This window comes from Hetaerina americana, unplaced genomic scaffold, assembly GCF_022747635.1.
Source record: "Hetaerina americana unplaced genomic scaffold, ioHetAmer1.1.p SCAF_3, whole genome shotgun sequence".
NCBI lineage: Eukaryota > Metazoa > Arthropoda > Insecta > Odonata > Calopterygidae > Hetaerina > Hetaerina americana.
In genome coordinates, this window is record NW_027286874.1 from 686126 (window position 1) to 758214 (window position 72089).

The 72089-nt window shown below is 47.1% G+C and overlaps 1 protein-coding gene across 1 annotated transcript; it reads left to right on the forward strand.

The window, feature by feature from the left end:
* The first annotated feature begins 3219 nt into the window (after positions 1-3219).
* Positions 3220-37689, forward strand: LOC139691024 (globin C, coelomic-like). Its single transcript, XM_071588741.1, has 4 exons — positions 3220-3302; positions 4883-5152; positions 36510-36735; positions 37365-37689. The coding sequence occupies exons 1-4, from the start codon at positions 3220-3222 to the stop codon at positions 37518-37520; spliced, it is 735 nt and encodes a 244-aa protein (XP_071444842.1). The 3' UTR covers positions 37521-37689.
* Positions 37690-72089: the final 34400 nt, after the last annotated feature.

Sequence of the window (72089 nt, forward strand, 5' to 3'; positions counted from 1 at the left end):
CGGAATGCCTTCTTTTACGAGTAGAAGAGGAAAATGGTCACTCCCGCAGAGATCGTTGTGGGTGGACATGTTCAGCTTTGGGGATAGACTTCTCGAGCATAAAGAGAGATCTTTTGCTGAGAATTACCCATTGAAGCTGTTAAAGCGAGTTTACTCACCGCTATTTAACAAAAACAGGTTAAAATCCTCCTAAAAAAATTAGATAAAATTCGTCCTCTCTTATTACTTGTGGTTGTTGGCACTCCCCAGAGAGGACCATGGGCATTTAAGTCTCCCATCAGTATGAATCGCCGAGGTAGCTGGCGGACAAGGGCTTTTAGATTAAAGCGAATCACCGGTGCACCCTCCGGCAGATGGACGTTACATAATGGTATCGTCTCAGGGGTGTGCACTTGACACCAACTGAACTCTCCATTCCAAGCCGTCGCTATGTGTTCAGTTCAGTCGGTAGGTGTAAAGGGCCTCACGAGTCGCAACCGCTACTCCACCTTGGGCTTGTTGGCAACTCGTGTTATCCGTGCTACCCAGTGTACCCCTTTAGAATACAGTGCACCCCTTTAGAGTACAGTGCACCCCTTTAGAATACCCTTGTATTCGGCCTTAAAATGTATCTCTTGCAGGCAAGAGGGATTAAAATGATGGATTAAAACAGCCAGTTCCTCCTATTGGCGATAAAAACCATTGCAGTTCCACTGCAATATGAAACACATTAAAAGTGCAAACTTGAAATAAATGAATATATATAAATAAATTGGTTAATTAAAAAGGGAGATGACCAACTTTATTGAGGTTATCGCTTGAAGCGATGTTTCCTCTTCCACTCGCTTGCGAAGACCTCAGTATCCGGGATACTGTGGCCCTCTGCAATGGCTTGGCTGGAGGTGGTGGGGAAGGTGTATTCTCACACCCTTTCGGCGTGTTACCCTTGGTGATTTTTGGTGGGCTCTTCTTTGAAGGGCCCACCGGAGTAGGTGGCTCGTTGTCCACCTTACTCTTCAGATCTTTCAGCCTTTTTGGTTCAAGGGCTTGCGCGATGACAGGGGAGTCTTTTGGGTACTCAGTTTGCATGGCAATGGTACACTTTAGAGGTGGCGTGGTCGTGGTGTGCTTTCATTTTCGGGCAATCACGAGAGTACACTGGGTGTGTACCCTCGCAATTGACACAAACAGGTTCCGAAGAGCACTCTTTGTCCTCGTGCGCGTCTTTGCCGCAGCGCGGGCAGGTGGCCTTGCCCTCGCAGCGTGACGCGACATGGCCGAACCGTTGACGACACTTGAAACAACGCACGGGATTTGGAATGAATGGCCTCACTGGGACCGATTCATATCCAACAAACACCTTGTCGGGTAATCTATCACGCGCAAACGTCAAGATCGCGGATGTGCAGTTTACCGTTTCTCCGTTGCGCCTCGTGGTGAGTCGACGACAATCAGTCACTCCCTGAGAGAACATTTCTCTCTTGATTTCGACGACATCAACATGAAGGATATCGTAGTGACTGATGACTCCCCGACAGGTGTTAAGAGTGCGGTGCACCTCCACCTTTATCGGAATGTCATGGAGCATTCCCACTGAAAATAGTGTTTCGCTCTGTTTTTCGTTTAAGGTATCAATAAGAAGTGTACCATCTCTGAGCTTCTTCACGCTCTTTGTGTCCCCTGGTACGATCTGCGACAAAACTCTGCGAATTAAGAAAGGAAAAACCTTTTTCAAGGTCTCACTTTCCTCTACACATGACATAATCAAGTAACGCTTACAGCCGCCAACACACTTTTCTCCCCCGCCCGTGTCCGGACGGGATCTTTTGGGTGGTGGAAAAGATTTTTCCTCCATAATAATAATTGATTCGTCACTCGGCCTCCCCACCCACCACGGAGCCACACGTTTGAGACGCCGCTCCGCCAAGCCGGAGCGGTCGCCTGGGCTAACTCGAGGGATATAGCGCTTCAGGAGTGGTTGTCTGTTTCGGGGTGGATCTTCGGTGCAAGGGCCCACCAAAACCCTTACATCTCCGACCTCCCTACGCAGACCCCGACAACCTTGGCACTCGCCACCGAAGCGAAAACGCAACGGAAGCCGATTGACCGGGAGTGGCTAGCTCTCGGCCTCCCGTTTACGCGGAATCCGGAGCCGAAGAGGGATATCGCTCTCCGGTCCCTACAGGGCATCCGAAACCCTGCTGGGAAGGAGAAAGATTACCCTCCAGGATCCCCTTCTCTCCTTTACGGGTCTCCAGGCACGGCAAACACCTGGGCGGATCGCAGACCAGATGGTATGGCCGCTCACAGACAGTGGATCCGCAGCACTGTCCGGACGCATCCCTTGCTGGCTTGGGGTTTGTTTTCGGGGTTTTCTCCCCGCCCTTTTAGTCACCTCTTACGACAAGCAGGGATACTGCGGGAGTATTCTCTATCCCCCTACCCGCGGGGGGGCACGCTGAAAGTGACCTGAATATTTTGGAATAGGTGCTTACTGGTGACGAGACATGGGTCCTTGAGGACAACCCAAATATAACCCCTTTGAGTACCATTTTGGACCACTGCATTATGTCAAAGAGGCCTTGACGAAGTAGCTGCACGAGATTACCGTCAACACCTTCCAGGAAGCGTGGCAGAGGCGCCGATAGCGGTGTGTAGGTGCACAAGGGCGCTTTTTGAATAATTTTAGTAATTTGTACTTTGATCTGCAGTAAAGTTTTCCCAGATTTATTCTTCTTATTTTTAGAGACAGTCCCTGTATCTGAGATTATCGATATGAAGTTATGGACGACCTAGGCGATAAACGGTACGATGATTTTATATAAAGTAAGTGATATTTGGTATGCACCGATAAAAGCGTGTGATAAGATATTTTACAAAGCAGAAATTGATAAAGACTCTCCGAAGACCATCTGAAATATATATAGAGCGGACTTGCGATATGGTCGAAAGTGTTTATATTTCCGGAAATTATTGCCACGTCGATATGTCATCTCCTCATCGATATTAATTTTATATCGAAGGCCGATATTGGGAAAGGATCGTCGAGGAACTACGCAGCAGCCTCGCTATCCACAACTCCAAACCGCAGTCCGGTCCGCGGATGACACAAGGCTGCCAAACTCTCAATCGTATGGCTCCCCTCCAAACATTTTTTACCGAATACGTCAGAGAGGAGAAAGACGCGTGGCTTACCGCGAAGGCACGAGGCATTCGAATCGAGGTTTTTGTCTCGCTACGATGCCCGCATCGGGTCGTGGTAACTCCCTCAAGGATCGCAGGTCTGGGGGCCTTGAAGAAAACATCGCCACAGTTGATTGGAAGTTATGACACTAGGGAGCGAAGGAAGGCGAATCCCATTTGCTTAGTGGAGGACGGAGATCAAGTGAAAGCCGTCACTTCATAACATCTGCGCGTAGTGTTGGCATTTTCACACCAGCAACCACTGCTTTCTTGTATTTTCTTTGATACTAGGAAGAAGCCTGGTCATTCTTGGAGTGGCCTAGTCACTTGATAAGCAGAACTACAGATACGAAAAAGGTATAAATATAACGGTTAATTCACAGCACACTCACAAGAACCCACAGAGACGAGAAGGTGTAGACAGTAATCCCCTATAAACCGAAGAGAAACAGTGATTGGCATCACATCAGTGTGACGGGTAGTTCGTCGTAATGGAAGAACACTATACATGCTATTGGAGATCTTTCGCTGTTACGAACCTGCGCCCTCCACTCAGTAGTCCAACACTCTCCCCCTGGACTACCGCGACTCACGATCCGTCTCAGAAATCATAAATTTTTAAAAAAATAAATAGCGGCATTTTCTTGCCAAGTTACTGCACAATGATGCTCGGTGTTTAATGCATAGGCAATAAAAACCTTTTTCAAAAGCGCGCCCATACCCATCTTTGATACGAGTAGTAGATTTTGGGGAGACGATCAACAGCTCAGGTCATTTGCGACATTGGGGATGGAAGGGAAAGGAGGAAGGGTGGAGAGAAACCCGGGACAGCATTAGCCTATTCTTAACGAATGGAGCCAAGGAGTCCGCAGCTTAACCACCCATCCGACGGATGGACGGTGTACTCACTCTAAGTGCTCTCCACAAAGCACTTAAAGTAGGGATCGGGATACCACTGGAAAAGATAATGTCAAATTAGCTTGGGAAATGACATAAAATATGAAACTATTTAACCACATTTATTAAAAATCCAAACTTCCATTCTATTAGATGATACTACGAGCAATAACGATAATTTTAGTGAGCGCTTAAACGTTTACGTGTTCATATTCCTGCATCCAACCCTCGACAGAATTCCCCTACTCTCCGAAAACTCCTCTTGGCTCTCCTACCGTCCGTTCCATCAACCTCCTCCCTCCGCCCCTTTTGCCCTTCCCCTCCGGCCACAAAGACCCTCTCTCTCCATCTGCTTCTCGACACGGACCCACTCAGTCCTTGGGACATCGAGAAATCGGCCACGTAGGCGTCTCTCTCTCGTTTGTTTACTTCTCCTCTTCCCGCCCAGCACTTCCGGCGTACGGAAAACACCATCCTCATGAGCAGTGACCACTCAAGACGCAGTGATCTGGATGACCGCAAAATCTAAACCACCGGCTCGACTCCTCATCCGCATTTCCTTTTTTATTAAGATAAAACAACCACCACGACAGGAAAGGAAATAGTTTCAGAATTTTCACTAGCAAGCGATCACCAATATCGTATCGAAAAAAGAAAAGGGACCCGTCGAAGGACCTGAACGCCTTAGCACACCTTATAATCCCGCAGGTATTTATACCGAGACGGACACGAACAAGGAGGCCCTTGATAACATCGCAAACCTCCACGGACACACATAAGGAGTGTGGGTACCGTACTAATGTTTTCTTTCTCGCCCCAATAGCCAGCGACGACTGCTGAGGAAGGCAAACGTGAGACAGCGGAAGTATAAGGCGGCAAAGATGGGTGCGGCGGCGAGCGCGATCGCCGGTTGGCTGGTGCCCTCCTGGCGCCGAGCGCCGGCGTCCGGGGACGAGGGCCCAACGCCGCCAGAGGACCAAGGGCCACCGGACGACGTCACTGGCCTCACGACCGCGCAAGTGGACGCGGTACGGAGGACCTTCGAGTTCGCGAGGTCGAACATCAAAGCATTTGGAGTGGACTTGTTTGTCGAGTGAGTGGTATTGAATGCACATGCACGCATTCCAAATAATCGAGTCCCTTGGCCATTTACGCTACTGGGCGAAGGCAAAGGTATATTTTTTCCAGGGTGTTTTACAACTTTGCATGGACGAAACCTATCTTTATTTATAGCTTTTTCTCTTTGCATTTTTGATGAGTAATACGAGCCACAGTAATGTCAAGTAACAGGGAGTGTAGCGCCACCAGCAAATAGTAATAAATGGAGTAATTGGTGATTATTGGGGTGGGATATAAATTCATTTTCGGTTAGTTAAAATGGTCCTCCGTTTCGTACTTTTGTAATGACGAACTGTGTGAGGGATGACATACGCACGAGTATCAGCCCGAAATTCAGTCGATTTCCCTCAATTTCCTCACCAAAAGAAACAGTTCCACGGAATGGAATTTATTTATTAGGTAATAGAACCACATACAGCAGTAACTTGCCAGTTGAAAGTGGAGCATGTAGCAACATACAAATACAAGTAACATACATACAAAGAGAACAAATACATCTACATCAATACCCAGCGAGCCACCAAAAAGGTGTGTTACAGGGGGTGCAGCACCAGGAGGAAAGGGTAAGGAATGAGGTGGTTAGGGTTTTTCAAATGGAAGGGGAAAGGTGGGGGAACCTGCAAGCAAAAATTATAAATATACTAGTATAACCATGCGCAGTTGCTACCTTGTAGGTTAATATTTATTATGTCGAGGTGACTAGTGGGTGATTTCGATTACAAGCATTCTACTCTCTTATTGTTCTTTGAAAAAATGACCATTTAAACCTATCAGTCTTGCAGTCTATCCCCCTAATCTTATATTCGTGATCCCTCCGCCCGTAATACGTTGGGGTTCGTCTTATGTTCTTGATGTCATCGGAAAAGGACCATCTTTAAATTTTTTAAATAAGTTTAATCTATATTGTAAACGCCGCTGTTTAAGGGAATCCCAGCCTAAATTTTCCAGCAAATTAGTTACGCTACTGCGTTGGTCATTACAATTTTTGACAAATCTAGTCCCCCTGCGCTGACCTCGATTTAATTCCGAAATCAAATTTATCTCTTGAGGATCCCATATACTGGCAGCGTACTCTAGGTGGGGCTTGACTAGGACAAGAAAAAATCTTTCCTTCAGTTTTTCGTCACACATACGCAGCATTCTTATTACAAATCCCAATTTTTTATTAGCACGACCGCATATTTCTCGTTTGTAGTAGTAGTAGTTTTAGGGGTTTGTAGGGTGCGTCGACAGCTATGGTCATTTTGCACCACTGTCATAACGTAAAACTTATGTTCCTTTTAAACTAGGAATAAGTAAACAAAAAAATACGAATAAATATATAAATAAATAAAATAAACAAAAAAAAAGGAAAATGCTAAAATCAAAAGCATTAAAATTATGAGCTCCAAAGCTAAAGCTGCCCCATTAAACCGGTTGACCTTAAAAAACTTAAGACTCGGTTAATAGACCCAGAGTCATCCCCTAAAATATTTTTTAAGTCTCCCCTTATCTTCAACATATCTCTGGCCCTTTGGTATGTTGTGCATTCCGTCAGGATATGTTTTATCGTCAGGGGTTGGAAACACTCATTGCAACGGGGCTGTTCTTTTACCTCCGCAAAGAGGTACGAATGAGTGAGGGCAGAGTGTCCTATTCTCAGGCGCGTAATCATGACCTCTTCCCTCCGAATGCTCCGGATGGAAGAGGACCATGGTGAAACGACCGGTTTTATTGCCCTGAGTTTATTATTTTGCAGAGACTGCCAAGTCTCCTTCCACTGATGCAGGACCGAGTTCCGCAAGGCAGCCTTTACGTCCTCCATTGGAACCAAGGTGGAGTCGGTCTCGGGTTTTCGAAGGGCATCCTTCGCTGCCTGGTCAGCTTTTTCGTTACCTCTTATGCCGACGTGACCAGGAGTCCATATAAAGGAGACCCTGTTCCCCTTTCTCTGAAGGGACAACAGGGTATAATGGATCTCCTGGACTATCGGGTGCACAGGTGCAAAGACCGATATAGATTTTAGGGCGCTCAACGAGTCTGTGCAGATGAGGAAAGAGCCATCGCTTTCTTTTATTTCTCCTAGGGCCGTCCTTATGGCTGACAGCTCGGCTGTGAAAATGCTGCAAGAAGTGTGCAGTTTTTTCCTCACGACTCCATGGTAGTGGGACACGACCGCATAGGCACATGCAGATTCTGACTTTGACCCGTCGGTGTAGACTGGGACAAAGTCAGAAAGTGAGCCGAGGACGGCACTGAAGAGCTGCTGGTATTCGGAATCGGTCGTCTTGGCTTTGCGGCGTGCACTGGCAATGAGTTTAATATCCGGCATAGGCGTTAACCAAGGCGGGTACTTAGCATAGGAGACAGGGCATACTTGAGGAAATGTAAAATTTACCGCGTTAATAAAATCATTAAAACGAACGGCAAAGGGCCTAGTTGCCCTTCTCCGCCTGTTAAATAAGTCTAAAAACCGTTGGTTAAAAACTATGTTAAAACAAGGGTGGATTGTCTCTGATAAAATTTTACAGGCATAGTTGCCCATTAAAATCATCCTGCGGGTTTCCAACGGAGGCTCCCCTGCGTCTGCAAGTAAGCTTGGGACTGGGCTTGTTCTAAATGCCCCGGTGGCCAACCGTATCCCAGCATTGTGGACACATGTAAGTGGTCTCAAGTAAGACTCTCGTCCTGAGGAATACACTATGGAACCATAGTCCAGTTTGGATCGCACCAAGCCTCTGTACAATAAAAGCATGCTGGTGCGGTCTGCTCCCCAAGTGGAGTGAGTTAAAAACTTTAAAACGTTGAGGGTTTGGCGACACCTCTCACGTAACACGCGGATATGCTCCCGCCAGTTCAGCTTTTGGTCCAGGATCATGCCGAGAAAGCGGACGGACTCCACAAATGGAAGAATCCTACCCAACAGGGTTAGGGTCGGGGTAACGTGGTAACCGCGAAGACGGTGAAAGTGCACGCATTTCGTTTTCTCCATGGAGAAACGAAATCCGTTCTTTCGCGACCACTCTCCCAGTTTGTTTAGAGTCACCTGGGCTTGCCTGGAAGCGTTTGGCAGTAGTGTCGACCGGCAAAATATGGCTAGGTCGTCCACATAGAGCGATGCCATCACCGGGGCATTGATGCATTCCACCACGTCGTTGATGGCGATGGCAAATAACGTCACGCTCAGTACTGAACCCTGGGGTACCCCGTTCTCCTGTGTAAAAGATCGGGAAAAGTGCTTCCCAGTCCTTACTTTAAAAAGGCGGTTGGTTAAAAAATTTCTGATAAATAGGGCCATGTTGCCTCTAAATCCCCACTTGTGGAGCGTGTTGAGGATTCTCCATCGCCACACACTATCATAGGCCTTCTCCAGGTCGAAGAAGACTGCTATGACGTGTTGACGTTGGAGAAAGGCTTCCTGGATGAAGTTCTCAGTGCGAACCAGATGGTCTGTCGTGGACCTGCCACGCCGAAAGCCGCACTGAGCGTCGGAGAGCAGGTGTCGACTCTCCAAGCACCACATGAGACGTCGGTTTATCATCCGTTCCATCACCTTGCACAGGCAGCTGGTGAGAGATATGGGACGGTAGTTGTTCGGGTCATTTTTGTCCTTGCCCTGTTTTGGGATTGGTATCACGATGGACTCTCGCCAGGCATTTGGAAAACTGCCCTCGTTCCAGAGTTGGTTGAGGGTATTTAGGACCTCCCCAATCGCGGTTTCCGGAATGTTCCGGAGAAATGCGTTGTGGATTTCGTCCGCCCCTGGCGAGGTGTAATGGGAGTCTTCGATGGCGGATTTAAGCTCCCAGGGCGTGAAAGGCTCATTGTAATATTCGCTTGTAGGGCCTGCACCAAAATTGAGAGGGACTCTCTCGCATCGCCTCTTCCGGTTCGCAAAGTCCGCGGCATAGCCCTCGTCACTGCTATTGGCCGCGAACTGACTGGCAAATATGTTGCTTATTTCGGCAGGTGAATTAACCACCCGGCCAGCAACAAGCAATGGCGAGATGACAAATGAGCCCTTGGACCCGGAGATTTTCTTGACTTTGTCCCATACCTGACCAAGTGGCGTGCGATGGTTGATGGTAGAGACGTATTCTATCCAGGAAGCCCTCTTGGCCTCCTTCACGGCCCTTCGAGCTCGCGCTCTTAGGCGGCGGTACGATGCCAGATTAGTTGCCGTGGGATATTTTCTAAAAATATTCAATGCTTTTTTCCTCGCCCGAATCGCCCGGTCGCATTCCCCGTTCCACCAAGGGACAGGAGCTCGATTTATATTCCCGGACGTACGAGGGATACTTTTGGTAGCTGCCGTCAACAGCGTTGAACATAGTTTATCGACGTTGTGCAACGCGTCGAAACTTGCGTCGTGTTTATATGTAAACGTACGCTTGAAAAGTGGCCAGTCCGCACGGTTAATACGCCACTTTTCCGTAGGTTTTGAAATGGTGGGCGAAGAGTCTTCTTTAACGAGTAGAAGAGGAAAATGGTCACTCCCACAGAGATCGTTGTGGGTGGACATTTTCAGCTTTGGGGCTAGACTTCTCGAGCATAGACAAAGATCTATTGCTGAGAATTCCCCGTTGAAGCTGTTAAAACGGGTTTTTTCGCCGCTATTTAATAAAAACAGGTTAAAATCCTCAATAAAGTTGGATAAAATTCGACCTCTCCTATTACTTTGGGTTTCTGGCCCTCCCCAGAGAGGATCATGGGCATTAAAATCTCCCATCAAAATGAACGGCTGAGGAAGCTGGTGGACAAGGGCTTCAAGGTTCAGGCGGGTCACCGGTGCACCCTCTGGCAGATACACGTTGCATAACGTCATCCTCTCAGGGGTGTGCACCGTGACAGCGACGGCCTGGAATGGAGAGTTCAGTTGGACTCGCGAGGTGTAAAGGGCCTCACGGGCCGCAACTGCTACTCCCCCTTGGGCTCGTTGGCCACTTAGGTCATCCATTCTAAAAACAGTGAACCCCTTCAGAATACCCTTATCTTCAGCCTTAAAATGGGTCTCTTGGAGACAAATACAAGAGGGTTTAAAATCTTGGATTAAAATGGCCAGCTCCTCCTTGTGCCGATAAAAACCATTGCAGTTCCACTGCAGAATGGAACACATTTAAAATGTTAAATTAAAATAAATAAATAAATAAATATATAAATAAGTTGACTAAAAAGGGAGATGACCAACTCTATTGAGGTTATCGCTTGAAGCGATGTTTCCTCTTCCACTCGTTTGCGAAGACCTCTGTATCAGAGATACTCTGGTCCTCTTCAATTACCTCCGGCTTCTTTGGCTTCACTGGAGGCGGCGGGGAAGGTGTATTCTCACGCCCTTTTGGCGTGTTCCCCTTGGTGGTTTTTAGTGGGCTCTTCTTTGAAGGGCCCACAGGAGTAGGTGGCTCCTTGTCCACCTTACTCTTTCCATCCTTCACCCTTTTTGGTTTAGGCACTTGCGTGGTTTCTATTGGGGATTCCTTCGGGATCTCTGTCTGCGTGGCGATGGTACACTTTACACATTGCGTGGTTGCAACGGAAGCAAAGGACCGGGAGAAAGTTGGAGCGATTAGCGCCCTGTATTTTCTCCTCGCTTCCGCATATGGGATTTTTTCCAGTGTTTTTATCTCCATGACTTTCCTCTCTTCTTTCATCTTCGGGCAATCACGAGAGTACACTGGGTGTGTACCCTCGCAATTGACACAAAGAGGTTCCGAAGAGCACTCTTTATCCTCGTGCGCGTCTTTGCCACAGCGCGGGCAGGTGGCCTTGCCCTCGCAGCGCGACGCGACATGGCCGAACCGTTGGCATTGGAAACAACGCACGGGATTTGGGATGAATGGCCTCACTGGTACCGATTCATAGCCCACAAACACCTTGTCGGGTAGTCTATCACGCGCAAACGTCAAGATCACGGAGGTGCTGTTTACGTTTTCTCCGTTGCGCCTTGTGGTGAGTCGACGACAATCAGTCACTCCCTGAGAGAACATTTCTCTCTTGATTTCTTCGATGCCCACGTATAGGAGGTCGTAGTGACTGATGACTCCCCGACAGGTGTTAAGAGTGCGGTGCACCTCCACCTTAATCGGAATGTCATGGAGCATTCCCATAGCAAGCAGTTTTTCACTTTGTGTATCGTTCAGGGTCTCTATAAGAAGTGTACCATCCCGGAGCTTCTTCACGCTCTTTGGGTCCCCAGGCACAATCTGTGACAACACTCTGCGAATTAAGAAAGGAGAAACCTTTTTCAAGGTTTCACCTTCCTTTATGCACGACATAAATAAATAGCGCTTACATGCGCCAATACACTTTTCTCCCCCGCCGGTGTCCGGACGGGATCTTTTTAGTGGTGGAAAGGGTTTTTCCTCCATAATAGTAAATGATTCGTCCCTCGGCCTCCCCACCCACCACGGAGCCACACATTTGGGACGCCACTCCGCCAAACCGGAGCGGTCGCCAGGGCTAACTCGAGGGATATAGCGCTTCTGGAGTGGTTGTCTGTTTCGGGGTGGATCTTCGGTGCAAGGGCCCACCAAAACCCTTACATCTCCGACCTCCCTACGCAGACCCCCACAACCTTGGCACTCGCCACCGGAGCGAAAACGCGACGGAAGCCGATTGACCGGGAGTGGCTAGCTCCCGGCCTCCCGTTTACACGAAATCCGGGGCCGAAGAGGGGTATCACTCCCCGGTCCATACAGGGCATCCGACACCCTGCTGGGAACCAGAAAGCTCACCCTCCAGGATCCCCTTTTCTCCCTTACGGGTCTCCAGGCACGGCAAACACCTGGGCGGATCGCAGGCCAGATGGTATGGCCGCTCACAGACAGTGGATCCACAGCACTGTCCGGACGCATCCCTTGCTGGCTTGGGGTTTGTTTTCGGGGTTTTCTCCCCGCCCTTTTAGTCGCCTCTTACGACAAGCAGGGATACTGCGGGAGTATTCTCTACCCCCCTACCCGCAGGGGGGTTCTCGTTTGTGCTTCCCCCAGGAGAGGTCGTGAGTAATTGTTACACCCAAGTATTTGAAGGAATCTACCCTCGCGATTTCTGTTTGCTTCACTTTGTAACTAAATGGTGGGGTGTTACTCTTTTCCCAAAAATGTATTACTACGCATTTCTTCAAATTTAATTCCAATTGCCATGTATCGCACCAAGTCTGGATTGCATTTAGGTCGTTAGCTAACGTGACTCGTTCATCGCGACTTCGAATGTCCCCATAAATCACCGCATCGTCAGCAAAAAGACGGAGCCTGCTATTAACCACGGTATTGAGGTCATTTATGTAAATAAGAAACAAGAGGGGGCCAATGACACGTCCCTGCGATACACCCGACGTGACCTTGACAGTATCGGATGATACACCGTCCAGGACGACTGTTTGAACACGATTTTTTTTAAATTGTCTAATCCAGCATATAACACTCCCGTGTATTCCATAAGTTTCCAACTTCGCGAGTAACTTGCAATGAGGGACTTTATCAATAGCTTTTTTAAATTCTAAAACCTGTAGAAACATCGCATCAACTGGAATATTACTTTCACCGGAATGCATTCTTTCATGAACAAAGTGCGAGTTGAGTTTCGTAGGATCTACCTTTACGGAACCCGTTTTGTTATTAATCAATAAATCTTTGCTATCGAGGTACCTCATTATGCAAACAAACAACAACAAAAATACAAACAATTAACAGCATAAATAACGAAGGTCTTATCCAATTATGGATAATTGGGAAAGAGAACAAGGTCAGTAAACATACTGTAGGAAAGTAAGGACGGATCAACGTATTCCGTCCCTGGCACAGGAGGAAACCTCATAAAACCTGAACGAGTGAGTACTTGTGAATCGCAAAGGTCCCTATTTTCGAACACACCCGAGTGATTGAGCGAAAGCGTTCGTATATCCGTTTTATTATTTTGCATTCATCTGTGTGATTGACGGGTCCCTGGTATAGGAGGAATCCTTGGAAACTTGGAACGAGTGAGTCAGTGCGATTCACAAAGATCTAGCCACCCGAGAAATTGAGTGATTGCGAACGTGAATCTGGGCCTTTCCCTTTTGATTTTTATTTCTGTGCGAGTACAACAGGTCCATGGCATAGGAGATATCCTTGCAAACCCCGAGTGTGTGTGAATGCGATTCACGAGAGTGATTGTTATTCCTTAAACTTACAACCATTCGATCACTAGGGTGTGTTGTTTTATTTTTTATTATATTTCACTTTTTTTGGGTGATTGAGGTATACGTGGGTCACTGTTTCCCCAACACACCCCAGTGACTTAGTGTGTGTTCCCTATCTTTCCCCTTACTTGTACCTTTGTTTTACCACCACCCCCTTTACAAACCTAGTACCTATCAAGTTTGCAGTCTCGGCTATCTCGTATTCATTGCTTCACGACCGAAGGTACGTTCATTTTATATTTACAATCTAAAATTGATGAGGGAGAGCAGTTCGGGGCAGTTCGTGAGAGAGTTATTGTGCGCGGCCAAGGTCTTCAAGTGAGAGTGCATGCCCTAGGGTCCTAGCATTTAAACAGTTGACAGGATAGGAGCAGTGGGGAAGAAACCAGGGTGAATGGTGAGAGGGAGTGGGGGCGGGTTAGGAAAGGTATGTGGGAGGGGTCCGCGGTAGGGGATTCCCATGCTTTCCGTCTACCTGCCTGTAGGGACCCCGGTTGGAAGTTTCAAATGAGATGGAGATATTTTTATAAAATGTACTGATAGTCATGTCATGAACGAAATTTCGTGCTACTGGGTGATCTCTACCATCACCTACTAGACCGACCTTCGGGTTGATTACTGTGTTTATGGTATATATATATATATAATATCTTCGAAATGGAACGCTCTTCGGCGACGCACAAATATTTAAAAAACAGATTTAGATTATTAGAATATAGAAACACAAAGAAAGGACACTCACAATTTGTTATTTGACGTCAAATAACAAATTGTGAGTGTCCTTTCTTTGTGTTTCTATATTCTAATAATCTAAATCTAATCTAATATATATAATATATTATATATATTTGCATGTGGTTTTATTCTCTTTAATGGGTGATGACCTAACACTCCCCACCACACGCCTCTGTGGCAGCTTGCGGGGTATTACGTAGATGAAAACAAATAACGACAAAGGCACACCAAAAAAATAAGTTGCCTCTCATTTTTACGACTCCCAGGCGTTAGGGACGGTCTCACATGTCACCGACGGACGGCAGAAGTGATCCGTCCAATGGACGACGAACGGAACCAAAGTCCCCCAGTCAGAAGTGAAGCGAGGAGACCATTGTTCGGAAACATTGGGGCAAGTGGTGGGCTGTTGGGGTCAGCATTGAGGTGGGGGGAGGGGGGACAGGGCGAGGATGGAATTCCAAACGGGAGGCGAGGCTCCTCTCTCGGAGCGAGGATGATGCAATATGTGAGTATCTGGCGAGAGGCACGTGGGTGGAGGGGAGTGGGAGGCCGAGTGCTCTTGGCCTCCGGATTAGAGTCTAGCCCGAAAACCAACACTAGGGAATTTCATTTTCACATATCCACGGATCATTCATTTGAACAATTCATCGAAAGAACATCTAAGCCCATTCATATGTACTCAAGCATAACTTCCATGCAACACCCTGTGGAGAGGAATACACTTAGGACGCGATTTATGCCGCCTTAATTTCTGTATTCATCGAGCATAGCACCAACAACGCATTCCCACGACTTTTGATCTCGTCAACTATTCCACAATCATTCTCAGGTTGTAGTAGTAAATTTATTTTTTTGGGACTGTCGATGGTTATGGCCATTTTGCACCCCTGTCAAAAGGTTTATAACCTCAATACCCTATCAATAAATATTTATAAAAATCAATAAATATATATGTAAAAAAATACAAAGATTTAAAACCAAAAGCCTAAAAAAGGATGCCGCAACTACAGCTTTCCTGTTAGGTCAGTTTCCCTCGAAAAGGTCAAAATGCTAATTAAGGAGTAGGGATCATACCCTAAAATTATACTTAGATGACCCCTAATTTTAAAATGTCTTTAGCCCTTTGATATTTGTCCCATTGTGTCAGGATATGGTTCACCGTTAGGAGAATGTCACACTCTTCTACATCTACATCTACTTAATACCCCGGAGGACCGCCGCAAGGGCGTGTGGCGGGGGGTGTTAGGACACCACCCGTAATTTAGAAAAGAAAAAAAACCGCATGCTAAAACCACAAAATCATACATCCACAAAATCATACATCCACAAAAAAACATGGCATAAATTCATGCATGAACACTTACACCCCACACACATGCAAACACTCAAACTACATCTTACATACACAAGCACCTGAAAATATACCTAACAGCTTTCCAGTGTTTAACTTTGCTCCGACTTGTAAATTCAATGTTTTTAATATTTCTAAAGTGACTTCGGTTTCTTACTATTATGATTCCTGATTGTTCGGGGAAAGAATGAGTATTTGTAGCTATCTGTTCTGGAATCTATCTCCCTTAGTTTATCTTTGTGGTCTGATCTACCTAAGTAGTGTGGGTCCATTATAATTCCTACAGTGTCATAGTTAAACTCGTTTGTTCTGAACCTTTCCAAAAGTCTTAGCCTCGATGGTTCTCTACGTATTTTAAGTGGCTCCCAGCCTTAATCCCGTAAGAGAACTATGCCACACTTGTGTTCTTATCATAACAATTTTTAACGAATCTAGCGGATTTTCTCTGGACTTTATCTAATTCTTTTTGCCAAATTTTCTCCCAAGGATCCCAAATACTTGCGGCATATTCCAAATGAGGTCTAACTAGAGCAAAATAACACCTCTCTTTAACTTTTTCATTACATTTCCCCACCACTCGTTTTAAGAAGCCAATTCTCTTTAAAGCTCATCCGCATATTGTCCTGATATATGCTCCCCATGAAAGGCGTGATGTTAGAACAACCCTCAAATATTTAACTTGATTGGCCGTAGTCAATACTGAACCCTCTATTTTGTAGTTTATATCCTGTTCCTCGCTTCCTTTGTTCCAAAATTTCAAAACTGCGCATTTATCTATATTAAGTGTTAATTCCCATTTATTGCACCATTCTGAATTATTGTCTAAGTCTCTAAAGAGTAGCTTGCGATCTAGTTGGCACCTATTTCCCTGTTTACTACCGTATCGTCAGCAAACAACCTCAGATTGCTACCAACGTGTGTGCTTAAGTCATTAATGTATATTAAGAACAGAAGAGGCCCTATTACACTTCCCTGAGGGACGACCGAAGTTACATCTCTATCCGTTGAGCACAACCCATCTATGACTACTATTTATTTGCGATTTGACAAGGAGTCTCTAATCCCATTCATTATTTCCTCATTGATTCCATAGTATTTAAGTTTATGTAACAGTTTATTGTGGTGGACATTGTCGAAGGCTTTTTTGAAATCCAGGAATACTGCATCGACTTGTGTGTTGTTTCCTCCCGATATAAGTATATCTTGAATGAAGAGACCAAGTTGTGTTTCGCAAGATCTGCTTTTCCTAAATCCGTGCTGGTTGTGGATTAGTATTTTCCTACTATCAAGAAATCTCATAATGTTAGTGACAATATTGTGTTCCAATATTGTACAAGAGATCGATGCTAAGGGAATGGGAGGGTAACTGGTTGGTTTATCCCCACCGCCGCCTTTATAGATGGGAGTTATATGGGCTAGCTTCCAGTCGCGAGGCAATGAGCCTTCTTCTATCGATTTTAGAAAAACAATATGGAAAAATGGGGCAATGTCTTCAGCTAATTCCTTTAATATTCTAGCAGGTATTTCTTCCGGACCAGGTGCCTTGTGTACTTTGATACTACGGAGCAGATGTACTATTCCCTGCTTGGTCAGTGTAAGATCGCTCATGAGTTCCCCGGGTGGGTGTGGAGGATCGTTTGTGTTTTTATTGTAGACGCTCTGGAAAAAATGGTTTAAAATATTTGCCTTTTTCACGCAATCTGTAATGGTTTCTCCATTTTCCGTCTTCAAAGAATGAACGGACGTTTACCCTATATTTCGCTAACATATGACCAGAATGCCTTTGGATTTTCCTCAAGATATTCGCTTATTATTTCGATTTTGATGAGTGTAGTGCTGTGCGCATAATACTTTTCGTCTTACTACGACATTCTTTTAGTTGCTCTTTGGATGTATTCACATTAACTTTTTCGTCACTTTTTAAACTCTTTTTAAAATTTGACTGTAGCTTTCTTTGCCTTCTTAATGCCGATCTTACTTCCCGGTTGTGCCATCTAGGTTCCTTACTGTCGCATTTGAGTTTGGACGGGATGTACGTCTTCATTCCTTCGCGTAAAATATTTAAATAATTTAGTTTAAGAAAAGTGTACTCTGTGTTGGTTGTCAGTGTTTTGTCTTGTATTCTGGTAATTTTATTTTTAAATACCCTCGTAGTCCGTTAAAATTTGCCTTGTTGTATAGGTATATTTTACGCTTTTCTTTGTTTATTTTGACGAATTTAGTTTTTAACTCTACAAGAATACCCTTATGGTCACCGATTCCGTCAATTATTTCAATGTTAGCAATGATTTCGCGCGCAGAAGTTGCAAAGATATCTAGTATGCTTTGGCCTCATGCTGGTGATTTAACAATTTATTCTAAAGAGTGTTTCGTGAATATATGAAGGAGCTCTTGGCATGAATCTTGGTTTTTGGCAGATTTTCCTACGCAGTAGTTGTCCCAGTCAATTGAAGGTAGATATGTGTCACCAGCGATTATAATACTATTGCTATGTCTGCTGCTGAGCGTGGATATTTGTTCGTCGAGCTTGTGTAGGACATCTGTGTTAAAATCTGGGGGTCTATAAAATGAACACACGAATAGGCTTCCGCCGTTGTGGTCCTTAATGTTGCACCAAACGCTTTCTATGTCATTTACGTCGCATTTATATCTTTGGCTACTAAGATGTGACTTTACTGCAATGAATACTCCCCCACCCAACCTATTTGGTCTGTCCCTTCTGTAAATTGTGAAACCGTTTGGAAAAACCTCATTGTTTGCCCGTGAGCCACTTTCCGTTCCAACTACTATGTCTACGTTTGTATTGACAAAAATATGTTCAATATCCGATATTTTGTTTGTAATGCTACGGCAGATTAATGTTACAATTTTCATTTGGCCAATTACTTTTTGTTTTTCGGTTTTATGTACGCTTACAAAACTTTCTTGAGACGATTCGTGGTTAACAGAGGCAAAAGAATTACATTCACTCGCATTGGTATCTGCTATGAATTTAGAGGCACCAATTGTATTAAATTTAAATTGGTTATATGTTGTTTTAACGTGAGTGTTTGTTTGTTCAATTTTTATTGGGATTTGAGAGGCATAACCTGATCTGAATTGACAAAAAGCGCTGGATTCTACTTTATTTATCCCAATATTTGACCTACGCTCTTGCCTACCAGCTATGCTAAAACCCTCGAAACGTGTTCGTGTAACCTACGCGCTACCAACTGCGATGCCTCGGCAGTATAATGGACCCCGGAGCGATTAACGGGTACCCGACACGATGAGAGGACAGGCCTCAGATCAACGAAGTCCGCTCCGATTTCCCGGCAAAGTCCCAGCAATCTCTGGTTTAAACAATCAATTCGGCTCCAAACGAGCCTTCCTCGGTCTGTACGCAGCACAATACTACATATACTTAATTTAATTGGGACCTTCAACTCTGCCTCGACTCGTTTCACCTCCGAGTGGATCTCCTTAAAGGAGCGCAGGATCTCTTCAGATCCACGTTCTGAGGCGTCGTTCGTCCCGAAATGAGCCACAATGCGTAGCATGGAGCAGCCCGTATTACTGACGGCCGCCTTCACCCACAGCGTCGCCTGGGGTATCCCGCCGCCCGGTATACACCAGGAGGACAAGAATCCAACACCTCCCTCTGTTGGACTCTGCGGCGCAGCGGATTCATTATACGCCGGACATTTGAACTACCTAATATAACGGTTCGTCCCTTCCCGACCGCTGATGCCTTTCCCTAGGCAGTGCCCTCGGAGTAGGGGTAGGGGCTGCAGGTACTGTGGTTTCGTCCGACAGCACCTGGTACCTATTGGAGACGGGGATAGTATCTGCCTCCGCTGAGTCCAATCCTCGCCGCAGCGTTACCTTCCCCTTGCCCCGAGAGACGACCCTCCAATCGTCCGACCTACGGACGTGAGACACTCCCTCGTTGAGAGATGGGACCCGGGGTAGGTCTCTAATCGCCCAGCCACGTGTAGCATTCGGACGAATCCGTGCATCCCAATGGGGGTGGCGGGTTTTCGTATTCCCACCCCGAGCACCATCTCTCCTGAGGGGAGCCCTCGGGCCGGCGACCTCCGATCGAAGCTCCCGCACCATTCTCTCCAGCATGACGATACGGGCCCTTGAAGCCGCGCATTCGCCAGTGCCTTCGAGCATGGCAACAGGGGACCTAGATGAAGCCATCCTAATTTAACTACCGAGTTCCCAACAAAAGTTAACCTGTATACACCATGCTAAAATTTCTAAAAGGGGTTAGCTAAAATTAGCTCAATCAATAAGTTACGCTTTGGAAGATAGTAAAGAAAGGAAAGAAAATAGATAGTAGAGAAAAGAAAGCGCTCACCGATAACCAATTACATTCTAAGGACAAAAACCACCGCAATCCACTAAATAAATTACTACTACCACACACTACGTTTAACAAACCACACACAAAACGAAAACTATATAAACGAAGCAACGTATACGTTGACACTACACTACACTAAAACCAAGAATCTAGCTGGCAGGCAGGTAGTCTCTGGTGGGTCAAACCGGTTACCAGGAGCGCTCAGTAGGCAGGTCCGCTCAGGTTGAGGGCCAGAGAGAGAATGAATGAACTCTTCCCAGAGAGGTTACGCTATTTCCTCCGGTTCTTCCTGACGGAGGAGGACACTGCCGATGCCACTGACTATCCTCCGGAGCTTATTATTCATGATATTCAGTCAAAAATACCGACATTGCCTTAGGACTGAGTCGCGCAGTGCTGGCTTGAGATCTTCTACTAGCATACACAGAATAAGACGAGTATTTTTAGCGCTCCATCCTCCCCTGCGGTCGGTTTTTTTCATTTACAGCGATTCCCAAGTGTCCAGGGATCATTCTCTAACTTAAAAAAAATGGCCATTCGGTCAGCATAAATGAAATAATTTCCATATTACACTGAAATGATTATAGATATTCTTCATTCACAAATGTGAAAGTTGAAAAATTAGGTAACGTTAATTAATGTCAAAAATTAAAAAAAGTAATCGGCCCGATTGCTGGTTAGATGGGCGAGTAGGGTAGAGCTCGCCTAATTTAAGCCCAATACGGCGAGGGAGATTCACAAGTCGACAGGGTAACAAAACGGCCCAGTCTCTTAATCCCGGCTTGTGTGAAGCTGAGAGTGCCCAAAGGCGTTTCCGGGAATGGAACCCACGCCCTACAGTCAGCAAACTAATCTAAACAGACCACGGCCCGAATCTAATTCATATAGTGTACCAATGGCAGTTGGTTTTGATGTGGTCCCTTGCCGGCCTCGGTGACGGTAAAACATCCAATTGAGAACCCTACAATTAGCTGGCATTTATTTTTTTTAATCCTGCCACCCCGAACCCCCTACTAAATTGTTCTCGTGGGCTGAGGCCTTCTCTCAACAACCAATCACCAAATACGTATTACTCTCTGGTTAGCTCCCCCTCCCCAGCATTCTCTCGCCTCCTTATCTTCCCATCAGTGACTCCTTGAACCCTGATTAAATTGGATGGGAGCACCGAAATATCGAAATGAGTTATTTTAATTACAACAAATTTTCTGCCACTTTTTGATTTCTCCCAACAATCCCCTCCTTCCCCACAAAAAGACCATTTCACCTTCCTCAAATCCACATTCCGAAAGTCTCCAATCTACGTGTATATCTATCCTCCTACTTCAATCTCCATGTTGCCGCGCCCTAAATAGTTTATACTCTTCATGTATAAGTTTTAACTAGCCTTTTCTTAACATTCTTACCCAACGCGTTCTCATCAACTCTCTCCTCTTTGTGAAAGCTTCTTTGCCTGACTAAAAATATAAAATGAAAATATCTAAAACATATATCTAACATTCGTCTCCTTACGCCCTTTGGTCATTTGTTTCAGAACACTTCCTCGATAGTCTCTTCCACATGGTCTAGTTTATGAATTCTTCTATTAATATTTCACATAGCCTTCCTCTTTCTCGAAAAGCGCATAATCTTAGTTGTTTCTACTTAATACAATACTGGATTAATTTACCATAGGCAGAATATTACTGTTTAAGCATAAATTAAGAAAGCAGATTACTACTTGTTACAATCTTTACTGATTTTGAAATATTTCAATACAGTCCAGCCAATTTTAAGAACCTTATAGTTAGGTTTTTGCTGCAGTATAATTTTCTATCGGGGCAACAAGGGGGTTCCTGTCGATAAAAATCCATAAAAAATTTTAGAGCTCCGTATTTGGAGCATTTGGCTGTCATGTGCTACGCACTGGGTGGAGTGTCATATTCATTGTATCGAGGTTGGATTTTCTCCTCGCCATATATTGGCCAGGGAAGTAAGTCCTCGCCTTTAAGCATGTTATGTTTGTGGAGGCCTGGCATATTCGATGAGGTAAAGAGACAAACATACATTGAAGAAAGAATAGTATGAAAAGGGCAAATATTTTCAACCATTTTTCCTGAGCGTCTACAAAAATACACAAACGCACCAAACAATCCTCCACACCCACCCGGGGAACACATGAGCGATATCACACTGACCAAGAAGGGAATAGAACATCTGCTCCGTAGTATCAACCTAAACAAAGCACCTGGGCCGGAACAAACACCTGCTAGAATATTTAAGGAATTAGCTGAAGATATTGCCCCGTTTATACAGATTGTTTTTCTTATTTCGATAGAAGAAGGCTCAGTACATCGCGACTGGAAGCTAGCCCATATATCTCCAATCTATAAAGGTGGCGATTGGGATAAACCAACCAATTATTGACCCGTTTCTTTAACAAAGATCTCTTATAAAATGCTAGAACACATCATTGTCAATGTTGTATGAGATTTCTTGATAGTAGGAAAATGCTAAGCCACAACCATGAAGCACGGTTTAGGATGAGCAGATCTTGCGAAACACAGCCAGGTCTTTTCATTCACGATGTACTTATATCGGGGGAAACAACATACAAGTAGATGCAGCGTTCCTAGATTTCAAAAAAGCTTTTGATAAAGTCCCACACAACAAATTGTTACACAAACTCAAATACTATGATATTAATGAGAAAATTAAGTGGATTGGAGACTTCTTGTCAAATCGCAAACAAATATTAGTCATCACAGGGTTGTACTCAACGGATAGAGATGCCACTTCGGGCGTCCCCCAGGGAAGTGTAATTGGTCTGCTTCTACTCTTGATATACATTAATGACTTGAGCGCACCACTCACCATGAAAGAATTCCACAAAGTTAAGCCTGAAATTGTTAGTTAAATATTAGATAACAGCATGCTGTTTGATTCGCGTTGGCATAGCACTAGAACACGGTTCTATACTTTGGCTTCTCGAAATACACTAGATGAACGCAACGACCTTGAAGGGGAATGTTACTTCCTCGTGCCACCTGGCGCGCTTTTGAAGGTAATTTCTTTCGCGCTCTACAAGCATTTGTGCATTACTTTTCAGCCTACCCTCGTACAACACGCCTCCACCTTAAAAAGACAGATCTTGCAGAATTGAAAAGTAAGAAGGGGAAATTATAACATTAGAGGCGGAGACTATAAATTGCATGTCCATGTAGAGTCACAGGTAGGGAATGTGACACCGCTGTAGGTAGCGGACGAAGTTCCCTTCCCCCTCTTCCCCCAAAAGAGAGAGATACGAGGGATGGATGGAGACGCTTCCAGCTTCTCTCGTCTCGTGGATAAGACGCGGGCGTGAAAGAGGAGCGGCTACTTCGACAACGGAGGCACCGATGGAGGGATAGGGGCTCAGCGCCGTGTGACGTCACGGCTCGCTCGTGTTGACTAGTTAATGCCAACCGATTTATGGGCGCGCTCCTTCCGCCGCCAACGACGGATCTTTTCTCGACGGGTCCATTCCGATGCGGAGATCATCGGCGTTGCGTCATTCAATTAAAACCGTTGTCAGAACATCTGCGACAAGTGCCTCGCATACGGGAGATGGAAAGTATGGATCAAGAGGCAACCACCAACCAATCCACATATTTACTATTCTGCAAGCCGGCTTGCGGCAGGAAACGCACCAGCGCGAGCTCACATCTCGTATTTTCCTAAGAATCCTTACACTGCACTCCTCGGCAGTAAATTTCTGTCTTCATTTCTCGCCATGGTCTCATTTTCTAATCTAATATACTGAGGGTATTTCCTCCGCGAGGGGCGTTAAAATTTATATATTTATCTCCTGTGTATGCTAAAATCGTGCTTGAATGTTGACCTCGGCGTATGTGGCACTGATCTATGACGAGGCTTTAATGTCATTCTGTTTGAACATGATCGGATCAGAGTAGCAGTCATTTAATTGTTTAGATGCGTCGACAACTGAGGTCACTCGCACCTTACTAGGTACATATTAAGTGCCTGTACGCACGCGCGGGGCTCTATCTCGCACACCTTATCTCTAATACTTGGAAATCCAATCCTAAATCATTGGCCTCGGCACTCGAACACCAGATGCAGCGTCTATCATTCTCATGTAATTGCGACAAGTGGCAAGTTATCTAAAAAATAACGTATTAATTTATTCGTCAGATTTATTCATTCCTTCGAAATCTAGAAGCTGAGTTTCCAAGTTTTGCCTATGACGCGACTTTAAGAAGTTGCATTCTACTTCAAACCTAATAAAAGAAAAATTAGGGGGCATGGAATGGGCCAAAGAATATTTTTAGAGATTTAAAAAAATGATGTACCGCAGCCACCTACTTTAGTGAATTAGGCATTTTGGATGGAATTAAGGGAGGTAGAAAGTGTGCAAAACTAATGAAGGTTATGGTAATCGGTAGAAGTATGGGGTTTAAAGATACTAATGAGGGCGCACGAGTATAGTAATGTGTACTGCTCAAGCCCCACCCAGAACCGATAGATTTCTACCAGTGTAGAGAAATGCACTTAATTTTAATACTCTCATTTCATCACGAGAACGTGGAAAACACTGAAGCTTTGAACTGATCTCCCTACGCGGAAGGTACCCGGAAGGTACGTATCCTATTATAATAATGTAAATGCTGAGGAAATTAGTGACTAGTTTTTCAGAAACTTTAGATACTCCTTCTTATTGAAATTTTAACTAAATAAAAACTGTAGATGTCTTCATATTTCCTAATCTGATGATTTCCATCGTGGCTAAGATCCCATCTTACACATTTAACTGGAGCCTACATTGAAAAGCGTTGAGGGAAAACTGGAGCGTGTATTCAGTGAAAATTTTCATCAGACATCAATATACCAAGTTCTCTGCGATAGATAGTCAATATTTCATTAATTATATTCGAATTCATATGTAGCAGTCCAAGGCTGGATTTAGATCGCCCGGCCTTAGAGAGTATTTCGGCGACCATAATAAAAAGACTAACTACATTAACTATTAAAAAAAAACAAAAAAGATAACTCGAAAATACATCCTGATCAAAGTCCCTGGGATTGAATTAATTTCCATACGAGATGAAAAGCCTAGATAAAAAAGGATGAACTCATGGCTCCTTACTGGTTTAGTAAATTCGAAATGGCCCCATGATCTCGTTGGTTCCTGACGCCGCCACCCCAACTCCCTCCAGCAACACTCAATACGGTGAGGTACCTCTCGCGGCTGGATACTTAACTAAGAGAGCGTCCTGTTAGTGAAAGTGCCTCGATTCAAAATGTATTTCGAAAGGAACTCTCCTTCCGCTTAACAAAATCCGTCTCCATTCCATCCTCCACCTTCCTGGGAATAGGACCCCTATCTGATCCATTACATTCGGGCTATTTTTTCGGGTCACGTAAATGACCTGAATTAAGGTTTCCTGACATTAGTGTTTTGAGAATAAATCGAATCAATTCAATGGCGAAAGTAATTTTTTGCCACGGGAGTAATACATGATCCTAAAAACCGCAGAATTGAAAAACACAGACAAACTTGCCTATGGAATCCTTATTCATCCACATTGGTCACAAGACTATTCTCTTAAGATGCCGCGATGAAGAAGCCATTCCTATTTTTGCCGCTGTTCGGTCCGCCATCAGAACTCCGGCAGCCGAACGAATCTTGAAGCGCACCGGACTTGCCCTGGTGCGCGAACGTATTCATGAAAAACGACGAGCCCTCGATTGGAACGCCAAGGAATTGAAGTCGCTGCATCTTCTGCAGCGAAACTCTCTCCAATGGATTGGGATTACATCGACCGTGCGACCACTGCAAATGGTGAATTACTTCTGAGAAAGGATTCGGAGAGACAGAAGAATAAATTCGCCAGACTGCGCAGCACCAAGGCGATCAGAATGCCACTGGACCGTAGCAGAACGGTCATTAATTTGACCGACACGGTATTGGACGAACCCACCCTGTCAGTCCTCTCAAAAGGACTTAACTTTGCACCGGCCCCCCGGTCCATTCCTTACTCAGACTTCATTGGAGGAATTGAACAGGCGGTCCGGAAGCTTCCCAGCGAAGCAGCAGAGGAAGTAGGGAATGAAGTAACCATGGTCCTAAAAAGGGCCTTGCCGCCAAAACCTAACATCTCCAAGGAGGAACGAGAAGCACTCCAAGCTCTACGTAGGACTACGGATATCATGGTATTACCTGCGGATAAGGGCAACGCTACGGTTGTGGGCAAGAAGGAATGCCATAGTAAAATACGAGAGATTCTTGCAGACAAAGCGTACGTAAGGCTGTCCCGTGACCCGACGGACGCCATCATGAGGAAGACGAACACACTCATAAAGAAGACCGAGTTTCCTGCCGAAATTGCTAAGACCTTGAGGCCACAAGCACCAGCCCCCCCCCCCCCCCCGAGGTTATACGGATTACCCAAGATCCACAAAATCGGAGCACCACTGAGACCGATTGTGAGTGCCATCGGCTTCCCCACCCACAACCTAGCGAAGCACCTCACCAGCGTTCTGTCGCCACATGTAGGCTGCTGTGAGCATCATCTGAGAAACTCTGCATATTTTGTTAAAATTCTGGAGGGAATCCATCTAGCAGAAGGGGATATCCTGGTGAGTTTGGACGTGGTATCCCTTTTCACACGGGTCCCCTTGACTGATGCTTTACGCCTCCTGGACGCCAAGTTCGACGCTGCCACGGTGATGCTATTTCGCCACGTCTTAACCTCCTCGTACTTCCTGTATGATGGGCAATACTTCGAGCAAGCAGATGGAGTGGCAATGGGATCTCCACTCTCCCCCGCCATAGCAAACTTCTTCATGGAAGACTTTGAAGAAAAAGCACTAAAATCAGCCCCGCACCGCCCAAAACATTTTTTCCGGTGTGCAGATGACACCTTTGTGATTTGGCCACATGGGAAGGATGCACTTAATGAATTCCTGGGACACATGAATCGCCAGCACCCCAATATATCCTTCACCATGGAGTTGGAAATCGACGACAAACTCCCTTTCCTCGACATCCTGATCCAACGTAAGAGCAATGGCACACTCCGACATAGTGTGTATAGGAAGCCGACGCACACGGGGCTGTACCTCAATGAAAACAGCCACCACCACCCATCCCAAAGGTGCGCAGTGCTTAACACTCTTCCAACGAGCCAGGATCATCGCCGACAAAATAGCTTGCCGGAGGAGATAAACCACCTTCCTCCAGAATGGGTATAGTATATGCGAAATCGCCTTGGTCCTAAAAAAGTCCTTTGACCCGCAACCACGCACGGCGGAGGAAAAAGAAAAACCATTAGCCAGGGCCTACTTGCCGTACATCGCCTCGATATCCGGGAAAATATCCAGCATACTGGCGAGGCATAAAATCGAGGCAATCCATAAACCACCGGGGAAAATCAGAAACTTGTTGGTCAGAGCGAAGGACCCAATCGGCTTACAGACCCCGGGCATATACCAAGTCCCGTGTGCCGGCGGGGAGGTCTACATTGGAGAGACAGGGCGGACCATCGAGACGAGGTTAAAGGAACATAGAAGAAATCTACGACTAGGGCAGGTGGAAAAATCAGCCATCGCCAAACACAGCATCGGGATGGACCACACAATTGATTTCAACGGGACCTAGCTACTTTCCCGCGCCGGTGGTTACTGGGACCGCATTATCAAGGAATCCATTGAAATTAAAATGGCAGGACGGTATTTCAACAGGGATTCCGGCTATTCCCTCAGCCACACGTGGAAACCTGTGCTAATGGAGGTGAGAAGAGAAAGGAGTAAAGCACAACGACCCGGCTACCAATCAAGAGGCTCCCCTTCGTCGGACCGATCGGAAGTCACCAGAGTCCGAGCGCGCCTGTATAAGGCGGCCAAAAACCGAGTGGCAATCATCATCCCTGAAGACGATGTACGAGTCGGGCATCGAAACGTCGGCCAACATGGAACCTTTGACCCGGTGGAATACCCGAGAAAACTTCATTAAGACTATTAGGAGTTGGCCTGCGTTATGAGACGTTGGATGCGCGAGTATTATATGCGCAATCCAAATCTTTACGAGATTAACATGATTCATTTAACAGCGAAACACAAGCAATTAATTTGCAATGCATTGGTGGACCAAATCACAAGTAGTACTAATGCAATGATATCCCATCGATGATATTTTCCTCCTTTGGTCCCACGGACGCGAAACCTTATCCTCTTTCATTTCCTCTCTCAACTCCTCCTCCTCAGTATCATTCACTTCTTCTATATCCGACTCGAATATTGCCTTCCTAGATATCGACATTGACCTCCAAAACAATACGTTTCACACTTCAGTCCACATTAAACCAACTAACAAGCAACAATATCTTCATTTCGACAGCTGCCATCCACCTCACACAAAGCGCTCCATCCCATTCTCACTCTCTATCCGTGGCTTCCGTCTCTGCAACAACACCCCCTCCCAACAGAAATACTTGGACTAGCTGCATGAATCCCTCAGAAAATGTGGGTACCCTGAAAAATTACTAAATAATAAAATCCTCAAACCGTCAACCCAATATACTCCCCTCCCAAAACCAAACCGCCCAATATGCCTTAATCTTATCACCACTTTCTTCCCCGGAACACACAAAATTAAAAATCTAATCCGTGACCTCTTCCCAATTATCAATAACACTCAGTCCACATCACTTTTATTCCCACACTGTCCCTCTGTTTCGTTTAAACGCCCGTTGAACTTGCGAGAAATCTTCAAGTCCACAAATCCAACTTCAAGCACCCCCGTCTCTCCCCCGCCCCTATCCGCACCATGTAACCGCCCACGCTGCAAATGCTGTCATCTTTTAAGACCCTCCCCCTCTCTCAGTACCAACTCCCAACCACTCGCCACCTGTACCTCAAAAAATATTATATATCGCCTCTCCTGTAACTTCTGCCCGGCCTTCTACGTGGGCGAATGCACGACCGCACTTTCCCTCCGCATGAATAACCACCGATATTCCACCAAATCTCCCACTTTTCTTAATTATCCCATCCCTACTCACACCGCTTCCCACAATCAATCTTTTGACGACTGCTTCTCCGTTTCGGTGATTGAAATCCTTCCCAAATCTGCAAGTATAATAGAGGTGAGAACCCGCGAGATGGCGCATATCTGGGTGGCCCAATCATTCAAACCGCCCGGGCTGAACCAAGCCCACTGAATGCATCAATTGGCTGCCTACATATCCCCCCACCCCCTTATTCATTTCCTATTGGTCCCTTTACCTCTCCTTCCCCCACCTCTCCCCCGCACATCCTCTCCGCTCTTCCCCGAGAACGCCACTCTGAAGACGACAGCCGTGCGGTCGAAACGTCAAATAACAAATTGTGAGTGTCCTTTCTTTGTGTTTCTATATTCTAAAAATCTAAATCTGTGTTTTTACATATATATATATATATATATATATATATATATATATATATATATATATATATATATTATTATAAGGTAATCTACCGGTTTAAGTAAGTTTCTGGATGGACGCAAATACCAAATGAATATTTTGTGACTCCTAAGAAAACACAATCCAGCAACCTAAGCTTCATGACGCCCCTCTTCATCTTCGAGTATTTCCTTCCTCCCTTCGTCCCGTCCAACATCCCTATCCTGTTTCTTCCCTTTCCTCGTTTGCCTATCATTCTCCCCTCTATTATAGTGTTCAACATTCCACTGACGACCAATATGCCCTTCATCAATTTTTCCTACCTCCATAGGATTAGTCCCAACAAATCCCTTCCTTCATCCAACATACCACGTACGTGCTCATTTGTTTTCATTTCGTCCATTTCACCTTCTCCATTCTTCTCCACACCCACATTTCAAAAGCCTCCAAACCAACATCTATCCTCCTGATTAGATGACCACGTTTCCGCGCCGTACATAGCTACGCTCCATATCAAAGTTTTCACGAGTCTTGTCTAAATATCCTCACTGAACGTCCCTGTCATCAACTCCCTCTTCCTTGTGAAAGCCTCTTTACCCAGCGCAATTCTTCTCCTACTTTGACCGCGTTGGTCCAAAACCGTAGTAGTAGTTTTAGGGGTTTGTAGGGTGCGTCGACAGCTATGGTCATTTTGCACCACTGTCATTACGTAAAACTTATGTTCCTTTTAAACTAGGAATAGGTAAACAGATAAATACGAATAAATATATAAATAAATAATATAAAAAAAAAAAAGGAAAATGCTAAAATCAAAAGCATTAAAATTATGCGCTCCGAAGCTAAAGCTGCCCCATTAAACCGGTTGCCCTTAAAAAAGTTAAGACTCGATTTATAGACCCAGAGTCATCCCCTAAAATATTTTTTAAGTCTCCCCTTATCTTCAACATGTCTCTGGCCCTTTGGTATGTTGTACATTCCGTCAGGATATGTTTTATCGTCAGGGGTTGGAAACACTCATTGCAGCGGGGCTGTTCTTTTACCTCCGCAAAGAGGTACGAATGAGTGAGGGCAGAGTGTCCTATTCTCAGGCGCGTAATCATGACCTCTTCCCTCCGAATGTTCCGGATGGAAGAGGACCATGGTGAAACGACCGGTTTTATTGCCCTGAGTTTATTATTTTGAAGAGACTGCCAAGTCTCCTTCCACTGATGCAGGACCGAGTTCCGCAAGGCGGCCTTCACGTCCTCCATTGGAACCAAGGTGGAGTCGGTCTCGGGTTGTCGAAGGGCATCCTTCGCTGCCTGGTCAGCTTTTTCGTTGCCTCTTATGCCGACGTGACCAGGAGTCCATATAAAGGAGACCCTGTTCCCCTTTCTCTGAAGGGACAACAGGGTATAATGGATCTCCTGGACTATCGGGTGCACAGGTGCAAAGGCCGATAAAGATTTTAGGGCGCTCAACGAGTCGGTGCAGATGAGGAAAGAGCCATTGCTTTCTTTTATTTCTCCTAGGGCCGTCCTTATGGCTGACAGCTCGGCTGTGAAAATGCTGCAAGAAGTATGCAGTTTTTTCCTCACGACTCCATGGTAGTGGGACACGACCGCATAGGCACATGCAGATTCTGACTTTGACCCGTCGGTGTAGACTGGGACAAAGTCAGAAAGTGAGCTGAGGACGGCACTGAAGAGCTGCTGGTATTCGGAATCGGTCGTTTTGGCTTTGCGGCGTGCACTGGCAATGAGTTTAATATCCGGCATTGGTGTTAACCAAGGCGGATACTTAGCATAGGAGACGGGGCATATTTGAGGAAATGTAAAATTTACCTCATTAATAAAATCATTAAAACGAACGGCAAAGGGCCTAGTTGCCCTTCTCCGCCTGTTAAATAAGTCTAAAAACCGTTGGTTAAAAACTATGTTAAAACAAGGGTGGATTGTCTCTGATAAAATTTTACAGGCATAGTTGCCCATTAAAATCATCCTGCGGGTTTCCAACGGAGGCTCCCCTGCGTCTGCAAGTAAGCTTGGGACTGGGCTTGTTCTAAATGCCCCGGTGGCCAACCGTATCCCAGCATTGTGGACACATGTGAGTGGTCTCAAGTAAGACTCTCGTCCTGAGGAATACACTATGGAACCATAGTCCAGTTTGGATCGCACCAAGCCTCTGTACAATAAAAGCATGGTGGAGCGGTCTGCTCCCCAAGTGGAGTGAGTTAAAAACTTTAAAACGTTGAGGGTTTGGCGACACCTCTCGCGTAACACGCGGATATGCTCCCGCCAGTTCAGCTTTTGGTCCAGGATCATGCCGAGAAAGCGGACGGACTCCACAAATGGAAGAATCCTACCCAACAGGGTTAGGGTCGGGGTAACGTGGTAACCGCGAAGACGGTGAAAGTGCACGCATTTCGTTTTCTCCATGGAGAAACGAAATCCGTTCTTTCGCGACCACTCTCCCAGTTTGTTTAGAGTCACCTGGGCTTGCCTGGAAGCGTTTGGCAGTCGTGTCGACCGGCAAAATATGGCTAAGTCGTCCACATAGAGCGATGCCATCACCGGGGCATTGATGCATTCCACCACGTCGTTGATGGCGATGGCAAATAACGTCACGCTCAGTACTGAACCCTGGGGTACCCCGTTCTCCTGTGTAAAAGATCGGGATAAGTGCTTCCCAGTCCTTACTTTAAAAAGGCGGTTAGTTAAAAAATTTCTGATAAATAGGGCCATGTTGCCTCTAAATCCCCACTTGTGGAGCGTGTTGAGGATTCTCCATCGCCACACACTATCATAGGCCTTCTCCAGGTCGAAAAAGACTGCTATGACGTGTTGACGGTGGAGAAAGGCTTCCTGGATGAAGTTCTCAGTGCGCACCAGATGGTCTGTCGTGGACCTGCCACGCCGAAAGCCGCACTGAGCGTCGGAGAGCAGGTGTCGACTCTCCAAGCACCACATGAGACGTCGGTTTACCATCCGTTCCATCACCTTGCACAGGCAGCTGGTGAGAGATATGGGACGGTAGTTGTTCGGGTCATTTTTGTCCTTGCCCTGTTTTGGGATTGGTATCACGATGGACTCTCGCCAGGCATTTGGAAAACTGCCCTCGTTCCAAAGTTGGTTGAGGGTATTTAGGACCTCCCCAATCGCAGTTTCCGGAATGTTCCGGAGAAATGCGTTGTGGATTTCGTCCGCCCCTGGCGAGGTGTAATGGGAGTCTTCGATGGCGGATTTAAGCTCCCAGGACGTGAAAGGCTCATTGTAATATTCACTTGTAGGACCTGCACCAAAATTGAGAGGGACTCTCTCGCATCGCCTCTTCAGGTTCGCAAAGTCCGCGGCATAGCCCTCGTCACTGCTATTGGCCGCGAACTGACTGGCAAATATGTTGCTTATTTCGGCAGGTGAATTAACCACCCGGCCAGCAACAAGCAATGGCGAGATGACAAATGAGCCCTTGGACCCGGAGATTTTCTTGACTTTGTCCCATACCTGACCAAGCGGCGTGCGATGGTTGATGGTAGAGACGTATTCTATCCAGGAAGCCCTCTTGGCCTCCTTCACGGACCTTCGAGCTCGCCCTCTCAGGCGGCGGTACGATGCCAGATTAGTTGCCGTGGGATATTTTCTAAAAATATTTAATGCTTTTTTCCTCGCCCGAATCGCCCGGTCGCATTCCCCGTTCCACCAAGGGACAGGAGCTCGATTAATGTTCCCGGACGTACGAGGGATACTTTTGGTAGCTGCCGCCAACAGCGTTGAACTTAGTTTATCGACGTTGTGCAACGCGTCGAAACTTGCGTCGTGTTTATATGTAAACGTACGCTTAAAAAGTGGCCAGTCCGCACGGTTAATACGCCACTTTTCCGGAGGTTTTGAAATGGTGGGCGAAGAGTCTTCTTTAACGAGTAGAAGAGGAAAATGGTCACTCCCACAGAGATCGTTGTGGGTGGACATTTTCAGCTTTGGGGCTAGACTTCTCGAGCATAGACAAAGATCTATTGCTGAGAATTCCCCATTGAAGCTGTTAAAGCGGGTTTTTTCGCCGCTATTTAATAAAAACAGGTTAAAATCATCAATAAAGTTGGATAAAATTCGACCTCTCCTATTGCTTTGGGTTTCTGGCCCTCCCCAGAGAGGATCATGGGCATTAAAATCTCCCATCAAAATGAACGGCTGAGGAAGCTGGTGGACAAGGGCTTCAAGGTTCAGGCGGGTCACCGGTGCACCCTCTGGCAGATACACGTTGCATAACGTCATCCTCTCAGGGGTGTGCACCGTGACAGCGACGGCCTGGAATGGAGAGTTCAGTTGGACTCGCGAGGTGTAAAGGGCCTCACGGGCCGCAACTGCTACTCCCCCTTGGGCTCGTTGGCCACTTAGGTCATCCGTTCTAAAAACAGTGAATCCCTTCAGAATACCCTTATCTTCAGCCTTAAAATGGGTCTCTTGGAGACAAATACAAGAGGGTTTAAAATCTTGGATTAAAATGGCCAGCTCCTCCTTGTGCCGATAAAAGCCATTGCAGTTCCACTGCAGAATGGAACACATTTAAAGTGTTAAATTAAAATAAATAAATAAATATATAAATAAATAAGATGACTAAAAAGGGAGATGACCAACTCTATTGAGGTTATCGCTTGAAGCGATGTTTCCTCTTCCACTCGTTTGCGAAGACCTCAGTATCAGAGATACTCTGGTCCTCTTCAATTACCTCCGGCCTCTTTGGCTTCACTGGAGGCGGCGGGGAAGGTGTATTCTCACGCCCTTTTGGCGTGTTCCCCTTGGTGGTTTTCTGTGGGCTCTTCTTTGAAGGGCCCACAGGAGTAGGTGGCTCCTTGTCCACCTTACTCTTCCCATCCTTCACCCTTTTGGGTTTAGGCACTTGCGTGTTTTCAACTGGGGATTCTTTCGGTATCTCCGTCTGCGTGGCGATGGTACACTTTACACATGGCGTGGTTGCAACGGAAGCAAAGGACCGGGAGAAAGTTGGAGCGATTAGCGCCCTGTATTTTCTCCTCGCTTCCGCATATGGGATTTTTTCAAGGGTTTTTATCTCCATGACTTTCCTCTCTTCTTTCATCTTCGGGCAATCACGAGAGTACACTGGGTGTGTACCCTCGCAATTGACACAAAGAGGTTCCGAAGAGCACTCTTTATCCTCGTGCGCGTCTTTGCCACAGCGCGGGCAGGTGGCCTTACCCTCGCAACGCGACGCGACATGGCCGAACCGTTGGCATTTGAAACAACGCACGGGATTTGGGATGAATGGCCTCACTGGTACCGATTCATAGCCCACAAACACCTTGTCGGGTAGTCTATCACGCGCAAACGTCAAGATCACGGAGGTGCTGTTTACGTTTTCTCCGTTGCGCCTCGTGGTGAGTCGACGACAATCAGTCACTCCCTGAGAGAACATTTCTCTCTTGATTTCTTCGATGTCCACGTATAGGAGGTCGTAGTGACTGATGACTCCCCGACAGGTGTTAAGAGTGCGGTGCACCTCCACCTTAATCGGAATGTCATGGAGCATTCCCATAGCAAGCAGTTTATCGCTTTGTGTATCGTTCAGGGTCTCTATAAGAAGTGTACCATCCCGGAGCTTCTTCACGCTCTTTGGGTCCCCAGGCACAATCTGTGACAAAACTCTGCGAATTAAGAAAGGAGAAACCTTTTTCAAGGTTTCACCTTCCTTTATGCACGACATAATTAAATAGCGCTTACATGCGCCTATGCACTTTTCTCCCCCGCCGGTGTCCGGACGGGATCTTTTTAGTGGTGGAAAGGGTTTTTCCTCCATAATAATTAATTATTCGTCCCTCGGCCTCCCCACCCGCCACGGAGCCACACATTTGGGACGCCACTCCGCCAAACCGGAGCGGTCGCCAGGGCTAACTCGAGGGATATAGCGCTTCTGGAGTGGTTGTCTGTTTCGGGGTGGATCTTCGGTGCAAGGGCCCACCAAAACCCTTACATCTCCGACCTCCCTACGCAGACCCCCACAACCTTGGCACTCGCCACCGGAGCGAAAACGCGACGGAAGCCGATTGACCGGGAGTGGCTAGCTCCCGGCCTCCCGTTTACACGAAATCCGGGGCCGAAGAGGGGTATCACTCCCCGGTCCATACAGGGCATCCGACACCCTGCTGGGAACCAGAGAGATCACCCTCCAGGATCCCCTTTTCTCCCTTACGGGTCTCCAGGCACGGCAAACACCTGGGCGGATCGCAGGCCAGATGGTATGGCCGCTCACAGATAGTGGATCCACAGCACTGTCCGGACGCATCCCTTGCTGGCTTGGGGTTTGTTTTCGGGGTTTTCTCCCCGCCCTTTTAGTCGCCTCTTACGACAAGCAGGGATACTGCGGGAGTATTCTCTACCCCCCTACCCGCAGGGGGTTCCAAAACCGTTCCGAGCTACAAAAGATATATAATATATTGGTATATACATGCATATAAATATATATTTAAAACAGAAATTCTTAAAAAAAAGGATACCACCACTATAGTTTTCTCATTGGGCCAGTATCTCTTTAAAATGTGAAAACCCTATCTAAATAGGTTAAGTCATCCCGTAAAATATTACTTGAATCCCCCCTTATTTTAAACGTTTCTCTAGCCCTCTGGTATTTGTCGAACTGAGTCAGGATACGGTTCACCGTCAGGGGCAGGTCACACTCTTCCCAGCGAGGTTGCGCTTTCTCCTCCGTGAAGAGGGGATGGGTGTGAGAGGGAGGGTGGAGAGAAACCCGGTGTCGGCATAATCCTTCTCTAAACGAAATAAGCCAAAGGGTCCGAAGCTTTACGTCCCATCCGACGGACGGCCGGCGTACTCACTCAAAGTGCTCTCCACAAAGCACCTCAAGCAGTGACCGGGATACCACTGAATAATATCTGCCATCTCAAGGATTCGAACTCGGGCCCTATCGGTAGGAAACCTGTAATTTAGCAACCGCAATATCCCGATCCCACCAAACCTAAAGGAATTTAATGCCAAGGATACCAATATTAGTGATCGTTCGTTCTTCCGTATAATTCTTGACCATTTGCGAGAATTGGTAATCAGTAGGAAACATCTGTTGTTAAACATGGCGAATGTCCCGAAAATAAAAATGTCCCGGAATGACAATATTCCCCGAATTGCTGGTTCCTGACATATTACCGTGGTGTACTATAGATTTTTATAGAGATATTTAATTTTTATGTCGACAAGTTTCTTTATGTGATGCAATAATAAATAAATAATAAAGTACCGACAGTGATTAAACCTTGGAATGCATAATCCCCGGCAGCAATCTCCATGTTCACACAGCAATCCGCTTCCCTCTCAGGCTCTTCTCAGCATACCCGGATTACCAGAAGCTCTTCAAGTCGTTCGCCTCGGTACCCCTGAACCAACTGTCCGAGAACAAGAAGTTCATCGCCCACTCCACCACCGTCGTCTACTCGATCATCAACGTTGTGGACAACCTGGACGACGCGGAGTGCCTCGTCGAACTGCTCTTCAAAATCGGAAGCAACCATGCACGCAGGAACGTCGAGCACGAGGCCTTCCAGGTGAGCGCAGTAACGGAAGCTGTAGTCTTACTAATGCTGCGGGCGTCTCCCTAAATGTCCTAAATTAAATGTCTCCCTCAGAGACGTACTTAATTATAAGTACGCTTTTTGGTTTTCGTTAACCTTTTTCTTGGGATGTCTTGTTGACCTTGTTGACCAACCAGTCCCGTCAACCAAAAAAGCCCCCGTAGGCTAACAACTACCAGGTAAGGCCTGGTAATTCTGGGCCTTCCGATGTAATTCGAAGATTAGATAGCAGGCTTTTCTTTTGTAATATTTTCAGCTTTATAATAATCGAATTTGCGTTCGCAATAATCTCACATTCGAATAGTAAAACTAACCGAATGAGGGCCTAAATCGTAGTGTCGCACCACCTCCGTCTTTCTACTCCTTCAGGGTCCGTACGCCGCAGGGTCACCTGATCCAAAGTCGGTTTCACGCCCTCAACCGTGCTCGCGAAGATGTCGTTCATAGCTAGGGAGCCACCACGGCTAAACTGTCAGGTTTTTCATTTCGACATATTATGCAAATCTTACAAGAAGCATGTTGATTAAGGCATATTGACGTGAGGAGCCCCTTTTAAAGTGAACAAATAAAATAAAATTACATTTTTGTTTCTATCTTCGCAGAATCTTAACAACGTTATCATCGTAACGCTCAAGAAGAAACTTGGGAAGAAATTCACCTCCTTTGCCGAAGAATCATGGCGTAAAACGCTAGACGTCGCAATTTCAGTCATCTTCAAGGGAATGGACGAAGGAAAACTGGAAGCACAATCATCATGAGCTACTAACAGACAAGCTGCGACGACTTCTTAATAAGATTATTCCTAGGTTGGAACCAGTGACAATTCCACAAAACCACAGTTTTGAACCCAAATAATTATATCGCAGTTTTCCCCTGATTTTCCAGCCTACATTACCATCTATCAAAACGAAAATGGTCTCCAGAACCAAGGAGAGATTAAAACGGTATGTGCATGGCAAATAAAGTTTTATAAGTTACTAGAATAAAACTGTTTTTCTTTTTATATTCTTATTTAAATTCTCCATGAAATAGATGGATCAGTTCATAGAATTAACCATTATACATAATTAAGATGGATAATGTGTAGTGCAAAATTTAATAAACGGATCAATCTAATAAAAATGTAATCAATCAATGAAAAGAGAGTTAATGAAACAAATGAGCGAAAGGAAATAATGATAAAAAGTAAGAAAGTGAATTAAAAGGATTTCAAATATAATTGACATTTTCAGACTTTACTTCGTGGAATTGTGTTATGTCCATATTAAATGAGGGTGTAATTTTCCATCGACTCACAGTACAACGCGTTTCACCGACTTGATAATCAGCATCATTGCGGTGCCAGATGATGTCGCAAGCCGGCGAAAAGCGTTGTACTGTGATAGTCTGTGGAAAATTACAACCTCATTTAATATGGATAAAAAGTATTGCAATAAAGAAACATTCCTGTACATTTCTATTTTTGTGCTGATTAAGAATTTCAACTAGAAAAATTGTCAATACTCACATGTGGCATATCGAGAGCGCAAAAATCACACGACAATCAGTATCGATGAGTAATAGTAGTAACATTTAGGGTTTTACGACAGTTAAGGTCATTTTGCACCACTCTCGCACTGTTTAAAAACTCAAATACCTTTGAATAAATAAATAAAAACAAAATTAGATACATATATCCTCGAAGCACTTGTAGCATTAGTAGTCGTAATTCGGGTGCGACGAAAGCTTAAGTTAAATATCGCACCCCTATTACATGCTTTATAACTTTGAAAACCTTTTCAGAAATAAGTAAAAAAAATACGTTAAAATTTAAAACAAATAGCCTGAAAAGCGATTCCAAAAATATTTTTTTCCATAAGGCGGGATTTCTTTTAGTATCTTGAAAACTCGAACTAAGGAGTTTTGGTCGTCCCCTAAAATATTACTCCCATGGCCCAATATTTAGAAAGCATCGTATTATGCCCTCCAATGTGTCACACTGGGGTAGTAGTATTGGGGGTTTGGGTGCATCAAATGCTATGGCCATTTTGAACCGCTGGCAAATCGCTGAAAAAATCAACAAATGTATGTATGTGTGTGTGTGTGTATATATATATATATATATATATATATATATATATATATATATATATAACACTTTTTGAAAGACTCACGGACGTGAATAATAATGTATAACACTTAGCACTAGTGGACACAGACAAAAACACAGAAACACACAAAAAAATAGTGAGTCTCTTTTTTTGTGTGTTTCTGTCTGTGTCCACTAGTGCTAAGGTAGTAGTAGTTTTAGGGGTTTGTAGGGTGCGTCGACAGCTATGGTCATTTTGCACCACTGTCATTACGTAAAACTTATGTTCCTTTTAAACTAGGAATAAGTAAACAAATAAATACGAATAAATATATAAATAAATAAAATAAAAAAAAATAAAAAAAAACAGATAAAAAAGGAAAATGCTAAAATCAAAAGCATTAAAATTATGAGCTCCAAAGCTAAAGCTGCCCCATTAAACCGGTTGACCTTAAAAAACTTAAGACTCGGTTAATAGACCCAGAGTCATCGCCTAAAATATTTTTTAAGTCTCCCCTTATCTTCAACATGTCTCTGGCCCTTTGGTATGTTGTACATTCCGTCAGGATATGTTTTATCGTCAGGGGTTGGAGGCACTCATTGCAGCGGGGCTGTTCTTGTAGTAGTAGTTTTAGGGGTTTGTAGGGTGCGTCGACAGCTATGGTCATTTTGCACCACTGTCATTAGGTAAAACTTATGTTCCTTTTAAACTAGGAATAAGTAAACAGATAAATACGAATAAATATATAAATAAATAAAATAAACAAAAAAAAAGGAAAATACTAAAATCAAAAGCATTAAAATTATGCGCTCCGAAGCTAAAGCTGCCCAATTAAACCGGTTGCCCTTAAAAAAGTTAAGACTCGATTTATAGACCCAGAGTCATCCCCTAAAATATTTTTTAAGTCTCCCCTTATCTTCAACATGTCTCTGGCCCTTTGGTATGTTGTACATTCCGTCAGGATATGTTTTATGGTCAGGGGTTGGAAACACTCATTGCAGCGGGGCTGTTCTTTTACCTCCGCAAAGAGGTACGAATGAGTGAGGGCAGAGTGTCCTATTCTCAGGCGCGTAATCATGACCTCTTCCCTCCGAATGTTCCGGATGGAAGAGAACCATGGTGAAACGACCGGTTTTATTGCCCTGAGTTTATTATTTTGAAGAGACTGCCAAGTCTCCTTCCACTGATGCAGGACCGAGTTCCGCAAGGCGGCCTTCACGTCCTCCATTGGAACCAAGGTGGAGTCGGTCTCGGGTTGTCGAAGGGCATCCTTCGCTGCCTGGTCAGCTTTTTCGTTGCCTCTTATGCCGACGTGACCAGGAGTCCATATAAAGGAGACCCTGTTCCCCTTTCTCTGAAGGGACAACAGGGTATAATGGATCTCCTGGACTATCGGGTGCACAGGTGCAAAGGCCGATAAAGATTTTAGGGCGCTCAACGAGTCGGTGCAGATGAGGAAAGAGCCATTGCTTTCTTTTATTTCTCCTAGGGCCGTCCTTATGGCTGACAGCTCGGCTGTGAAAATGCTGCAAGAAGTGTGCAGTTTTTTCCTCACGACTCCATGGTAGTGGGACACGACCGCATAGGCACATGCAGATTCTGACTTTGACCCGTCGGTGTAGACTGGGACAAAGTCAGAAAGTGAGCCGAGGACGGCACTGAAGAGCTGCTGGTATTCGGAATCGGTCGTTTTGGCTTTGCGGCGTGCACTGGCAATGAGTTTAATATCCGGCATTGGTGTTAACCAAGGCGGATACTTAGCATAGGAGACGGGGCATATTTGAGGAAATGTAAAATTTACCTCATTAATAAAATCATTAAAACGAACGGCAAAGGGCCTAGTTGCCCTTCTCCGCCTGTTAAATAAGTCTAAAAACCGTTGGTTAAAAACTATGTTAAAACAAGGGTGGATTGTCTCTGATAAAATTTTACAGGCATAGTTGCCCATTAAAATCATCCTGCGGGTTTCCAACGGAGGCTCCCCTGCGTCTGCAAGTAAGCTTGGGACTGGGCTTGTTCTAAATGCCCCGGTGGCCAACCGTATCCCAGCATTGTGGACACATGTGAGTGGTCTCAAGTAAGACTCTCGTCCTGAGGAATACACTATGGAACCATAGTCCAGTTTGGATCGCACCAAGCCTCTGTACAATAAAAGCATGGTGGAGCGGTCTGCTCCCCAAGTGGAGTGAGTTAAAAACTTTAAAACGTTGAGGGTTTGGCGACACCTCTCGCGTAACACGCGGATATGCTCCCGCCAGTTCAGCTTTTGGTCCAGGATCATGCCGAGAAAGCGGACGGACTCCACAAATGGAAGAATCCTACCCAACAGGGTTAGGGTCGGGGTAACGTGGTAACCGCGAAGACAGTGAAAGTGCACGCATTTCGTTTTCTCCATGGAGAAACGAAATCCGTTCTTTCGCGACCACTCTCCCAGTTTGTTTAGAGTCACCTGGGCTTGCCTGGAAGCGTTTGGCAGTCGTGTCGACCGGCAAAATATGGCTAAGTCGTCCACATAGAGCGATGCCATCACCGGGGCATTGATGCATTCCACCACGTCGTTGATGGCGATGGCAAATAACGTCACGCTCAGTACTGAACCCTGGGGTACCCCGTTCTCCTGTGTAAAAGATCGGGAAAAGTGCTTCCCAGTCCTTACTTTAAAAAGGCGGTTAGTTAAAAAATTTCTGATAAATAGGGCCATGTTGCCTCTAAATCCCCACTTGTGGAGCGTGTTGAGGATTCTCCATCGCCACACACTATCATAGGCCTTCTCCAGGTCGAAAAAGACTGCTATGACGTGTTGACGGTGGAGAAAGGCTTCCTGGATGAAGTTCTCAGTGCGCACCAGATGGTCTGTCGTGGACCTGCCACGCCGAAAGCCGCACTGAGCGTCGGAGAGCAGGTGTCGACTCTCCAAGCACCACATGAGACGTCGGTTTACCATCCGTTCCATCACCTTGCACAGGCAGCTGGTGAGAGATATGGGACGGTAGTTGTTCGGGTCATTTTTGTCCTTGCCCTGTTTTGGGATTGGTATCACGATGGACTCTCGCCAGGCATTTGGAAAACTGCCCTCGTTCCAAAGTTGGTTGAGGGTATTTAGGACCTCCCCAATCGCAGTTTCCGGAATGTTCCGGAGAAATGCGTTGTGGATTTCGTCCGCCCCTGGCGAGGTGTAATGGGAGTCTTCGATGGCGGATTTAAGCTCCCAGGACGTGAAAGGCTCATTGTAATATTCACTTGTAGGACCTGCACCAAAATTGAGAGGGACTCTCTCGCATCGCCTCTTCAGGTTCGCAAAGTCCGCGGCATAGCCCTCGTCACTGCTATTGGCCGCGAACTGACTGGCAAATATGTTGCTTATTTCGGCAGGTGAATTAACCACCCGGCCAGCAACAAGCAATGGCGAGATGACAAATGAGCCCTTGGACCCGGAGATTTTCTTGACTTTGTCCCATACCTGACCAAGCGGCGTGCGATGGTTGATGGTAGAGACGTATTCTATCCAGGAAGCCCTCTTGGCCTCCTTCACGGCCCTTCGAGCTCGCCCTCTCAGGCGGCGGTACGATGCCAGATTAGTTGCCGTGGGATATTTTCTAAAAATATTTAATGCTTTTTTCCTCGCCCGAATCGCCCGGTCGCATTCCCCGTTCCACCAAGGGACAGGAGCTCGATTAATGTTCCCGGACGTACGAGGGATACTTTTGGTAGCTGCCGCCAACAGCGTTGAACTTAGTTTATCGACGTTGTGCAACGCGTCGAAACTTGCGTCGTGTTTATATGTAAACGTACGCTTAAAAAGTGGCCAGTCCGCACGGTTAATACGCCACTTTTCCGGAGGTTTTGAAATGGTGGGCGAAGAGTCTTCCTTAACGAGTAGAAGAGGAAAATGGTCACTCCCACAGAGATCGTTGTGGGTGGACATTTTCAGCTTTGGGGCTAGACTTCTCGAGCATAGACAAAGATCTATTGCTGAGAATTCCCCATTGAAGCTGTTAAACCGGGTTTTTTCGCCGCTATTTAATAAAAACAGGTTAAAATCCTCAATAAAGTTGGATAAAATTCGACCTCTCCTATTGCTTTGGGTTTCTGGCCCTCCCCAGAGAGGATCATGGGCATTAAAATCTCCCATCAAAATGAACGGCTGAGGAAGCTGGTGGACAAGGGCTTCAAGGTTCAGGCGGGTCACCGGTGCACCCTCTGGCAGATACACGTTGCATAACGTCATCCTCTCAGGGGTGTGCACCGTGACAGCGACGGCCTGGAATGGAGAGTTCAGTTGGACTCGCGAGGTGTAAAGGGCCTCACGGGCCGCAACTGCTACTCCCCCTTGGGCTCGTTGGCCACTTAGGTCATCCGTTCTAAAAACAGTGAACCCCTTCAAAATACCCTTATCTTCAGCCTTAAAATGGGTCTCTTGGAGACAAATACAAGAGGGTTTAAAATCTTGGATTAAAATGGCCAGCTCCTCCTTGTGCCGATAAAAGCCATTGCAGTTCCACTGCAGAATGGAACACATTTAAAGTGTTAAATTAAAATAAATAAATAAATATATAAATAAATAAGATGACTAAAAAGGGAGATGACCAACTCTATTGAGGTTATCGCTTGAAGCGATGTTTCCTCTTCCACTCGTTTGCGAAGACCTCAGTATCAGAGATACTCTGGTCCTCTTCAATTACCTCCGGCCTCTTTGGCTTCACTGGAGGCGGCGGGGAAGGTGTATTCTCACGCCCTTTTGGCGTGTTCCCCTTGGTGGTTTTCTGTGGGCTCTTCTTTGAAGGGCCCACAGGAGTAGGTGGCTCCTTGTCCACCTTACTCTTCCCATCCTTCACCCTTTTGGGTTTAGGCACTTGCGTGTTTTCAACTGGGGATTCTTTCGGTATCTCCGTCTGCGTGGCGATGGTACACTTTACACATTGCGTGGTTGCAACGGAAGCAAAGGACCGGGAGAAAGTTGGAGCGATTAGCGCCCTGTATTTTCTCCTCGCTTCCGCATATGGGATTTTTTCAAGGGTTTTTATCTCCATGACTTTCCTCTCTTCTTTCATCTTCGGGCAATCACGAGAGTACACTGGGTGTGTACCCTCGCAATTGACACAAAGAGGTTCCGAAGAGCACTCTTTATCCTCGTGCGCGTCTTTGCCACAGCGCGGGCAGGTGGCCTTACCCTCGCAACGCGACGCGACATGGCCGAACCGTTGGCATTTGAAACAACGCACGGGATTTGGGATGAATGGCCTCACTGGTACCGATTCATAGCCCACAAACACCTTGTCGGGTAGTCTATCACGCGCAAACGTCAAGATCACGGAGGTGCTGTTTACGTTTTCTCCGTTGCGCCTCGTGGTGAGTCGACGACAATCAGTCACTCCCTGAGAGAACATTTCTCTCTTGATTTCTTCGATGTCCACGTATAGGAGGTCGTAGTGACTGATTACTCCCCGACAGGTGTTAAGAGTGCGGTGCACCTCCACCTTAATCGGAATGTCATGGAGCATTCCCATAGCAAGCAGTTTATCGCTTTGTGTATCGTTCAGGGTCTCTATAAGAAGTGTACCATCCCGGAGCTTCTTCACGCTCTTTGGGTCCCCAGGCACAATCTGTGACAAAACTCTGCGAATTAAGAAAGGAGAAACCTTTTTCAAGGTTTCACCTTCCTTTATGCACGACATAATTAAATAGCGCTTACATGCGCCTATGCACTTTTCTCCCCCGCCGGTGTCCGGACGGGATCTTTTTAGTGGTGGAAAGGGTTTTTCCTCCATAATAATTAATTATTCGTCCCTCGGCCTCCCCACCCGCCACGGAGCCACACATTTGGGACGCCACTCCGCCAAACCGGAGCGGTCGCCAGGGCTAACTCGAGGGATATAGCGCTTCTGGAGTGGTTGTCTGTTTCGGGGTGGATCTTCGGTGCAAGGGCCCACCAAAACCCTTACATCTCCGACCTCCCTACGCAGACCCCCACAACCTTGGCACTCGCCACCGGAGCGAAAACGCGACGGAAGCCGATTGACCGGGAGTGGCTAGCTCCCGGCCTCCCGTTTACACGAAATCCGGGGCCGAAGAGGGGTATCACTCCCCGGTCCATACAGGGCATCCGACACCCTGCTGGGAACCAGAAAGCTCACCCTCCAGGATCCCCTTTTCTCCCTTACGGGTCTCCAGGCACGGCAAACACCTGGGCGGATCGCAGGCCAGATGGTATGGCCGCTCACAGACAGTGGATCCACAGCACTGTCCGGACGCATCCCTTGCTGGCTTGGGGTTTGTGTTCGGGGTTTTCTCCCCGCCCTTTTAGTCGCCTCTTACGACAAGCAGGGATACTGCGGGAGTATTCTCTAACCCCCTACCCGCAGGGGGGGGGGCTGTTCTTTTACCTCCGCAAAGAGGTACGAATGAGTGAGGGCAGAGTGTCCTATTCTCAGGCGCGTAATCATGACCTCTTCCCTCCGAATGCTCCGGATGGAAGAGGACCATGGGGAAACGACCGGTTTTATTGCCCTGAGTTTATTATTTTGCAGAGACTGCCAAGTCTCCTTCCACTGATGCAGGACCGAGTTCCGCAAGGCGGCCTTCACGTCCTCCATTGGAACCAAGGTGGAGTCGGTCTCGGGTTGTCGAAGGGCATCCTTCGCTGCCTGGTCAGCTTTTTCATTGCCTCTTATGCCGACGTGACCAGGAGTCCATATAAAGGAGACCCTGTTCCCCTTTCTCTGAAGGGACAACAGGGTATAATGGATCTCCTGGACTATCGGGTGCACAGGTGCAAAGGCCGATAAAGATTTTAGGGCGCTCAACGAGTCGGTGCAGATGAGGAAAGAGCCATTGCTTTCTTTTATTTCTCCTAGGGCCGTCCTTATGGCTGACAGCTCGGCTGTGAAAATGCTGCAAGAAGTGTGCAGTTTTTTCCTCACGACTCCATGGTAGTGGGACACGACCGCATAGGCACATGCAGATTCTGACTTTGACCCGTCGGTGTAGACTGGGACGAAGTCAGAAAGTGAGCTGAGGACGGCACTGAAGAGCTGCTGGTATTCGGAATCGGTCGTTTTGGCTTTGCGGCGTGCACTGGCAATGAGTTTAATATCCGGCATTGGTGTTAACCAAGGCGGATACTTAGCATAGGAGACGGGGCATATTTGAGGAAATGTAAAATTTACCTCATTAATAAAATCATTAAAACGAACGGCAAAGGGCCTAGTTGCCCTTCTCCGCCTGTTAAATAAGTCTAAAAACCGTTGGTTAAAAACTATGTTAAAACAAGGGTGGATTGTCTCTGATAAAATTTTACAGGCATAGTTGCCCATTAAAATCATCCTGCGGGTTTCCAACGGAGGCTCCCCTGCGTCTGCAAGTAAGCTTGGGACTGGGCTTGTTCTAAATGCCCCGGTGGCCAACCGTATCCCAGCATTGTGGACACATGTGAGTGGTCTCAAGTAAGACTCTCGTCCTGAGGAATACACTATGGAACCATAGTCCAGTTTGGATCGCACCAAGCCTCTGTACAATAAAAGCATGGTGGAGCGGTCTGCTCCCCAAGTGGAGTGAGTTAAAAACTTTAAAACGTTGAGGGTTTGGCGACACCTCTCGCGTAACACGCGGATATGCTCCCGCCAGTTCAGCTTTTGGTCCAGGATCATGCCGAGAAAGCGGACGGACTCCACAAATGGAAGAATCCTACCCAACAGGGTTAGGGTCGGGGTAACGTGGTAACCGCGAAGACGGTGAAAGTGCACGCATTTCGTTTTCTCCATGGAGAAACGAAATCCGTTCTTTCGCGACCACTCTCCCAGTTTGTTTAGAGTCACCTGGGCTTGCCTGGAAGCGTTTGGCAGTCGTGTCGACCGGCAAAATATGGCTAAGTCGTCCACATAGAGCGATGCCATCACCGGGGCATTGATGCATTCCACCACGTCGTTGATGGCGATGGCAAATAACGTCACGCTCAGTACTGAACCCTGGGGTACCCCGTTCTCCTGTGTAAAAGATCGGGATAAGTGCTTCCCAGTCCTTACTTTAAAAAGGCGGTTGGTTAAAAAATTTCTGATAAATAGGGCCATGTTGCCTCTAAATCCCCACTTGTGGAGCGTGTTGAGGATTCTCCATCGCCACACACTATCATAGGCCTTCTCCAGGTCGAAGAAGACTGCTATGACGTGTTGACGTTGGAGAAAGGCTTCCTGGATGAAGTTCTCAGTGCGAACCAGATGGTCTGTCGTGGACCTGCCACGCCGAAAGCCGCACTGAGCGTCGGAGAGCAGGTGTCGACTCTCCAAGCACCACATGAGACGTCGGTTTACCATCCGTTCCATCACCTTACACAGGCAGCTGGTGAGAGATATGGGACGGTAGTTGTTCGGGTCATTTTTGTCCTTGCCCTGTTTTGGGATTGGTATCACGATGGACTCTCGCCAGGCATTTGGAAAACTGCCCTCGTTCCAGAGTTGGTTGAGGGTATTTAGGACCTCCCCAATCGCGGTTTCCGGAATGTTCCGGAGAAATGCGTTGTGGATTTCGTCCGCCCCTGGCGAGGTGTAATGGGAGTCTTCGATGGCGGATTTAAGCTCCCAGGACGTGAAAGGCTCATTGTAATATTCGCTTGTAGGACCTGCACCAAAATTGAGAGGGACTCTCTCGCATCGCCTCTTCCGGTTCGCAAAGTCCGCGGCATAGCCCTCGTCACTGCTATTGGCCGCGAACTGACTGGCAAATATGTTGCTTATTTCGGCAGGTGAATTAACCACCCGGCCAGCAACAAGCAATGGCGAGATGACAAATGAGCCCTTGGACCCGGAGATTTTCTTGACTTTGTCCCATACCTGACCAAGTGGCGTGCGATGGTTGATGGTAGAGACGTATTCTATCCAGGAAGCCCTCTTGGCCTCCTTCACGGCCCTTCGAGCTCGCGCTCTCAGGCGGCGGTACGATGCCAGATTAGTTGCCGTGGGATATTTTCTAAAAATATTCAATGCTTTTTTCCTCGCCCGAATCGCCCGGTCGCATTCCCCGTTCCACCAAGGGACAGGAGCTCGATTTATATTCCCGGACGTACGAGGGATACTTTTGGTAGCTGCCGCCAACAGCGTTGAACTTAGTTTATCGACGTTGTGCAACGCGTCGAAACTTGCGTCGTGTTTATATGTAAACGTACGCTTGAAAAGTGACCAGTCCGCACGGTTAATACGCCACTTTTCCGGAGGTTTTGAAATGGTGGGCGAAGAGTCTTCTTTAACGAGTAGAAGAGGAAAATGGTCACTCCCACAGAGATCGTTGTGGGTGGACATTTTCAGCTTTGGGGCTAGACTTCTCGAGCATAGACAAAGATCTATTGCTGAGAATTCCCCATTGAAGCTGTTAAAACGGGTTTTTTCGCCACTATTTAATAAAAACAGGTTAAAATCCTCAATAAAGTTGGATAAAATTCGACCTCTCCTATTACTTTGGGTTTCTGGCCCTCCCCAGAGAGGATCATGGGCATTAAAATCTCCCATCAAAATGAACGGCTGAGGAAGCTGGTGGACAAGGGCTTCAAGGTTCAGGCGAGTCACCGGTGCACCCTCTGGCAGATACACGTTGCATAACGTCATCCTCTCAGGGGTGTGCACCGTGACAGCGACGGCCTGGAATGGAGAGTTCAGTTGGACTCGCGAGGTGTAAAGGGCCTCACGGGCCGCAACTGCTACTCCCCCTTGGGCTCGTTGGCCACTTAGGTCATCCGTTCTAAAAACAGTGAACCCCTTCAGAATACCCTTATCTTCAGCCTTAAAATGGGTCTCTTGGAGACAAATACAAGAGGGTTTAAAATCTTGGATTAAAATGGCCAGCTCCTCCTTGTGCCGATAAAAACCATTGCAGTTCCACTGCAGAATGGAACACATTTAAAATGTTAAATTAAAATAAATAAATAAATAAATATATAAATAAATAAGATGACTAAAAAGGGAGATGACCAACTCTATTGAGGTTATCGCTTGAAGCGATGTTTCCTCTTCCACTCGTTTGCGAAGACCTCAGTATCAGAGATACTCTGGTCCTCTTCAATTACCTCCGGCTTCTTTGGCTTCACTGGAGGCGGCGGGGAAGGTGTATTCTCACGCCCTTTTGGCGTGTTCCCCTTGGTGGTTTTTAGTGGGCTCTTCTTTGAAGGGCCCACAGGAGTAGGTGGCTCCTTGTCCACCTTACTCTTTCCATCCTTCACCCTTTTTGGTTTAGGCACTTGCGTGGTTTCTATTGGAGATTCTTTCGGGATCTCTGTCTGCGTGGCGATGGTACACTTTACACATTGCGTGGTTGCAACGGAAGCAAAGGACCGGGAGAAAGTTGGAGCGATTAGCGCCCTGTATTTTCTCCTCGCTTCCGCATATGGGATTTTTTCCAGTGTTTTTATCTCCATGACTTTCCTCTCTTCTTTCATCTTCGGGCAATCACGAGAGTACACTGGGTGTGTACCCTCGCAATTCACACAAAGCGTTTCCGAAGAGCACTCTTTATCCTCGTGCGCGTCTTTGCCACAGCGCGGGCAGGTGGCCTTGCCCTCGCAGCGCGACGCGACATGGCCGAACCGTTGGCATTTGAAACAACGCACGGGATTCGGGATGAATGGCCTCACTGGTACCGATTCATAGCCCACAAACACCTTGTCGGGTAGTCTATCACGCGCAAACGTCAAGATCACGGAGGTGCTGTTTACGTTTTCTCCGTTGCGCCTTGTGGTGAGTCGACGACAATCAGTCACTCCCTGAGAGAACATTTCTCTCTTGATTTCTTCGATGTCCACGTATAGAAGGTCGTAGTGACTGATGACTCCCCGACAGGTGTTAAGAGTGCGGTGCACCTCCACCTTAATCGGAATGTCATGGAGCGTTCCCATAGCAAGTAGTTTTTCGCTCTGTGTGTCGTTCAGGGTCTCTATAAGTAGTGTACCATCCCTGAGCTTCTTCACGCTCTTTGGGTCCCCAGGCACAATCTGTGACAACACTCTGCGAATTAAGAAGGGAGAAACCTTTTTCAAGGTCTCACCTTCCTTTGCACAAGACATAATTAAATAGCGCTTACATGCGCCGATACACTTTTCTCCCCCGCCGGTGTCCGGACGGGATCTTTTTAGTGGTGGAAAGGGTTTTTCCTCCATAATAAGAAATGATTCGTCCCTCGGCCTCCCCACCCACCACGGAGCCACACATTTGGGACGCCACTCCGCCAAACCGGAGCGGTCGCCAGGGTTAACTCGAGGGATATAGCGCTTCTGAAGTGGTTGTCTGTTTCGGGGTGGATCTTCGGTGCAAGGGCCCACCAAAACCCTTACATCTCCGACCTCCCTACGCAGACCCCCACAACCTTGGCACTCGCCACCGGAGCGAAAACGCGACGGAAGCCGATTGACCGGGAGTGGCTAGCTCCCGGCCTCCCGTTTACACGAAATCCGGGGCCGAAGAGGGGTATCACTCCCCGGTCCATACAGGGCATCCGACACCCTGCTGGGAACCAGAAAGCTCACCCTCCAGGATCCCCTTCTCTCCCTTACGGGTCTCCAGGCACGGCAAACACCTGGGCGGATCGCAGGCCAGATGGTATGGCCGCTCACAGACAGTGGATCCACAGCACTGTCCGGACGCATCCCTTGCTGGCTTGGGGTTTGTTTTCGGGGTTTTCTCCCCGCCCTTTTAGTCGCCTCTTACGACAAGCAGGGATACTGCGGGAGTATTCTCTATCCCCCTACCCGCGGGGGGGCTAGTGCTAAGTGTTATAGTGTTATACAGTATATATATATATATATATATATATATGTGTGTGTGTGTGTGGTATATGTAGACATAAATATTTAAATGAAAAAGCATAAAAAATAACTAAAGTTGCCCCAAAAGGGGAGCTTCCCTTAAAAATCTTAAACCTCTATTTAAAGAGGTAATCCCCTAAACTGTTAACTAAATCTCCCCTTATTTTAACACTTTCTCCGGGCCTTTGATATTTATTGCAGTGGGTCAGGATATGTTACACCCTTAGGGTCGGGTTACAATCATTGCTGCAAGGTTGCACTTTTTCTCCGTGAAGAGGCACGAGTGCGTGAGGGCAGAGAGACCTATCCTCAAACGCGAGATCGGGACCTCTTTCCTGATGGAAAAGGGCCATCTCCAAACGACCGATCCTATGGCTCTACGTTTGTTGTTATGCAATGATCGCCAAGCTTCTTTCCACTGTGAGGGTAAAAAGAAACTTAAAATTTCCACCAAAAAGATTTAATATTTCACGACCATGGTTTCTATGCAGTGCATCATCATCAGGTAACGTGCATCGACATTTTTCAACTTATATAGTCTGGCTCCCGAAAATTCAAAAAAATTATATGAAACGATGATCCCTATCCGACCAGTGGTATCCAGTGTCTCCGCGCCAGCCCACCTCCTTGCTCAAACGTTCAAAGTTAAAACCAAACCTACTCAGAAAACTTGCTCATTTTTCCCCAACATACGGCATTATGAGTTTGTCAATAGTAGTGTTAGGGGTTCATAGGGTGTGTCGACAGCTACAGTCCGTTTGCACCATTTTCAAGATAATGAGAGCCTCAGTTCCCTTTTATAAATAAATAAATAGATAATCGTTTAAACAAGGCATTAAAATTATAACAGCCAAACTAAAGCTGCCTCATTAAACCAGTTACCAATAAACAAGCTAAAACTCTATTTATAAAGCCGGAGTCATCCCCTAAAATATTACTTAAATCTCCCCTTATATTAAACATGTTTCTGGCCCTTTGGTATTTGCTGCATTAAGTCATGATGTTTTATCGCCAGGAGTTGGTCGCACTCATTGCAGCGAGGCTGTTCTTTTACCTCCATGAAGAGGTACGAGTGAGTGAGGGCAGAGTGCCCTTTCCTCAGGAGCGTAATCGTGACCTCTCCCTCCGAATGTTCCGGAGGGATGAGGGCCATGGTGAAACGACCGATTTTATGGCCCAAAGTTTATTGTTTTGCAAGGACCGCCAAGCCTCCTTTCACTAGTAGTAGTAGTTTTAGGGGTTTGTAGGGTGCGTCGACAGCTATGGTCATTTTGCACCCCTGTCATTACGTAAAACTTATGTTCCTTTTAAACTAGGAATAAGTAAACAAATAAATACGAATAAATATATAAATAAATAAAATAAACAAAAAAAAACATAAAAAAGGAAAATGCTAAAATCAAAAGCATTAAAATTATGAGCTCCAAAGCTAAAGCTGCCCCATTAAACCGGTTGACCTTAAAAACCTTAAGACTCGGTTTATAGACCCAGAGTCATCCCCTAAAATATTTCTTAAGTCTCCCCTTATCTTCAACATGTCTCTGGCCCTTTGGTATGTTGTACATTCCGTCAGGATATGGTTTATCGTCAGGGGTTGGAGGCACTCATTGCAGCGGGGCTGTTCTTTTACCTCCGCAAAGAGGTACGAATGAGTGAGGGCAGAGTGTCCTATTCTCAGGCGCGTAATCATGACCTCTTCCCTCCGAATTTTCCGGATGGAAGAGGACCATGGTGAAACGACCGGTTTTATTGCCCTGAGTTTATTATTTTGCAGAGACTGCCAAGTCTCCTTCCACTGATGCAGGACCGAGTTCCGCAAGGCGGCCTTTACGTCCTCCATTGGAACCAAGGTGGAGTCGGTCTCGGGTTGTCGAAGGGCATCCTTCGCTGCCTGGTCAGCTTTTTCGTTGCCTCTTATGCCGACGTGACCAGGAGTCCATATAAAGGAGACCCTGTTCCCCTTTCTCTGAAGGGACAACAGGGTATAATGGATCTCCTGGACTATCGGGTGCACAGGTGCAAAGACCGATAAAGATTTTAGGGCGCTCAACGAGTCGGTGCAGATGAGGAAAGAGCCATTACTTTCTTTTATTTCTCCTAGGGCCGTCCTTATGGCTGACAGCTCGGCTGTGAAAATGCTGCAAGAAGTGTGCAGTTTTTTCCTCACGACTCCATGGTAGTGGGACACGACCGCATAGGCACATGCAGATTCTGACTTTGACCCGTCGGTGTAGACTGGGACGAAGTCAGAAAGTGAGCTGAGGACGGCACTGAAGAGCTGCTGGTATTCGGAATCGGTCGTTTTGGCTTTGCGGCGTGCACAGGCAATGAGTTTAATATCCGGCATTGGTGTTAACCAAGGCGGATACTTAGCATAGGAGACGGGGCATATTTGAGGAAATGTAAAATTTACCTCATTAATAAAATCATTAAAACGAACGGCAAAGGGCCTAGTTGCCCTTCTCCGCCTGTTAAATAAGTCTAAAAACCGTTGGTTAAAAACTATGTTAAAACAAGGGTGGATTGTCTCAGACAAAATTTTACAGGCATAGTTGCCCATTAAAATCATCCTGCGGGTTTCCAACGGAGGCTCCCCTGCGTCTGCAAGTAAGCTTGGGACTGGGCTTGTTCTAAATGCCCCGGTGGCCAACCGTATCCCAGCATTGTGGACACATGTGAGTGGTCTCAAGTAAGACTCTCGTGCTGAGGAATACACTATGGAACCATAGTCCAGTTTGGATCGCACCAAGCCTCTGTACAATAAAAGCATGGTGGTGCGGTCTGCTCCCCAAGTGGAGTGAGTTAAAAACTTTAAAACGTTGAGGGTTTGGCGACACCTCTCGCGTAACACGCGGATATGCTCCCGCCAGTTCAGCTTTTGGTCCAGTATCATGCCGAGAAAGCGGACGGACTCCACAAATGGAAGAATCCTACCCAACAGGGTTAGGGTCGGGGTAACGTGGTAACCGCGAAGACGGTGAAAGTGCACGCATTTCGTTTTCTCCATGGAGAAACGAAATCCGTTCTTTCTCGACCACTCTCCCAGTTTGTTTAGAGTCACCTGGGCTTGCCTGGAAGCGTTTGGCAGTCGTGTCGACCGGCAAAATATGGCTAAGTCGTCCACATAGAGCGATGCCATCACCGGGGCATTGATGCATTCCACCACGTCGTTGATGGCGATGGCAAATAACGTCACGCTCAGTACTGAGCCCTGGGGTACCCCGTTCTCCTGTGTAAAAGATCGGGAAAAGTGCTTCCCAGTCCTTACTTTAAAAAGGCGGTTAGTTAAAAAATTTCTGATAAATAGGGCCATGTTGCCTCTAAATCCCCACTTGTGGAGCGTGTTGAGGATTCTCCATCACCACACACTATCATAGGCCTTCTCCAGGTCGAAAAAGACTGCTATGACGTGTTGACGGTGGAGAAAGGCTTCCTGGATGAAGTTCTCAGTGCGAACCAGATGGTCTGTCGTGGACCTGCCACGCCGAAAGCCGCACTGAGCGTCGGAGAGCAGGTGACGACTCTCCAAGCACCACATGAGACGTCGGTTTACCATCCGTTCCATCACCTTGCACAGGCAGCTGGTGAGAGATATGGGACGGTAGTTGTTCGGGTCATTTTTGTCCTTGCCCTGTTTTGGGATTGGTATCACGATGGACTCTCGCCAGGCATTTGGAAAACTGCCCTCGTTCCAAAGTTGGTTGAGGGTATTTAGGACCTCCCCAATCGCAGTTTCCGGAATGTTCCGGAGAAATGCGTTGTGGATTTCGTCCGCCCCTGGCGAGGTGTAATGGGAGTCTTCGATGGCGGATTTAAGCTCCCAGGACGTGAAAGGCTCATTGTAATATTCGGTTGTAGGACCTGCACCGAAATTGAGAGGGACACTCTCGCATCGCCTCTTCAGGTTCGCAAAGTCCGCGGCATAGCCCTCGTCACTGCTATTGGCCGCGAACTGACTGGCAAATATGTTGCTTATTTCGGCAGGTGAATTAACCACCCGGCCAGCAACAAGCAATGGCGAGATGACAAATGAGCCCTTGGACCCGGAGATTTTCTTCACTTTGTCCCATACCTGACCAAGCGGCGTGCGATGGTTGATGGTAGAGACGTATTCTATCCAGGAAGCCCTCTTGGCCTCCTTCACGGCCCTTCGAGCTCGCGCTCTCAGGCGGCGGTACGATGCCAGATTAGTTGCCGTGGGATATTTTCTAAAAATATTCAATGCTTTTTTCCTCGCCCGAATCGCCCGGTCGCATTCCCCGTTCCACCAAGGGACAGGAGCTCGATTTATATTCCCGGACGTACGAGGGATACTTTTGGTAGCTGCCGCCAACAGCGTTGAACTTAGTTTATCGACGTTGTGCAACGCGTCGAAACTTGCGTCGTGTTTATATGTAAACGTACGCTTGAAAAGTGGCCAGTCCGCACGGTTAATACGCCACTTTTCCGGAGGTTTTGAAATGGTGGGCGAAGAGTCTTCTTTAACGAGTAGAAGAGGAAAATGGTCACTCCCACAGAGATCGTTGTGGGTGGACATTTTCAGCTTTGGGGCTAGACTTCTCGAGCATAGACAAAGATCTATTGCTGAGAATTCCCCATTGAAGCTGTTAAAGCGGGTTTTTTCGCCGCTATTTAATAAAAACAGGTTAAAATCCTCAATAAAGTTGGATAAAATTCGACCTCTCCTATTGCTTTGGGTTTCTGGCCCTCCCCAGAGAGGATCATGGGCATTAAAATCTCCCATCAAAATGAACGGCTGAGGAAGCTGGTGGACAAGGGCTTCAAGGTTCAGGCGGGTCACCGGTGCACCCTCTGGCAGATACACGTTGCATAACGTCATCCTCTCAGGGGTGTGCACCGTGACAGCGACGGCCTGGAATGGAGAGTTCAGTTGGACTCGCGAGGTGTAGAGGGCCTCACGGGCCGCAACTGCTACTCCCCCTTGGGCTCGTTGGCCACTTAGGTCATCCGTTCTAAAAACAGTGAACCCCTTCAGAATACCCTTATCTTCAGCCTTAAAATGGGTCTCTTGGAGACAAATACAAGAGGGTTTAAAATCTTGGATTAAAATGGCCAGCTCCTCCTTGTGCCGATAAAAACCGTTGCAGTTCCACTGCAGAATGGAACACATTTAAAGTGTTAAATTAAAATAAATAAATAAATAAATATATAAATAAATAAGATGACTAAAAAGGGAGATGACCAACTCTATTGAGGTTATCGCTTGAAGCGATGTTTCCTCTTCCACTCGTTTGCGAAGACCTCAGTATCAGAGATACTCTGGTCCTCTTCAATTACCTCCGGCTTCTTTGGCTTCACTGGAGGCGGCGGGGAAGGTGTATTCTCACGCCCTTTTGGCGTGTTCCCCTTGGTGGTTTTTAGTGGGCTCTTCTTTGAAGGGCCCACAGGAGTAGGTGGCTCCTTGTCCACCTTACTCTTTCCATTCTTCACCCTTTTTGGTTTAGGCACTTGCGTGGTTTCCATTGGGGATTCTTTCGGGATCTCTGTCTGCGTGGCGATGGTACACTTTACACATTGCGTGGTTGCAACGGAAGCAAAGGACCGGGAGAAAGTTGGGGCGATTAGCGCCCTGTATTTTCTCCTCGCTTCCGCATATGGGATTTTTTCCAGTGTTTTTATCTCCATGACTTTCCTCTCTTCTTTCATCTTCGGGCAATCACGAGAGTACACTGGGTGTGTACCCTCGCAATTCACACAAAGTGTTTCCGAAGAGCACTCTTTATCCTCGTGCGCGTCTTTGCCACAGCGCGGGCAGGTGGCCTTGCCCTCGCAGCGCGACGCGACATGGCCGAACCGTTGGCATTTGAAACAACGCACGGGATTTGGGATGAATGGCCTCACTGGTACCGATTCATAGCCCACAAACACCTTGTCGGGTAGTCTATCACGCGCAAACGTCAAGATCACGGAGGTGCTGTTTACGTTTTCTCCGTTGCGCCTTGTGGTGAGTCGACGACAATCAGTCACTCCCTGAGAGAACATTTCTCTCTTGATTTCTTCGATGTCCACGTATAGAAGGTCGTAGTGACTGATGACTCCCCGACAGGTGTTAAGAATGCGGTGCACCTCCACCTTAATCGGAATGTCATGGAGCGTTCCCATAGCAAGTAGTTTTTCGCTCTGTGTGTCGTTCAGGGTCTCTATAAGTAGTGTACCATCCCTGAGCTTCTTCACGCTCTTTGGGTCCCCAGGCACAATCTGTGATAACACTCTGCGAATTAAGAAGGGAGAAACCTTTTTCAAGGTCTCACCTTCCTTTGCACAAGACATAATTAAATAGCGCTTACATGCGCCGATACACTTTTCTCCCCCGCCGGTGTCCGGACGGGATCTTTTTAGTGGTGGAAAGGGTTTTTCCTCCATAATAAGAAATGATTCGTCCCTCGGCCTCCCCACCCGCCACGGAGCCACACATTTGGGACGCCACTCCGCCAAACCGGAGTGGTCGCCAGGGCTAACTCGAGGGATATAGCGCTTCTGGAGTGGTTGTCTGTTTCGGGGTGGATCTTCGGTGCAAGGGCCCACCAAAACCCTTACATCTCCGACCTCCCTACGCAGACCCCCACAACCTTGGCACTCGCCACCGGAGCGAAAACGCGACGGAAGCCGATTGACCGGGAGTGGCTAGCTCCCGGCCTCCCGTTTACACGAAATCCGGGGCCGAAGAGGGGTATCACTCCCCGGTCCATACAGGGCATCCGACACCCTGCTGGGAACCAGAAAGCTCACCCTCCAGGATCCCCTTTTCTCCCTTACGGGTCTCCAGGCACGGCAAACACCTGGGCGGATCGCAGGCCAGATGGTATGGCCGCTCACAGACAGTGGATCCACAGCACTGTCCGGACGCATCCCTTGCTGGCTTGGGGTTTGTTTTCGGGGTTTTCTCCCCGCCCTTTTAGTCGCCTCTTACGACAAGCAGGGATACTGCGGGAGTATTCTCTAACCCCCTACCTGCAGGGGGGCTCCTTTCACTAGTTCAGAACCAAATTCCGCAAGGCAGCCTTTACGTCCTCCACAGGAACCAACGTGGAGTCGGGCTTGGGTTTGCGCAGGGCTTCCTTCGCTGCTTTGCCAGCTTTTTCATTACCTGTTATTCCAACGTGACCAGGAGTCCATATAAAAGATACCCTATTCCCCCTTCTCTGAAGGGACAAGAGGGTATAATGTATCTCCTGAACTATCTGGTGCACAGGTGAAAATACCGATTTAGGGCACTCAACGAGTCTCTAAAAATGATGAAAGAGCCATTGCTTTCTTTGATTTCTCTTAGGGTCGTCCTAATGGCTGACTTATCGGCTGTGAATATACTGCAAAATGTGTGCAGTTTTTCCACACGGCAGCAGGACACGACCGCATAGGCACATGCGGATTATGACTTCGACACATCGGAGCAGACAGGGACAAAGTCAGAGTGCCAGCCGAAGACGGCACTAAAGAGCCGCTGGTATTCCAAATCCTCTTCTTCGAAACTCTCTGCTTGACAGTGCGCTTGAGACATGGACTTAATATCCGGCTTTGGTGTTAACGGAGGTGGATATCTAGCGCAGGAGCATATTTGAGGAAAGGTAATATTTGCCTCATGAGTTAAATCATTAAAACGATCGCCAAGGGGCCTAGTTATCCCTCTCCGCCTATTAAATAAGTCTGAAAACCGCTGGTTAAAAAAAATTTTACAGGCATAGTTGCCCATCAAAATGATCCTGCGGGTTGCCAACGGAGACTCCCCTGCGTTTGCAAGTAAGCTTTTGACTGGGCTGGTTCTAAATGCCCCGGTGGCCAGCCCTATCCCAACATTGTGGACACATGTAAGTGGTTTCATGTAAGACTCGCGTCCTGAAGAGTACATTATGGAACCATAGTCTAGTTTCGAACGAACCAAGCCTCGGTACAATACATGTATGCCAGTACGGTCTCCTCCCCATGTGTAGTGAGTTAGAAACTTCAAGCTTTTTGCCCAGGATCATGCCAAGAAAGCGGACGGACTCCGTGATTGGGTGTTTCCTACGCAGCAGGCTTAGAGGTCGAAGAAGACTGCCATGATGTGTTGACGTAGGACAAAGGCTTCCTTGTTGAAGTTGTCAGTGCGCACCAGATGGTCTGTTGTGGACCTCACACGCTGAAAGCCGCACTGAGCGTCGGAGAGCAGGTGTCGACTCTCCAAGCACCAAATGAGACGTCAGTTTACCATCAGTTCTATCACCTTGCACAGGCAGCTGGTGAGAGATATGGGACAGTTGTTATTCGGGTTATTTTTGTTCTTGCCCTGTTTCGGGATTGGTATCACCATGGACTCTCGCCAGGCATTTCGATAACTACCCTCATTCAACAATTGGTTTCCGGAATGTTCTGGAGAAAAGCGTTGTGGATTTAATCCTCACCTGGCCAGGTGTTATGGGAGTCTTCGATGGCAGATTTAAGCTCCCAGGGCGTGAAAGGCTCATTGTAATATTCCAAAGTAGGATCTAAACCAAAATTGAAAGGACTCTCTCGCAGCGCCTCTTTATATTTGCCAAGTCCGCGACATCGCCCTAGTCACTATTGGCCGTAAAATGCCTGGCATATACGTCCCTTATTTTGGCGGGAGAAGTAACCACCCTGTCAGGTACAAACAATGGCGAGATGACAAAAGAGCCCTTGGACCCGGATATTTTCTTCACTTTGTTCCATACCTGGGCAAGTGGCATGCGATGGTTGATGTTAGAGACGAATTCTATCCAGGAAGCCCTATTCGCCTCTTTAACGGCCCTTCGAACTCGTGCTCGTAGGCGGCTGAAAGATGAAAAATTTGTTGCCTTAGGGGAGCTTTTAAAAATATTCAACGCCTTTTTCCTCGTCAGGATGGCCGTCTTAGTCCCCGTTCCACTAAGGGACAGGGGGTAGTAGTTTTAGGGGTTTGTAGGGTGCGTCGACAGCTATGGTCATTTTGCACCACTGTCATAACGTAAAACTTATGTTCCTTTTAAACTAGGAATAAGTAAACAAATAAATACGAATAAATATATAAATAAATAAAATAAACAAAAAAAAAAGGAAAATGCTAAAATCAAAAGCATTAAAATTATGAGCTCCAAAGCTAAAGCTGCCCCATTAAACCGGTTGACCTTAAAAAACTTAAGACTCGGTTAATAGACCCAGAGTCATCCCCTAAAATATTTTTTAAGTCTCCCCTTATCTTCAACATGTCTCTGGCCCTTTGGTATGTTGTGCATTCCGTCAGGATATGTTTTATCGTCAGGGGTTGGAAACACTCATTGCAACGGGGCTGTTCTTTTACCTCCGCAAAGAGGTACGAATGAGTGAGGGCAGAGTGTCCTATTCTCAGGCGCGTAATCATGACCTCTTCCCTCCGAATTTTCCGGATGGAAGAGGACCATGGTGAAACGACCGGTTTTATTGCCCTGAGTTTATTATTTTGCAGAGACTGCCAAGTCTCCTTCCACTGATGCAGGACCGAGTTCCGCAAGGCAGCCTTTACGTCCTCCATTGGAACCAAGGTGGAGTCGGTCTCGGGTTTTCGAAGGGCATCCTTCGCTGCCTGGTCAGCTTTTTCGTTACCTCTTATGCCGACGTGACCAGGAGTCCATATAAAGGAGACCCTGTTCCCCTTTCTCTGAAGGGACAACAGGGTATAATGGATCTCCTGGACTATCGGGTGCACAGGTGCAAAGACCGATATAGATTTTAGGGCGCTCAACGAGTCTGTGCAGATGAGGAAAGAGCCATCACTTTCTTTTTTTTCTCCTAGGGCCGTCCTTATGGCTGACAGCTCGGCTGTGAAAATGCTGCAAGATGTGTGCAGTTTTTTCCTCACGACTCCATGGTAGTGGGACACGACCGCATAGGCACATGCAGATTCTGACTTTGACCCGTCGGTGTAGACTGGGACAAAGTCAGAAAGTGAGCCGAGGACGGCACTGAAGAGCTGCTGGTATTCGGAATCGGTCGTCTTGGCTTTGCGGCGTGCACTGGCAATGAGTTTAATATCCGGCATTGGCGTTAACCAAGGCGGGTACTTAGCATAGGAGACGGGGCATACTTGAGGAAATGTAAAATTTACCGCGTTAATAAAATCATTAAAACGAACGGCAAAGGGCCTAGTTGCCCTTCTCCGCCTGTTAAATAATCCTAAAAACCGTTGGTTAAAAACTATGTTAAAACAAGGGTGGATTGTCTCTGATAAAATTTTACAGGCATAGTTGCCCATTAAAATCATCCTGCGGGTTTCCAACGGAGGCTCCCCTGCGTCTGCAAGTAAGCTTGGGACTGGGCTTGTTCTAAATGCCCCGGTGGCCAACCGTATCCCAGCATTGTGGACACATGTGAGTGGTCTCAAGTAAGACTCTCGTCCTGAGGAATACACTATGGAACCATAGTCCAGTTTGGATCGCACCAAGCCTCTGTACAATAAAAGCATGCTGGTGCGGTCTGCTCCCCAAGTGGAGTGAGTTAAAAACTTTAAAACGTTGAGGGTTTGGCGACACCTCTCACGTAACACGCGGATATGCTCCCGCCAGTTCAGCTTTTGGTCCAGGATCATGCCGAGAAAGCGGACGGACTCCACAAATGGAAGAATCCTACCCAACAGGGTTAGGGTCGGGGTAACGTGGTAACCGCGAAGACGGTGAAAGTGCACGCATTTCGTTTTCTCCATGGAGAAACGAAATCCGTTCTTTCGCGACCACTCTCCCAGTTTGTTTAGAGTCACCTGGGCTTGCCTGGAAGCGTTTGGCAGTCGTGTCGACCGGCAAAATATGGCTAGGTCTTCCACATAGAGCGATGCCATCACCGGGGCATTGATGCATTCCACCACGTCGTTGATGGCGATGGCAAATAACGTCACGCTCAGTACTGAACCCTGGGGTACCCCGTTCTCCTGTGTAAAAGATCGGGAAAAGTGCTTCCCAGTCCTTACTTTAAAAAGGCGGTTGGTTAAAAAATTTCTGATAAATAGGGCCATGTTGCCTCTAAATCCCCACTTGTGGAGCGTGTTGAGGATTCTCCATCGCCACACACTATCATAGGCCTTCTCCAGGTCGAAGAAGACTGCTATGACGTGTTGACGTTGGAGAAAGGCTTCCCGGATGAAGTTCTCAGTGCGAACCAGATGGTCTGTCGTGGACCTGCCACGCCGAAAGCCGCACTGAGCGTCGGAGAGCAGGTGTCGACTCTCCAAGCACCACATGAGACGTCGGTTTACCATCCGTTCCATCACCTTGCACAGGCAGCTGGTGAGAGATATGGGACGGTAGTTGTTCGGGTCATTTTTGTCCTTGCCCTGTTTTGGGATTGGTATCACGATGGACTCTCGCCAGGCATTTGGAAAACTGCCCTCGTTCCAGAGTTGGTTGAGGGTATTTAGGACCTCCCCAATCGCGGTTTCCGGAATGTTCCGGAGAAATGCGTTGTGGATTTCGTCCGCCCCTGGCGAGGTGTAATGGGAGTCTTCGATGGCGGATTTAAGCTCCCCGGACGTGAAAGGCTCATTGTAATATTCGCTTGTAGGACCTGCACCAAAATTGAGAGGGACTCTCTCGCATCGCCTCTTCCGGTTCGCAAAGTCCGCGGCATAGCCCTCGTCACTGCTATTGGCCGCGAACTGACTGGCAAATATGTTGCTTATTTCGGCAGGTGAATTAACCACCCGGCCAGCAACAAGCAATGGCGAGATGACAAATGAGCCCTTGGACCTGGAGATTTTCTTGACTTTGTCCCATACCTGACCAAGTGGCGTGCGATGGTTGATGGTAGAGACGTATTCTATCCAGGAAGCCCTCTTGGCCTCCTTCACGGCCCGTCGAGCTCGCGCTCTCAGGCGGCGGTACGATGCTAGATTAGTTGCCGTGGGATATTTCCTAAAAATATTCAATGCTTTTTTCCTCGCCCGAATCGCCCGGTCGCATTCCCCGTTCCACCAAGGGACAGGAGCTCGATTTATATTCCCGGACGTACGAGGGATACTTTTCGTAGCTGCCGCCAACAGCGTTGTACTTAGTTTATCGACGTTGTGCAACGCGTCGAAACTTGCGTCGTGTTTATATGTAAACGTACGCTTGAAAAGTGGCCAGTCCGCACGGTTAATACGCCACTTTTCCGGAGGGTTTGAAATGGTGGGCGAAGAGTCTTCTTTAACGAGTAGAAGAGGAAAATGGTCACTCCCACAGAGATCGTTGTGGGTGGACATTTTCAGCTTTGGGGCTAGACTTCTCGAGCATAGACAAAGATCTATTGCTGAGAATTCCCCATTGAAGCTGTTAAAACGGGTTTTTTTCGCCGCTATTTAATAAAAACAGGTTAAAATCCTCAATAAAGTTGGATAAAATTCGACCTCTCCTATTACTTTGGGTTTCTGGCCCTCCCCAGAGAGGATCATGGGCATTAAAATCTCCCATCAAAATGAACGGCTGAGGAAGCTGGTGGACAAGGGCTTCAAGGTTCAGGCGAGTATCCGGTGCACCCTCTGGCAGATACACGTTGCATAACGTCATCCTCTCAGGGGTGTGCACCGTGACAGCGACGGCCTGGAATGGAGAGTTCAGTTGGACTCGCGAGGTGTAAAGGGCCACACGGGCCGCAACTGCTACTCCCCCTTGGGCTCGTTGGCCACTTAGGTCATCCATTCTAAAAACAGTGAACCCCTTCAGAATACCCTTATCTTCAGCCTTAAAATGGGTCTCTTGGAGACAAATACAAGAGGGTTTAAAATCTTGGATTAAAATGGCCAGCTCCTCCTTGTGCCGATAAAAACCATTGCAGTTCCACTGCAGAATGGAACACATTTAAAATGTTAAATTAAAATAAATAAATAAATAAATAAATATATAAATAAATAAGTTGACTAAAAAGGGAGATGACCAACTCTATTGAGGTTATCGCTTGAAGCGATGTTTCCTCTTCCACTCGTTTGCGAAGACCTCTGTATCAGAGATACTCTGGTCCTCTTCAATTACCTCCGGCTTCTTTGGCTTCACTGGAGGCGGCGGGGAAGGTGTATTCTCACGCCCTTTTGGCGTGTTCCCCTTGGTGGTTTTTTGTGGGCTCTTCTTTGTAGGGCCCACAGGAGTAGGTGGCTCCTTGTCCACCTTACTCTTTCCATCCTTCACCCTTTTGGGATTAGGCACTTGCGTGTTTTCAATTGGGGATTCTTTCGGTATCTCCGTCTGCGTGGCGATGGTACACTTTACACATGGCGTGGTTGCAACGGAAGCAAAGGACCGGGAGAAAGTTGGGGCGATTAGCGCCCTGTATTTCCTCCTCGCTTCCGCATATGGGATTTTTTCCAGTGTTTTAATCTCCATGACTTTCCTTTCTTCTTTCATCTTCGGGCAATCACGAGAGTACACTGGGTGTGTACCCTCGCAATTGACACAAAGAGGTTCCGTAGAGCACTCTTTATCCTCGTGCGCGTCTTTGCCACAGCGCGGGCAGGTGGCCTTGCCCTCGCAGCGCGACGCGACATGGCCGAACCGTTGGCATTTGAAACAACGCACGGGATTCGGGATGAATGGCCTCACTGGTACCGATTCATAGCCCACAAACACCTTGTCGGGTAGTCTATCACGCGCAAACGTCAAGATCACGGAGGTGCTGTTTACGTTTTCTCCGTTGCGCCTTGTGGTGAGTCGACGACAATCAGTCACTCCCTGAGAGAACATTTCTCACTTGATTTCTTCGATGTCCACGTATAGGAGGTCGTAGTGACTGATGACTCCCCGACAGGTGTTAAGAGTGCGGTGCACCTCCACCTTAATCGGAATGTCATGGAGCATTCCCATAGCAAGCAATTTTTCGCTCTGTGTGTCGTTCAGGGTCTCTATAAGTAGTGTACCATCCCTGAGCTTCTTCACGCTCTTTGGGTCCCCAGGCACAATCTGTGACAACACTCTGCGAATTAAGAAGGGAGAAACCTTTTTCAAGGTCTCACCTTCCTTTGCACAAGACATAATTAAATAGCGCTTACATGCGCCGATACACTTTTCTCCCCCGCCGGTGTCCGGACGGGATCTTTTTAGTGGTGGAAAGGGTTTTTCCTCCATAATAGTAAATGATTCGTCCCTCGGCCTCCCCACCCACCACGGAGCCACACATTTGGGACGCCACTCCGCCAAACCGGAGCGGTCGCCAGGGCTAACTCGAGGGATATAGCGCTTCTGGAGTGGTTGTCTGTTTCGGGGTGGATCTTCGGTGCAAGGGCCCACCAAAACCCTTACATCTCCGACCTCCCTACGCAGACCCCCACAACCTCGGCACTCGCCACCGGAGCGAAAACGCGACGGAAGCCGATTGACCGGGAGTGGCTAGCTCCCGGCCTCCCGTTTACGCGAAATCCGGGGCCGAAGAGGGATATCGCTCTCCGGTCCATGCAGGGCATCCGAAACCCTGCTGGGAACCAGAAAGATGACCCTCCAGGATCCCCTTCTCTCCCTTACGGGTCTCCAGGCACGGCAAACACCTGGGCGGATCGCAGGCCAGATGGTATGGCCGCTCACAGACAGTGGATCCACAGCACTGTCCGGACGCATCCCTTGCTGGCTTGGGGTTTGTTTTCGGGGTTTTCTCCCCGCCCTTTTAGTCGCCTCTTACGACAAGCAGGGATACTGCGGGAGTATTCTCTAACCCCTTCCCGCAGGGGGGGGGGGACAGGGGCTCGGGCAGTTTTGAGGGTTTTAGGGTGCGTCGACATCTAAGGTCATTTTGCACCAATCATTAAAACTAAAACTACAATTCCTTTTTAATTAAGAATAAATAAGTAGTAGTAGTAGTTTTAGGGGTTTGTAGGGTGCGTCGACAGCTATGGTCATTTTGCACCACTGTCATAACGTAAAACTTATGTTCCTTTTAAACTAGGAATAAGTAAACAAATAAATACGAATAAATATATAAATAAATAAAATAAACAAAAAAAAAAGGAAAATGCTAAAATCAAAAGCATTAAAATTATGAGCTCCAAAGCTAAAGCTGCCCCATTAAACCGGTTGACCTTAAAAAACTTAAGACTCGGTTAATAGACCCAGAGTCATCCCCTAAAATATTTTTTAAGTCTCCCCTTATCTTCAACATGTCTCTGGCCCTTTGGTATGTAGTGCATTCCGTCAGGATATGTTTTATCGTCAGGGGTTGGAAACACTCATTGCAGCGGGGCTGTTCTTTTACCTCCGCAAAGAGGTACGAATGAGTGAGGGCAGAGTGTCCTATTCTCAGGCGCGTAATCATGACCTCTCCCCTCCGAATGTTTCAGATGGAAGAGGACCATGGTGAAACGACCGGTTTTATTGCCCTGAGTTTATTATTTTGCAGAGACTGCCAAGCCTCCTTCCACTGTTGCAAGACCGAGTTCCGCAAGGCGGCCTTTACGTCCTCCATTGGAACCAAGGTGGAGTCGGTCTCGGGTTGTCGAAGGGCATCCTTCGCTGCCTAGTCAGTTTTTTCGTTACCTCTCATTCCGACGTGACCAGGAGTCCATATAAAAGATACCCTGTTACCTTTTCTCTGAAGGGACAAGAGGGTATAAGGGATCTCCTGGACTACCCGGTGAACAGGTGCAAAGACCGATTTAGATTTTAGGGGGCTCAACGAGTCTGTGCAGATGAGGAAAGAGCCTTTTTATTGCGCTCTTTTATTTCTCCTAGGGCCGTCCTTGTACACATGGCGTGGTTGCAACGGAAGCAAAGGACCGGGAGAAAGTTGGGGCGATTAGCGCCCTGTATTTCCTCCTCGCTTCCGCATATGGGATTTTTTCCAGTGTTTTAATCTCCATGACTTTCCTCTCTTCTTTCATCTTCGGGCAATCACGAGAGTACACTGGGTGTGTACCCTCGCAATTGACACAAAGAGATTCCGAAGAGCACTCTTTATCCTCGTGCGCGTCTTTGCCACAGCGCGGGCAGGTGGCCTTGCCCTCGCAGCGCGACGCGACATGGCCGAACCGTTGGCATTTGAAACAACGCACGGGATTCGGGATGAATGGCCTCACTGGTACCGATTCATAGCCCACAAACACCTTGTCGGGTAGTCTATCGCGCGCAAACGTCAAGATCACGGAGGTGCTGTTCACGTTTTCTCCGTTGCGCCTCGTGGTGAGTCGACGACAATCAGTCACTCCCTGAGAGAACATTTCTCACTTGATTTCTTCGATGTCCACGTATAGGAGGTCGTAGTGACTGATGACTCCCCGACAGGTGTTATGAGTGCGGTGCACCTCCACCTTAATCGGAATGTCATGGAGCATTCCCATAGCAAGCAATTTTTCGCTCTGTGTGTCGTTCAGGGTCTCTATAAGTAGTGTACCATCCCTGAGCTTCTTCACGCTCTTTGGGTCCCCAGGCACAATCTGTGACAACACTCGGCGAATTAATAAAGGAGAAACCTTTTTCAAGGTCCGACCTTCCTCTACACATGACATAATCAAGTAACGCTTACAGCCGACAACACACTTTTCTCCCCGCCCGCGTCCGGACGGGATCTTTTGGGTGGTGGAAAAGATTTTTCCTCCATAATAATAATTGATTCGTCACTCGGCCTCCCCACCCACCACGGAGCCACTTGTTTGAGACGCCGCTCCGCAGAACCGGAGCGGTCGCCAGGGCTTACTCGAGGGATATAGCGCTTCAGGAGTGGTTGTCTGTTTCGGGGTGGATCTTCGGTTTAAGGGCCCACCAAAACCCTTACATCTCCGACCTCGTAGTAGTAGTTTTAGGGGTTTGTAGGGTGCGTCGACAGCTATGGTCATTTTGCACCACTGTCATAACATAAAGCTTATGTTCCTTTTAAACTAGGAATAAGTAAACAAATAAATACGAATAAATATATAAATAAATAAAATAAACAAAAAAAAAAAAGGAAAATGCTAAAATCAAAAGCATTAAAATTATGAGCTCCAAAGCTTAAGCTGCCCCATTAAACCGGTTGACCTTAAAAAACTTAAGACTCGGTTAATAGACCCAGAGTAGTAGTAGTAGTTTTAGGGGTTTATAGGGTGCGTCGACAGCTATGGTCATTTTGCACCACTGTCATAACGTAAAACTTATGTTCCTTTTAAACTAGGAATAAGTAAACAAATAAATACGAATAAATATATAAATAAATAAAATAAACAAAAAAAAAAGGAAAATGCTAAAATCAAAAGCATTAAAATTATGAGCTCCAAAGCTAAAGCTGCCCCATTAAACCGGTTGACCTTAAAAAACTTAAGACTCGGTTAATAGACCCAGAGTCATCCCCTAAAATATTTTTAAGTCTCCCCTTATCTTCAACATGTCTCTGGCCCTTTGGTATGTTGTACATTCCGTCAGGATATGTTTTATCGTCAGGGGTTGGAAACACTCATTGCAACGGGGCTGTTCTTTTACCTCCGCAAAGAGGTACGAATGAGTGAGGGCAGAGTGTCCTATTCTCAGGCGCGTAATCATGACCTCTTCCCTCCGAATTTTCCGGATGGAAGAGGACCATGGTGAAACGACCGGTTTTATTGCCCTGAGTTTATTATTTTGCAGAGACTGCCAAGTCTCCTTCCACTGATGCAGGACCGAGTTCCGCAAGGCAGCCTTTACGTCCTCCATTGGAACCAAGGTGGAGTCGGTCTCGGGTTTTCGAAGGGCATCCTTCGCTGCCTGGTCAGCTTTTTCGTTACCTCTTATGCCGACGTGACCAGGCGTCCATATAAAGGAGACCCTGTTCCCCTTTCTCTGAAGGGACAACAGGGTATAATGGATCTCCTGGACTATCGGGTGCACAGGTGAAAAGACCGATATAGATTTTAGGGAGCTCAACGAGTCTGTGCAGATGAGGAAAGAGCCATCGCTTTCTTTCATTTCCCCTAGGGCCGTCCTTATGGCTGACAGCTCGGCTGTGAAAATGCTGCAAGAAGTGTGCAGTTTTTTCATCACGACTCCATGGTAGTGGGACACGACCGCATAGGCACATGCAGATTCTGACTTTGACCCGTCGGTGTAGACTGGGACAAAGTCAGAAAGTGAGCCGAGGACGGCACTGAAGAGCTGCTGGTATTCGGAATCGGTCGTCTTGGCTTTGCGGCGTGCACTGGCAATGAGTTTAATATCCGGCATTGGCGTTAACCAAGGCGGGTACTTAGCATAGGAGACGGGGCATACTTGAGAAAATGTAAAATTTACCGCGTTAATAAAATCATTAAAACGAACGGCAAAGGGCCTAGTTGCCCTTCTCCGCCTGTTAAATAAGTCTAAAAACCGTTGGTTAAAAACTATGTTAAAACAAGGGTGGATTGTCTCTGATAAAATTTTACAGGCATAGTTGCCCATTAAAATCATCCTGCGGGTTTCCAACGGAGGCTCCCCTGCGTCTGCAAGTAAGCTTGGGACTGGGCTTGTTCTAAATGCCCCGGTGGCCAACCGTATCCCAGCATTGTGGACACATGTGAGTGGTCTCAAGTAAGACTCTCGTCCTGAGGAATTCACTATGGAACCATAGTCCGGTTTGGATCGCACCAAGCCTCTGTACAATAAAAGCATGCTGGTGCGGTCTGCTCCCCAAGTGGAGTGAGTTAAAAACTTTAAAACGTTGAGGGTTTGGCGACACCTCTCACGTAACACGCGGATATGCTCCCGCCAGTTCAGCTTTTGGTCCAGGATCATGCCGAGAAAGCGGACGGACTCCACAAATGGAAGAATCCTACCCAACAGGGTTAGGGTCGGGGTAACGTGGTAACCGCGAAGACGGTGAAAGTGCACGCATTTCGTTTTCTCCATGGAGAAACGAAATCCGTTCTTTCTCGACCACTCTCCCAGTTTGTTTAGAGTCACCTGGGCTTGCCTGGAAGCGTTTGGCAGTCGTGTCGACCGACAAAATATGGCTAAGTCGTCCACATAGAGCGATGCCATCACCGGGGCATTGATGCATTCCACCACGTCGTTGATGGCGATGGCAAATAACGTCACGCTCAGTACTGAGCCCTGGGGTACCCCGTTCTCCTGTGTAAAAGATCGGGAAAAGTGCTTCCCAGTCCTTACTTTAAAAAGGCGGTTGGTTAAAAAATTTCTGATAAATAGGGCCATGTTGCCTCTAAATCCCCACTTGTGGAGCGTGTCGAGGATTCTCCATCGCCACACACTATCATAGGCCTTCTCCAGGTCGAAGAAGACTGCTATGACGTGTTGACGTTGGAGAAAGGCTTCCCGGATGAAGTTCTCAGTGCGAACCAGATGGTCTGTCGTGGACCTGCTACGCCGAAAGCCGCACTGAGCGTCGGAGAGCAGGTGTCGACTCTCCAAGCACCACATGAGACGTCGGTTTACCATCCGTTCCATCACCTTGCACAGGCAGCTGGTGAGAGATATGGGACGGTAGTTGTTCGGGTCATTTTTGTCCTTGCCCTGTTTTGGAATTGGTATCACGATGGACTCTCGCCAGGCATTTGGAAAACTGCCCTCGTTCCAGAGTTGGTTGAGGGTATTTAGGACCTCCCATATCGCGGTTTCCGGAATGTTCCGGAGAAATGCGTTGTGGATTTCGTCCGCCCCTGGCGAGGTGTAATGGGAGTCTTCGATGGCGGATTTAAGCTCCCAGGGCGTGAAAGGCTCATTGTAATATTCGCTTGTAGGGCCTGCACCAAAATTGAGAGGGACTCTCTCGCATCGCCTCTTCCGGTTCGCAAAGTCCGCGGCATAGCCCTCGTCACTGCTATTGGCCGCGAAATGACTGGCAAATATGTTGCTTATTTCGGCAGGTGAATTAACCACCCGGCCAGCAACAAGCAATGGCGAGATGACAAATGAGCCCTTGGACCCGGAGATTTTCTTGACTTTGTCCCATACCTGACCAAGTGGCGTGCGATGGTTGATGGTAGAGACGTATTCTATCCAGGAAGCCCTCTTGGCCTCCTTCACGGCCCTTCGAGCTCGCGCTCTCAGGCGGCGGTACGATGCCAGATTAGTTGCCGTGGGATATTTTCTAATAATATTCAATGCTTTTTTCCTCGCCCGAATCGCCCGGTCGCATTCCCCGTTCCACCAAGGGACAGGAGCTCGATTTATATTCCCAGACGTACGAGGGATACTTTTGGTAGCTGCCGCCAACAGCGTTGAACTTAGTTTATCGATGTTGTGCAACGCGTCGAAACTTGCGTCGTGTTTATATGTAAACGTACGCTTGAAAAGTGGCCAGTCCGCACGGTTAATACGCCACTTTTCCGGAGGTTTTGAAATGGTGGGCGAAGAGTCTTCTTTAACGAGTAGAAGAGGAAAATGGTCACTCCCACAGAGATCGTTGTGGGTGGACATTTTCAGCTTTGGGGCTAGACTTCTCGAGCATAGACAAAGATCTATTGCTGAGAATTCCCCATTGAAGCTGTTAAAACGGGTTTTTTCGCCGCTATTTAATAAAAACAGGTTAAAATCCTCAATAAAGTTGGATAAAATTCGACCTCTCCTATTACTTTGGGTTTCTGGCCCTCCCCAGAGAGGATCATGGGCATTAAAATCTCCCATCAAAATGAACGGCTGAGGAAGCTGGTGGACAAGGGCTTCAAGGTTCAGGCGAGTCACCGGTGCACCCTCTGGCAGATACACGTTGCATAACGTCATCCTCTCAGGGGTGTGCACCGTGACAGCGACGGCCTGGAATGGCGAGTTCAGTTGGACTCGCGAGGTGTAAAGGGCCTCACGGGCCGCAACTGCTACTCCCCCTTGGGCTCGTTGGTCACTTAGGTCATCCATTCTAAAAACAGTGAACCCCTTCAGAATACCCTTATCTTCAGCCTTAAAATGGGTCTCTTGGAGACAAATACAAGAGGGTTTAAAATCTTGGATTAAAATGGCCAGCTCCTCCTTGTGCCGATAAAAACCATTGCAGTTCCACTGCAGAATGGAACACATTTAAAATGTTAAATTAAAATAAATAAATAAATAAATAAATATATAAATAAATAAGTTGACTAAAAAGGGAGATGACCAACTCTATTGAGGTTATCGCTTGAAGCGATGTTTCCTCTTCCACTCGTTTGCGAAGACCTCTGTATCAGAGATACTCTGGTCCTCTTCAATTACCTCCGGCTTCTTTGGCTTGACTGGAGGCGGCGGGGAAGGTGTATTCTCACGCCCTTTTGGCGTGTTCCCCTTGGTGGTTTTATGTGGGCTCTTCTTTGAAGGGCCCACAGGAGTAGGTGGCTCCTTGTCCACCTTACTCTTTCCATCCTTCACCCTTTTGGGTTTAGGCACTTGCGTGTTTTCAATTGGGGATTCTTTCGGTATCTCCGTCTGCGTGGCGATGGTACACTTTACACATTGCGTGGTTGCAACGGAAGCAAAGGACCGGGAGAAAGTTGGAGCGATTAGCGCCCTGTATTTTCTCCTCGCTTCCGCATATGGGATTTTTTCCAGTGTTTTTATCTCCATGACTTTCCTCTCTTCTTTCATCTTCGGGCAATCACGAGAGTACACTGGGTGTGTACCCTCGCAATTGACACAAAGAGGTTCCGAAGAGCA

Coding starts and splice junctions, on each gene's coding strand:
- LOC139691024 (XM_071588741.1), top strand. CDS start 3,220: ATGCCCGCATCGGGTCGTGGTAACTCCCTCAAGGATCGCAGGTCTGGG. Junction 5,153..36,509: donor GGAGTGGACTTGTTTGTCGA/GTGAGTGGTATT, acceptor CTTCCCTCTCAG/GCTCTTCTCAGCATACCCGG. Junction 36,736..37,364: donor TCGAGCACGAGGCCTTCCAG/GTGAGCGCAGTA, acceptor CTATCTTCGCAG/AATCTTAACAACGTTATCAT.